The sequence below is a fragment of the Heptranchias perlo genome, chromosome 5 (assembly GCF_035084215.1).
Source record: "Heptranchias perlo isolate sHepPer1 chromosome 5, sHepPer1.hap1, whole genome shotgun sequence".
Lineage (NCBI taxonomy): Eukaryota > Metazoa > Chordata > Chondrichthyes > Hexanchiformes > Hexanchidae > Heptranchias > Heptranchias perlo.
In genome coordinates, this window is record NC_090329.1 from 70677017 (window position 1) to 70749105 (window position 72089).

The 72089-nt window shown below is 45.0% G+C and overlaps 1 protein-coding gene and 1 long non-coding RNA gene across 2 annotated transcripts; one reads left to right on the plus strand and one right to left on the minus strand.

Moving 5' to 3' along the window:
* Positions 1-703: 703 nt before the first annotated feature.
* On the plus strand, positions 704-26739 carry LOC137321844 (uncharacterized). The gene is made up of 4 exons (XR_010962910.1): positions 704-757; positions 4862-4954; positions 21975-22125; positions 25660-26739. It is a non-coding gene; the product is annotated as an uncharacterized lncRNA (long non-coding RNA).
* A 22920-nt stretch (positions 26740-49659) lies between these two features.
* Positions 49660-65781, minus strand: LOC137322165 (33 kDa inner dynein arm light chain, axonemal-like). Its single transcript, XM_067985280.1, has 6 exons — positions 65740-65781; positions 62823-62932; positions 57764-57933; positions 53093-53271; positions 50177-50346; positions 49660-49702 (listed from the first exon to the last, which is right to left on the minus strand). Exons 1-6 carry the CDS (start codon positions 65779-65781, stop codon positions 49660-49662), a joined length of 714 nt encoding a protein of 237 aa, XP_067841381.1.
* Positions 65782-72089: the final 6308 nt, after the last annotated feature.

The window sequence follows — 72089 nt, forward strand, 5'->3', positions numbered from 1 at the left end:
CTACTGTTCCTATGTTCCTATGATTGGCTGAAATAAGCACATATCTGTTAAGTTACCATTCAAATATCCAATTGATTAAATGTGAATTAATCAAAATATGGCAAAATGCACCAATGAAGAATGAATAACCAGTAGAAACCCAAGCAACAAAATCCCTCTATTATTCTCAAAGCTACCATTCATTAAACAGCAAGTATCACAAAACTTGTCAATCAAATAATTTCTTCACACTGTATTTTATGCCATTTTGCTTTGTCACTTAGCCGAGCATGTACAGCCAAAAATAACAGCTTTTAAAATCCACCGGGGTGGCATCTCGGTCTAAAGACTAGATGCACCACTAGGAACCTCCTGCGCTATAAAATTTCGGGGGTCAGGGGAATTCCTTTATTTCCATACCACTGGCAGTTGCCTATGCCGCTAAGGGTGTATCTCAGGTGCTTGTCAGGAATCTTGATTAAGGGTACCAGCTATTGCGGGGGTGGTAGGGGAGGGTGCTCCTCCAACCCAAAACAATGTCCCTGAATTTGCTTTCCATTTACAGGTGCATCCATGGCATTGGAATGGCAGTGGCAGTTTCTGGACACTAAATTAGGGTGGGACCCTTTTCTATTGGGTTTCCACCCTCTCTTTGCAATTTCCAGTTGAGCTTGGGGTCCTTGTAACTCACCTGCCTGATTTCCTTGCTATATATTGAAATGAGAGGGCATGGCATAGGCGGCCTGAAATCCTGAGATTTATGCTCCCAATGCAACAGGTAAATAACATCAAAATAAATAAGGCATATCTGTTGCCAGTATCAGCCGATACTAGTTTGGAACTGGAGAAGTTGCTATTAGTGATTTCTCCTTTTACAAGTAAACTTTTTTTTTCCCAGTGCTCATATGCAAAGGTGAATTTGCACCTGATAGACTGAGGGCCTGTCAAGTCACTGCGAAATTTTTGTCCCCACACAAATTAAGTGGTTCTGATTCAGCAACATGGAATTCTTGAGAGGCATTCCGTGGTTCAGCTTTTTAATAGAGGCAGTAAACAGAATGTAGGAAAGGAAAGTGAAGCAGCAGCTTCACTGAGATGCAGAGGATGCACCTCACCAGGTATTACCTCCCTCGATTGTCTATGGGCCATGCAGATTTTATCACGAGACGAAGAGGGCAAAAGAGTTTAGGGAGACGGTTCCAGAGAGCAGGGTCAAGGGGGCTGAAGGTTAAACCAGGTCCCAGAGTATAAAGGCCAGTCTCTAATTCCCTGTGGTACCAATGTTTTTATGCATTGGGAGTGCAAGAATGCACCTTGAGTCCACAGTAAATTTGGTAGCGTCAGAAACCACTTGTGGACAGTGCTCATTTACCATTTATAAATACCTTTCAAACAAAAATATTTGCAGATTCATATTGCAGAATATAGTAAGTACCTGCCAATATCTGTGTCGAGATTTTGCTATGGAAAGAGCTTTACTCCATCTAACCTGTGCTGTACCTGCCCTGGGTGTGTTTGATGGGACAGTTTAGAGGGAACTTTATTCTAACAGCATTCAGATGACCTAACAGAGGACTTAGGTGACCTAATAGAGGTCTTTAAGATTATGAAAGGGTTTCATGGGGTAGATGTAGGAGAAGATGTTTCCACTTAAGGGGGAGACCAAAACTAGCGGCCATAAATGTGACAGTCACTAATAAATCAAATAAGGAATTCAGGAGAAATTTCTAAAACCAAAGAGTGGTGAGAATGTGCAAGTTGCTACCACAAGGAATGGTTGAGGCAAATAGCATAGATGCATTTAAGGGGAAGCTAGATAAGTATATGAGGGAGAAAGGAATAGAAGGTTATGCCTATAGGGTTAAAGGGGTGGGAGGAGGCTCGTGTGGAGCGTAAACAGCAGCATAGACCAGTTGGGCTGAATGGCCTGTTTCTGTGCTGTAAATTCTATTTAATTCTATCTGGGTGAGGAGTCACATTTGACCAAGTGTGGCATCAAGGAGCCCTAGTAAAATTGAAATCAATGGGGATCAGGGGGAAAACTGCAGTGGCTGGAGTCATACCGAGCGCAAAAGAAGATGGTAGTGGTTGTTGGAGGCCAATTTTCTCAGCCCCAGGACATTGCTGCAGGAGTTCCTCAAGGCAGTGTCCTAGGCCCAACCATCTTCAGCTGCTTCATCAATGACCTTCCCTCCATCATAAGGTCAGAAGTGGGGATGTTTGCTGATGGTTGCATAGTCATCAGTCCCATTCGCAACCCCTCAAATAATGAAGCAGTCCGTGTCCGCATGCAGCAAGACCTGAACAACATTCAGGCTTGGGCTGACAAGCAGCAAGTAACATTCGCGCCAGACAAGTGCCAGGCAATGACCATCTCCAACAAGAGAGAGTCTAACCATCTCCCCTTGACATTCAACGGCATTACCTCACTGTGTGCGAAGAGTAAGATTCGTGAAAAAGAACTTAACAAGATCTGAGTGAGGAGCTCTGCAATAAAAGTGTACGGTTGATAAAAGAGACTTCTGCAAGAAAACCTGCAGCCAGGATCATGTCTTAGCAGGATTGCCTGTGGCTGTCAAAGCAACCACGGCATTCAATTTTCTTGGCACTGGCTCATTTCAAGCAGCCACAGGGGACCTTTGTAACTTCACCCAGGGTGCTATGCAGGCATACATTTGACACCGTATTCAGGAGAGCTGGGGAATTCATATGATTTGGGGTAGCAGCAAGGTAGCAGTGTTAAGGACTATATAGTTTTAGCACGCTGCTGGTTGCGCCAAAGTTCAGGCTGCAATAGATGGCGTGCACCTACCATTGTGAGCTCCTACAGTTAACCCTTTAAACTTTCTAAACAGAAAGGGGTTACACTCACTTAATGTTCGGATAGTGTGTGACCAGCTCCAAAGAATTCTACATGTGAAAGCCAAATTTTCAGGCAGTTGTTATACCTTCATACTCAGGAATTCTGCATGAGGTTTTCATATTTTTCCTTTAACAAAACATTAACAAACTGCTTTTAACAATCTTGCTTTTCATTAATATTCTTGAACACACTTTAAATTAAAATTATGCTCAGATCATCCACTTCAGGCCTTATAAGTGTACCACTGTTTATACGTCTTATTTTTTAAACAAAATTATTGAACAGAGGAACATGGTGCCATAAAAAAACACTGTTACCATCAGCTAATCCCATAGACATAAGAACATAAGAAATAGGAACATGGCATGGCCATACGGCACCTCAAGCCTGCTCCGCCACTCAATAAATTTTTTTTTATTCGTTCATTGGATGTGGGCGTCGCTGGCAAGGCCAGCATTTATTGCCCATCCCTAATTGCCCTTGAGAAGGTGGTGGTGAGCCGCCTTCTTGAACCTCTGCAGTCCGTGTGGTGAAGGTTCTCCCACAGTGCTGTTAGGAAGGGAGTTCCTGGATTTTGACCCAGCGACGATGAAGGAACGGCGATATATTTCCAAGTGGGCATGGTGTGTGACTCGGAGGGGAACGTGCATGTGGTGTTGTTCCCATATACTTGCTGCCCTTGTCCTTCTGGGTGGTAGAGGTCGCGGGTTTGGGAGGTGCTGTCGAAGAAGCCTTGGCGAGTTGCTGCAGTGCATCCTGTGGATGGTACACACTGCAGCCACAGTGCGCTGGTGGTGAAGGGAGTGAATGTTTAGGTGGTGGATGGGGTGCCAATCAAGCGGGCTGCTTTGTCCTGGATGGTGTCGAACTTCTTGAGTGTTGTTGGAGCTGCATTCATCCAGGCAAGTGGAGAGTATTCCATCACACTCCTGACTTGTGCCTTGTAGATGGTGGAAAGGCTTTGGGGAGTCAGGAGGTGAGTCACTCACCACAGAATACCCAGTCTCTGACCTGCCCTTGTAGCCACAGTATTTATGTGGCTGGTCCAGTTAAGTTTCTGGTCAGTGGTGACCCCCAGGATGTTGATTGTGGGGGATTCGGTGATGGTAATGCCGTTGAATGTCAAGGGGAGGTGGTTGGACTCTCTCTTGTTGGAGATGGTCATTGCCTGGCATGAATGTTACTTGCCACTTATGAGCCCAAGCCTGGATGTAGTCCCAAGTCTTGCTGCATGCGGGCATGCACTGCTTCATTTTCTGAGGGGTTGCGAATGGAACTGAACACTGTGCAATCATCAGCGAACATCCCCATTTCTGACCTTATGATGGAGGAAAGGTCATTGATGAAGCAGCTGACGATGTTTGGGCCTAGGACACTGCCCTGGGGAACTCCTGCAGCACTATCCTGGAGCTGAGATGATTGGCCTCCAACAACCACTACCATCTTCCTTTGTGCTAGGTATGACTCCAGCCACTGGAGAGTTTTCCCCCTGATTCCCATTGACTTCAATTTTACTAGGGTCCTTGGTGCCACACTTGGTCAAATGCTGCCTTGATGTCAAGGGCAGTCACTCTCCCCTCACCTCTGGAATTCAGCTCTTTTGTCCATGTTTGGACCAAGGCTGTAATGAGGTCTGGAGCCAAGTGGTCTTGGCGGAACCAAACTGAGCATCAGTGAGCAGGTTATTGGTGAGTAAGTGCCGCTTGATAGCACTGTTGACGACACCTTCCATCACTTTGCTGATGATTGAGAGTAGTCTGATGGGGCGGTAATTGGCCGGATTGGGTTTGTCCTGCTTTTTGTGGACAGGACATACCTGGGCAATTTTCCACATTGTCGGGTAGATTCCAGTGTTGTAGCTGTACTGGAACAGCTTGGCTGGAAGCGTGGCTAGTTCTGGAGCACAAGTCTTCAGCACTACAGCCGGAATGTTGTCGGGACCCATAGCCTTTGACGTATCCAGTGCACTCAGCCGTTTCTTGATATCATCGGTGACCTGCCTTATGCACTTGTGTGCAGAGGACTGACAGACCCCGGTGATGTCCCCGGTGGCACCCTGGAAGGAACCGGATGCGAAGAAGTTGAGGGCAGTGGTGACTTTGACGGCGACAGGTAAGAAGATGCTGCCTGGTCCATCAGGGAGCAGCTCGTCGTTAAGGAGGCTGCAGATGTCGGCGACTACCTGGCGATTGACTCTGAGCCTCCGTATGCACTGCTCCTCGGAGAGGTCCATGAAGCTGAGCCTCGCTCTGTACACCCTGTGCGGAGGGTAGTGCCTCCTGCGACGCATCTCTCTCTGCGGTTGCCCTCCCTCCTGCTGTGCAGGTGGGTGTGCCGCAGCACCGTGTTGGGGGGCCCCACCTCTCCGAGGCGGACGGCGTGGACTGCGAGGCTGCTGGGGCTGGTCATCCTTTTCGTCCTCCGACGATGTCAACGCACCACCCATCTGGCAGGTGTTGGTGTGAGGGGTTGTGCAGGGTAGGTGGGTGGGTCCTCGGACTGGGGCTGCGGTTTCGTGTCGGTCTGTCCTCTGGCTTGGCGGGGGTTGGTGGAGGGCAGGGGGTGCCCTATGTGACGCGGTGGCCTCCTACGTGGGTGAGGGCTCTCCCCCGTGGAGCGCACCTTGGCACCTGCCACAGGCTGCTGGCTGCAACACGCCTGGTTTGAAAGGTACTGTTTCCCCCAGTGTGTGAAACTGACTGCCTTGAACCTAAAATCCCACACTTCCTCTTTTGACAGCTGCTTCAGCTCATTAACTGACCACAACGAGCAAGTTAAGTGCTCTCAAGTGGAACCCCGCTGGCTTTAATTGCCTGCGGGATTCCCACCAGCGGGGCTTTCGCGCGCAGCCCCGCACGTCAGCGCGGTACCCGGAAGCGGCCGGGATTTCGTCCGAATCCGGTCACGTGATCGGAGATCGGGATTTTCGGGGCCCCCCCGCTGGAAACCCGCAGGTAACCCGACCCTAAAATCGAGCCCTTTGTGTCCTCATCGCAACTTGCTTTTCCACCTATCTTTGTATCATCAGCAAATTTGGCCACAAGACACTCTTTTCCTTTATCCAAATCATTGCTATATATTGTAAATAGTTGAGGCCCCAGCACTGATCCCTGCGGCACCCCACTAGTTACAGATTGCCTTTTTGAAAATGACCCTTTTATCCCGACTCTTTGTTTTCTGTTAGTTAGCCAATCCTCTATCCATGCCAGTATATTACCCCCAAAACCATGAGCTCTTGTGCAGTAATCTTTTGTGTGGCATCTTATTGAATGCCTTTTGGAAATCCAAATATACTGCATTCATTGGTTCCCCTTTATCCACCCTGCCCATTACTTCCTCAAAGAACTCTAATAAATTTGTCAGACATGATTTCCCCTTCATAAAACCACGTTGACTCTCCTTGATTGTATTATGAGTCTCCAAATGAACTCTTATTTTCCAAGGACTATGTGGCCTCCCTATTCTTCCTACCAAAATGCATCATCTCATACTTACCTATAGTGAAATTCATTTGCCAATTACACGCCCATTCTGCGAGTTTATTAATGTCTTCTTGTATTTTGTCGCAGTCTTCCTCATTATTAGCTATATCCCCAATTTGATGCCATCCGCAAATTTTGAAATTTTACTTCTGATTCCCGAGTCCAAATCATTTATATAAATGGTGAAACACAGTGGTCCCAACACGATCCATGTGGAATACCACTTCTTATCTTTTGCCTGAGTAAGTAACTACCCTTAACCCCTACTCTCTGTTTTCCGTTTTGTAGCCAGCTTGCTATCCATTCTGCTACCTGTTTTCTGACTCCACATGGTCTAACTGTATTCATGAGTCTATTATGCGGTACTTTAATTTGAAAATCCAAGTATATTAGATCTACATTACCTTGTTTACTCTTTCTGTTACTTCTTCAAAGAATTCAATAACGTTGGTCAAGCATGACCTTCCCTTTTGAAATCCATGCTGACTTATATTTTTGGTTTCTAGATGTTTTTCCATTACATCTTTGAGTAAAGATTCCATTAGCTTTCCTACCACCGACGTTAAGCTAACTGGTATATAGTTCCCTGCACTTGTTCTATCTTCCTGTTTAAATAATGTAATGCCATTAGCTGTCCGCCAGTCCTCTGGCCCTGTTCCCTTTTCTAATGAATTTTTATATTTATGTAATAATAGTGTCTGTGCTATCTCTTCTCGAACTTCTTTTAATATGCACAGATGCAATTCATCTGGACCAGGGATTTTATCCTCTCTAAGTTTGATTAGTTTATCAATTATCTCCCCCTTTTCTATCTTAAATGTCTGTATTATTTTTTGATCTCTTCTTCTAATGTCATGTTAGTCTCCCTGGTAAATACTGAGGCAAAGTAACTTCAATATTTCTGCCATTTCGCTGTCATTACCTGTGAGTTTTTCTTATGCATTCCTTCGTGGCCCTATCCCTATCCTGATTTTTCTTTTGTTATTTATGTGTCTGTAGAGTACTTTACTATTTCTTATTATAGGAGCCACACTTGCGGGAAGTGTAGACTATCTCTGACCTGCACGAGTGCAGGATAAACCGTTAAACATACTTGAAAGCATTTTTTCATCATGTAAGTAACATGGGAAGGAGGGAGATGTCCTCTGGTCACTTTTTTAAAAATTCGTTCATGGGATGTGGGCATTGCTGGCAAGGCCAGCATTTATTGCCCATCCCTAATTGCCCTTGAGAAGGTGGTGGTGAGCCGCCTTCTTGAAACTGCGTTACCAACATCGTAAACACAGCGGGAAAATTTTCTAGTTAAATTGTAAACCTGTTCTTTTACAGCATTTTTCCAATTTTGCTATAATCAAACATAGGAAATTTTCCCACAGTGTTTACCATGTTGCTAACTTGTAGGAACCAAAACAAATCTTCCTCCATAAATGTTAAATCCAACTTTTTTAGGCAGCATCTTCATTCAGTTCTGCCTAATATATATATATATGCTACCTTTTGTATAAAGGGTTGGATTGCAGGTTTGAGTATAACTGCAATTGCTGTAATTTTTACTCCTAGAATTGCACCCAGAAATTTGGAGAAATCTGGCACCTTACTGATTTAAAAATCACCAGTTCTATTAAAAGAAACATTTTCATTAAGGTAACTAGATGAATGCACCCTAAAAGGCCTCCAACGATGTTGACAATGGTTTTTGTATCAAAATATTTGCAGACTAGTAACATAAAAACTTCAAAGTACCTTTGACTGAAAAAATATTGGCAGGGCTTCTGGTCCTGTAAGCTGTGACCTTTCTGATCTTGTGATCATAGACTGAAGCACAGAATCATTTCTGTTTCTGTGGCTGTATAATTAAAACAGCCAGGGAAAAGGGATAAATTCTACAACATTTGAATTATATTTTCTAAATGTTTTTACCTTGAAAAATCTGTTTCACACTTATAATGTGTCAGAATCAAGCAGGTGAGACAAATGTTTCTTAACCTGCTGCAAGGTATTATCTGATGAAAATGAATGTCACCATACCTTCATTTTCAAAAAGAGCATGACATGCCTGTCAGCAAGACTGAGATGTAATCACTGTTTTTGGACAACACAAACTGTACATCAAAGCTGCTGACAGGTTAATGTCTTCCCTATGATTTCAGTTTCTGCAGCAATGATAGAAAGCAACAGCAGCAGCAGAAATCTATCGGTTTTCCAACCTCTTAAATCCATTTGAGAAATCAGCAAAAATATATACATGACAGTTCTAGAAGATATCTGGAGTTGCAGTACACAGTGTTCCTGAAGGCTAGAAAATAAATGTACTTCCATGAATGTATCTGACACAACTAGGGACAAGTAATAAATTTATGCTAAAAATGTTCAGACAAAAAAAAATGAATTGGTAGATTTATATGTGCTGGGTTTCAGAAATTACAGTACCCCACAAGATGATTTGGTTTCCATTGAAACATAAGGGAATTCTAAATTCCTACATTGACTTCTGCAGAAATAATTAGTGTATACCAGAGAGGAACGCCATGGTACACATTTAAGTCCTATAGTGTACTTGAATTTTCTATAATCCAAATTAAAGGATTACATAAGAAGTAACATTTTATGAATTTGTGCCTCTGGCACACAGCTTCGCATGCCGTGAGAGCATATCAGGAATTCAGACACGGAGGTCAGCAGACACCCCCAGGATTTTCTTTGCACCTATATTCCCAATGTGTGCACCCAGCATTTGAAGCTTTGTGCTAGGAGTGAAAAATTGTAATATGTCCCCTTAGAACTATGTTGTACATATATTGTGCATTTCAATGTTAATATTGATTCCTATTTACAGTAACAGCATTACAATTCCTGGTGAACTTCAGTGCTGATCATAAATGAATAAATTTGACTACTATTTTTAGTGTGTCGCTGCATGCAGATACAGCAAGCAATTAGAAAGGCAAATGATATGTTATGCAAGGGGGTTGGAGTATAAGAGTAAGGAGGTCTTGCTGAAATTATATAGGGCTCTGGTGAAACCATAGCTGGAGTAGTGCGTACAGTTTTGGGCTCCTTACCTAAGGAAGGATATACTTGCCTGAGAGGGGGTGCAACCAAGATTCACTAGATTGATTCCTGGGATGAGAGGGCTGTCCTATAAAGAGAGATTCATAGAATCATAGAAAGTTATGATGCAGAAGGAGGCCATTCGGCCCATCATGTCTGTGCCAGCCAAAAAAGAGCTATCCAGCTTAATCCCACTTTCCAGCACTTGGTCCGTAGCCGTGTAGGTTACGGCATTTCAAGTGCACATCCAAGTACTTTTTAAATGAGTTGAGGGTTCCTGCCTCTACCACCCTTCCAGGCAGTGAGTTCCAGACCCCCACCACCCTCTGGGTGAAAAAAATTCTCCTCAGCTCCCCTCTAATCCATCTACCAATTACTTTAAATCTATGGCCCCTAGTCACTGACCCCTCTGCTAAGGGAAATAGGTGCTCCCTATCCACTCTATCTAGGCCCCTCATAATTTTATACACCTCAATTAAATCACCCCTCAGCTTCCTTTGTTCCAAAGAAAACAACCCCAACCTATCCAGTCTTTCCTCATAGCTAAAATTCTCCAGCCCTGGCAACATCCTCGTAAACTGCCTCTGTAACCTCTCTAGTGCAATCACATCTTTCCTGTAATGTGGTGACCAGAACTGTATGCAGTACTCAAGCTGTGGCCTAACTAGTGCTTTATACAGTTGTGGCATGACCTCCCTGCTTTTATATTCTATGCCTCGGCTAATAAAGGAATGTATCCCATATGCCGCCTTAACCACCTTATCTACCTATCATGCTACATTCAGGGATCTGCAGACATGCACTCCAAAGACCTTTTGTTCCTCTACACCTCTCAGTATCCTCCCATTTATTGAGTATTCCCTTGCCTTGTCTGCCCTCCCCAAATGCATCACCTCACACTTCTCCAGATTGAATTCTATTTGCCACTTTTCTGCCCACCTGACCAGTCGATTGATATCTTCCTGCAGTCTACAGTTTTCCTCCTCACTATCAAGCACGCGGCCAATTTTTGTATCATCTGCAAACTTTTTGATCATGCTCCCTACATTCAAATCTAAATCATTAATATAAACCACAAAAAGCAAGGGACCTAGTACTGAGCCCTGCGGAACCCCACGGGAAACAGCCTTACAGTTACAAAAACGCCCGTCGACCATTACCTTTTGCTTCCTGAGCAAATTTTGGAACCAACTTGCCACTTTCCCTTGGATCCCATGGGCGTTTATTTTTTTGACCAGTCTGCCATGTGGGACCTTGTTAGAAGCCTTGCTAAAATCCATGTAGACTACATCAAACGTATTACCCTCATCTACCCTCCTTGTTACCTCTTCAAAAAATTCAATCAAGTTAGTCAGACACGACTTTCCCTTAACAAATCCATGCTAACTGTCCTTGATTAACCTGTGCCTTTCTAAATGACGATTTATGCTGTCCCTCAGAATTGATTTCAGAGATTTGCCCACCACCGAAGTTAGACTGACTGGCCTATAATTACTCGGTCTATCCCTTTCTCCCTTTTTAAACAACGGTACAACATTAGCAATCCTCCAATCCTCCGGCACCAGGGTGGATTGGAAAATGATGGTCAGAGCCTCTGCTATTTCCTCCCTTGCTTCTCTTAACAACCTGGGATACATTTCATCTGGGCCTGGCAATTCATCGACTTTCAAAGATGCTAAACCATTTAATATTCCCTCTCTCACTATGTTTATCAGATCCAATATTTCACATTCTTCCTTTTTAACTATAATCTCTGCACCGTCCCCCTCTTTTGTGAAGACAGATGCAATGTATTGATTAAGAACCCTACCACCTTTTCCCCCTTCACACATAGGTTACCTTTTTGGTCTCTAATAGGTCCTACTCTTTCCTTAGTTATTCTCTTGCTCTTTATGTATTTATAAAACATCTTTGGATTTTCCTTGATTGAATAAAATGGGCCAAAAGTCTCTGGATTCTAGAAGAATGAGAGGTGATCTCATTGAAATATATAAAATTATTAGAAGGCTTGACAGGGTAGATGCTGAGAGGCTGTTTTCCCAGGCTGGAGATTTGAGAACTAGGGGTCATAGTCTCAAGATAAGGGGTTGGCCATTTAGGACCGAGATGAGGGAAAATTTCTTCACTTAGAGGGTGGAATTCCCTACCCGAGGGCTGTGGATGCTAAGGGAATCAAGGAATATGGGGATAGTGCAGGGAAGCAGAGTTGTGGTCGATCAGCCAAGAGGGTACAGTAGCATAGTGGTTATGTTACTGGACTAGTAATCCGGAGTCATGAGTTCAAATCCTGCCACGGCAGCTGGGGAAATTTAAATTCAATAAAATAAAATCTGGAATTAAAAAAAAAACTAGTTTCAATAATTGTGTCCATGAAACTACCGAATTGGTATAAAAACCCATCTGGTTCACTAATGTCCTTTAGGGAAGGAAACCTGCCGTCCTTACCCAGTCTGGCCTATATGTGACTCCAGAGCTTGATTCTTAATTGCCTAGCAAACAACTCAGTTGGAAAATCTTGCTTAAAAAAAGTCATAATAAGAATAAAACCGGATGGACCACGCAGCATCGGACAAGACAAAGGCAAACCGAGCCTAGTCGACCCTGCAAAGTCCTCCTTACTAACATCTAGGGACTTATGCCAAAATTGGGAGAGCTGTCCCACAGACGAGTCAAGCAACAGCCTGACATAGCCATACTCACCGAATCATACCTTTCAGCCAACATCCCAGACTCTTCCATCATCATCCCTGGGTATGTCCTGTCCCACCGGCAGGACAGACCAACCAGAGATGGTGGTACAGTGATATACAGTCAGGAGGGAGTGGCCCTGGGAGTCCTCAACATTGACTCCGGACCCCATAAAATCTCATGGCATCAGGTCAAACATGGGCAAGGAAACCTCCTGCTGATTACCACCTACCGCCCTCGCTCAGCTGATGGATCAGTCCTCCTCCATGTTGAGCACCACTTTTTTTTTTTGTTCGGGTGGGGTCAGGGACGGTGGGTACTTGCGTGCACGGCGAGGATGGTGAATGAGTGGCTGTGAGGATTGCTGATGGAGCGCAGTGGTGGCTGTGCAGGAAGGGGTTGTGATCTGCTTGGCGTGATGGTGGGGACGGGATGTGGGAGGGTGCGTTGGTGTACTCACCTTGCCAGACCTAGTCAGGTCATTGAAGCGCTTGCGGCACTGCTCCCAAGTCCTTGGGGTGTTGCCCCTGCTGCTCACCTCCGCCGCCACCTCTGCCCATGCCTTCCTGGTTGCGGCGGCAGGGAACTTGCGCCCATCTTCTGGGAAGAGTGTTTCCCTCCTCCTCCTCACGCCCTCCAGCATCAGCTGCAGTGCCAGATCTGAAAAACGGGGCGTAGCCTTTCCCCTTTGTTGAGCCATTCTCCCAGACCTCTTGCTTGCAGCAGGAGGGGCTTTGGGAGACTGCCCCTTTAACTGGAGCTCCTACATCGCGTCGACGGTACTGCGCATGCGCAGCCGGCCGGCACGCAGCTGGGGAGCGCAGAACCCGGAAGCAGGGCTTAATGGGTCCAATTATCCCGCGATCGCGTGGGGGACGCACACAATTAGCCGTCCGCGTTTTCGACGCTCCCGGAGGACCACCCGCTGGGAACCCGCAGGCCTGCTAAATTCGAGCCCAAAGTGTCTGCAAAAGGATATTGACAGGTTAAGCGAATGGGCAAAAATTTGGCAGATGGAATATAATGTGGGAAAATGTGAAGTCATCCACTTTGGGAGGAAAAATTCAATATTATTTGAATGGAGAAATACTGTAAAATGCTGCGGTACAGAGGGATCTGGGTGTCTTCGTACATGAAACACAAAAAGTCAACATACAGGTGCAGCAGGTAATCCGGAAGGCAAACGGAATATTGGCCTTTATTTCTAGGGGGATGGAGTACAAAAGCAGGGAAGTCATGCTACAACTGTACAGGGTGCTGGTGAGACCACACCTGGAGTACTGCGTACAGTTCTGGTGCCCTTATTTAAGGAAGGACATACTTGCATTGGAGGCAGTTCAGAGAAGGTTCACCAGGTTGATTCCGGGTATAGAAGGGTTGTCTTATGAGGAAAGTTTGAACAGGTTGGGTCTATATTCATTGGAGTTTAGAAGAATGAGAGGAGATCTCATTGAAACATACAAGATTCTGAGGGGACTCGATAGGGTAGATGCTGAGAGGATGTTACCCCTCATGGGGGAATCTAAAACTAGGGGGCATAGTCTCAGAATAAGGAGACGCCCGTTTAAGACAGAAATGAGGAGGAATTTCTTCTCCCAGAGGATCGTGAATCTTTGGAAATCTTTACCCCAAAAAGCTGTGGAGGCTGAGTCATTGAATACATTCAAGGCTGAATTAGACAAATTTTAAATCAGCAAGGGAGTCAAAGGATATGGGAAAAGGGCGGGAAGGTGGAGTTGAGGTAAAAATCAGATCAGCTATGATCTCATTAAATGGCGGAGCAGGCTCGAGGGGCCGAATGGCCTACTCCTGCTCCTATCTCTTATGGTGTATGGGGCAGAGGAGCACCGGGATCTAGGGGTGCAGATACACAAATCACTAAAAGTAGCGATGCAGGTTACTAAGGCCATAAAAAAAGCAAACCAAGCACTGGGGTTCATTTCTAGAGGGATAGAATTGAAAAGCAGAGAAGTTATGTTAAACTTGTATAGAACCTTGGTTAGACCACACTTAGAGTATTGTGCACCTTTTTGGTCTCCATATTATAAAAAGGCTATAGAGGTACTGGAGAAGGTGCAAAGAAGATTTACAAGGGTGATACCAGAACTGAGAGGTTATACTTATCAGGAGAGAATGAAGATGCTGGAGCTCTTTTCACTTGAAAAGAGAACGCTGAGGGCTGACCTGTTGGAGGTCATAAATATAAGATAATCACTAATCCAATACGGAATTCAAGAGAAACTACTTCACCCAGAGAGTGGTTAGAATGTGGAACTTGCTACCACAAGGAGTAGTTAAGGCAAATAGCATAGATGCATTTCAAGAGGAAGCTAGATAAACACATGAGGGAAAAAGGAATAGAAGGTTATGCTGATAGGGTTAGAAGAAGAGGGGTGGAAGGAGGCTTGTGTGGAGGATAAACACTGGCATGGAGCAGTTGGGCCGAATGGCCTGTTTCTGTGCTATACATTCTATGCAATTTCTTATTGGGATCACGGGATGAGCCCTTTAATTTTATCTTAGCTGCATTTTGCACTAAAACAGATTTAATTCACCCTTTTTTTAAAGTGTATTCATATAAACACACAGTTTTACTCACAAGTGGTAATTCTAGAACTTCACACTCCCAGCAAAGAGCTTCACCCACTGTGACCACATATCAAGAATCGTCCACGGAGGTTAGTGGGCCTTGCAGGATTTTCTATCTATTAACTCATAAAGTTTACTTTATAGTGCATTTGTGGAGCTATAATTTATTACAACTAATGCATAACAGAATAGCCAATCAGAAAAAATCCACAATAATGGCGTGAATTACTCATTATCCTCCTTAATATGTACATAGTGCCTGTGCTGTGTAGCATCTGTGAGAGGTCCTGGATACTTTGCGTATTTGGGATGACCACACATGTGGAAAGTGTCTCTGGCTGCGTATGAGCTAAAGGTTTCTGAGCTTGAGTGGACGTTGGGAACATAGGAACAGGAGTAGGCCATTTAGCCCCTTGAGCCTGTTCCGCCATTCAACGAAATCAGGGCTGCTCTGTGACCTAACTCCATATACCCTCCTTAACTAAAATCTATCAATCTCAGATTTAAAATTAACAATGAGCTAGCATCAACTGCCATTCGTGGAAGAGAGTTCCAAATTTCTGCCACCCTTTGCGTGTGTAAGTGTTTCCTAACTTCACTCCTGAAAGTCCTGGCTCTGATTTTTAGGCTACGTCCCCTAATCGTAGACTCCCCAACCTGCGGAAATAGTTTTTCTCTATCTACCCTATCAGTTCCCCTTAATATCTTGAAAACTTTGATCAAATCACCCCTTAATCTTCTAAATTCCAGGGAATACAACCCTATGGAAAGCTGATGGGTTCCAGGAGGTAGTTACCCTGCAGGCAGAGTAGCTAGTGAGCAAGAGAAGTGGATGACAATCCATTAGGGTAAGAAGAGGAGATATAGGCAGCAGTGCAGGGATCTGTTAAACTGACAAACAGGTATTTAACACTGAATACCTGTGATAATGATAGCAACTCAGAGAAGGGCAATCACGAGAAAAACCATGGCACCATGGAGCAAATAGTTGCCAAAAAGGGGTAAGTGAAGTGCAGAAATGTTGTAGTAATAAGTCATTCTATTGATAGATGGATGCCTGTAGAGTCGCAACCGAATCCCAAATGATATGCAGCCTCCCAGGTATCAGATTAAGGGATATCATGGTGCGGGTGTAAAAGATTTTGAAGATGGAAGGGGAACAGCCAGAAGTCATGTTTCAAATTGAAGACAATAAGTTGGGGAGAAATAAAATTGAGGTTCTGCAAAGGAAGTGTCAGCAATTAGTAGATAAAGAGCAGGATATGTAGCATAGTAATCTCAAAATCACTCATAGCTATGCACATTAGTATAGGAATAACAAAATAAGGGAGGTAAACGTGTAGCTGGAGAGGTGGTGTTGGAAAGAAGGGTTGAGATTCTGGGACATTGCAACCAGTTCTGGGACAGGAGGGGCCTGTACAGGATACTTGGGCTTCTGGACAGTGCTGTGGATTTTATACAAATAAGACAGGGCAGGGGAAAAAACAAGATAATGAAGAAGAAAGGAAAGCAAAAGGGATAAGGGGTATAGGAAAAGAAAAAGAGAAAACAGGAAAGTAATAAAGAACAAATCAGAAAGGGATTAAAAAGCAAGACTGCCAAACAAAAAATTAGAGTCAGGATAGAGTGGTATGCACTTGAATGTACAAAGCATTCAAAACCAACCTGGAGAGTTAAGTAGCATCAATAACTATGGAAGGGTATGATATAGTAGTTATGGAAGGGTATGATATAGTAACTATAACAGAGATGTGGCTTAGGTTTAGACAGGACTGGGTATTTAACATTCCTTATTATAACAGTAGAGATAGAGAGGTAAAAAGGGAGTGGAGTTGTGGTATTAAGGATTCTATCACAGTGCTAGAATGTAAGGTTGTTCTAAGGGATTGCATTAAGACAGAACCCATATAAATAGAGTTAAAGAATAGGATGGGAAATGGTACAATTTTCATTACAGAACATCAACCATGGAAATGTGATAGAGGGGGATATTTGTATACAGTTCATAGAAATATATAAGCATAGAAGGACAATAACATTGAGTGATTTTTAACTATCTTAAGATAAATTGGAACAAAGGTAAAGGAATTGTTCAAAATGGGGAATGATTTAAGCATGCATTCAAAGCTGCTTCCTAGATCATCATGTTTCTAGCCCAAGAAGGAAAGAAATATTGCTTGATTTATTTCTGGGAAATGAAGCGGGACCAATAACTGATAGGAGAGTTGGAGATAATTGGGAAATAGTAACCTCAACATAGTTAGGGTCAATGTGAAAATGAAAAAAAAGATCAAAGATAATAGTGCTGGATTGGGAAAAGGCAAAGTCAGTGAGGTAAGATTAAATGGGCAGAAAAGTTAGCAGACTGATCAGCAGCTCATTTTATGTGGGCGAGGTGTGGGATGGAGTTCATGAAATTTGGCAAGGGACCTACCTTACATAATAATTCCATTTAAATAAGGCTTGTATTTGTTTCAAGTGCAGTCTCTTGCCCACCAAATTCCCAGTTTATAAAATTTGGCACGGTGTGAATTGGCATACCACCTCGTCCCGTGTCCACCCACAAAAAGGCTCCATGCTGTCAGTACAGTCTCATGAAATCATCCTGATGTGTGCACATACGTCAAAAACTGTGAAAAACATAAATATTAGGTAATAAACAATTTACAGTTACAAGTATATATCTTTCAAAGTAATGTGACAGAAAATAAGGAATTTTAACAAACATCAAATTCTAATAGGCATGACATTGAGAATCAATCTCTTTACCAGCTTTTTATTAGTATAAAACTTTCTGAAGATTATCAACGAAATATTGGAAGTGTCAAATAAAGCTCATTAACAATAGTGAATAATCATAGAAAAATGTAATTTATTTAAGTCAATATCAGGACTAGGCATATTTACATGCACTGAACTATTATAGAATATCTGGACTTGTTGATTTATGAAATGCTGAAGTGGATTGTACATAAGCTTAATAGGAAAGCGCAGTTAGGTAATACGAAAGATATGATGATCATTTTCTTTCTATTTAATAAATCACCAGAGAAGAGAGCATAGAATGTATTCAAATAAAATGATCAATCTTTATTAATTCCAAGGTAATTACATTTTTTTTGTAAACTGTCCACCTTAACCTATTTTGTCCAACTCCTTCAATTTATTATTTAGGGATTGTGTTCTTGTAAAAACTTCTGTTTTGAAAATCTGCATTTCAATGATGAATGGGGATCAGAGATAAGATGGCGAGTGGCATAATCTGGTGTAACACTGCGGTTCAGAGGGACACAAATGGCCCGATATTACCAGGGCGGCGGGTTCGCGGCGGGGGGTAGATTGGGCGTGTGGGTAATGCACCCGGTAAAATCAGTCTGCTCCGCACGTAATCGCAGGCTGATTGGATCCACTTACCTGGTCTTCCGGGTTCCCTGCTGCTAAGCTGCGCAGCGGGCGGGAGGAAGCTGCCTGCCTCTGCCACCAAGAAGGCCTGGCTCGAGGTGGCAGAGGAGGTCACCTGCACCACCAACATATCGCCCACCTGCTTACAGTGCAGGAGGCGCTTCAATGACCTAAGCAGGTCAGCCAAAGTGAGTACACTTACTCATTCCCCTACACTCCTTCTGCCACATCACCGCCCCCACTCCACATCTCCTTCTGCACAGCCAACACTACTCTGTCATATCACCCCTCACACCCACTCAAACCGCATCCTCATCTTACCTGCACTTACTCACCTCGCCAGTACTCATCCCACCACTACCACTCAACTCAATCCTCATACAATCTCATGGCTCTATTTCATACTCACCTTCTCATGCATCTCTTTCACAGTCAGCCTCACTCAACCTGCCACTACCTGTGCTGCAGCCACAGGGCATGCATCACATATGTGCAGTCGGAAGCGTAAGGCAAACGTGTCGTGAGCATGAAGGGGATGCACGAGGGTGTTTGAGGGTTTATCATGGTTTATACTTACATTTAATTTCTGATCAACTCACATTACATATTATAAAGGCACCACTACTGCCATGTCTTTGCGAATCTTGTCTGGTTTGTGCAATAATGCCCTTTCCTGAGGATCACCATGAAGACCCACAACTGATGCCACCCATTGTGTCACTGCAGAGTGGGTGTAGGTGTATTTGCAGGGCTCTTTTGTGCAGACGACTGAGAGACGTCGGCGATGTCCCCGGTGGCACCCTGGAAGGATGCGGAGGAGAAGTTGTTGAGGGCAGTGGTGACGTTGATAGCGACAGGTAAGAAGATGGTGCTCGGGCCAGCCGGGAGCTGCTCGGCATGAAGGAGGTTGCAGATGTCCACGACTACATGTCGAGTGACTCTGAGCCTCCGTGTGCACTGCTGCTCGGAGAGGTCCAGAAAGCTGAGCCTCGGTCTGTAGACTCTGTGGCGAGGGTAGTGCCCTCTGCGACGCATCTCTCTCTGCGGTTGCCCTCCCTCCTGCTGTGCAGGTGGATGTGTCACAGCACTGTGTTGTGGAGCTCCACGTGTCAGAGGTAGATGGCGTGGCCAGCGAGGCTGGTGATGACGTTCGCCCTCCGAGGAGGTCATGACTGCAGCTACGGCGGCCCCCATCTGGAAGATGTACATTTGAGGGGGTCCGCAAGGTAGGTACATGTGTCTGGACACCGGGGTAGTTATGCAAGTTGGTAAATTTTGTTGTTAGGAGGAGGGTGGTGGAGGCCAAACTTTGTCCAAAGTGACAGAGTGGCCTCCTGCAATGAGTGAGGGTCTCACCCCCACCCCCCACCTGTCAAATGGACCTTTGCAGCTGCCACAGGCTGATGGCTGCAACACGTCCATTTGAACTGGGAGTGTTTCCCCCAGTACGGGAAACAGTCTCAGTCAGTAGCAAAATCCCATCCCTGCTAAAATAACAGGTCAATCAGGTCTGTAAACAACCTGAAGTACCTGTTTAAGTACTTTAAGTGGCACCCCGCTGGCTTTAATTGCCGGCGGGAGTCCCACATGTGGGGGCTGCGCACGCATGTAAGCGCGTCAGTGGGGAACCAAGAAATGGGGTGGGTTGGAGCCGGGCTCCCGACCCGCCCCGGGAATCCCCGATTTTCGCAGCCCCCCCCCCACCCCCCGCCATGAACGCACCCGATTGCAGGTGCGAAAATCGAGCCCAAGAAGTCAACATACAGGTGCACCAGGTAATCCGGAAGGCAAACGGAATATTGGCCTTTATTTCTAGGGGGATGGAGTACAAAAGCAGGGAAGTCATGCTACAACTGTACAGGGTGCTGGTGAGACCACACCTGGAGTACTGAGTACAGTTCTGGTGGCCTTATTTAAGGAAGGTCATAATTGCATTGGAGGCAGTTCAGAGAAGGTTCACTAGGTTGATTTCGGGTATGGAAGGGTTGTCTTATGAGGAAAGATTGAACAGTTTGGGTCTATACTCATTGGAGTGTAGAAGAATGAGAGGAGATCTTATTGAAACATACAAGATTCTGAGGCGACTCGATAGGGTAGATGCTGAGAGGATGTTACTCCTCATGGAGGAATCTAAAACTAGGGGACATAGTCTCAGAATAAGGGGTCACCCGTTTAAGACAGAAATGAGGAGGAATTTCTTCTCCCAGAGGGTTATGAATCTTTGGAATTCTTTACCCCAAAAAGCTGTGGAGGCTGAGTCATTGAATACATTCAAGGCTGAGTTAGACAAATTTTTGAACAGCAAGGGAATCAAAGGATATGGGGAAAAGGTAGGAAAGTGGAGTTGAGGTAAAAATCAGATCAGTCACGATCTCATTGAATGGCGGAGCAGGCTCGAGGGGCCGAATGGCCTACTCCTGCTCCTATCTCTTATGGTCTTATAACTGTTAACTGTATACTCTCCTTCCCAATTCTTTCCTCTTTTCTCCCCTACTCTCCTGAAGTTGGTGACTCACGGAGACACACAGCAAATCTGATCCTCTTCACACCTAACATGAACATATGCTTACCTTTCAGTAAGGGTTACTAGTTAATGATCAGGAAAGGAGAGCCATTTTAAATCTGTAATTTATTTATATGACTAGCCTCATACTGCAATCCAAAAATGTGCTACAACAGACTGGGAAATCTGAGCTTAACGGCAAAACTCAGCTTTCTTCCCTAGACTGTCCTTGGAAGTCTGTCTGTCTTTCTTTCAACAGAACAATGAGTGCAAGCAAGCTGCATATCTGATAGGAAGGAGTGGAAACCAACTGGATTACTGTCTGGGTCACAGACCAATTCTGATAGAGGCCATGGAGATCACACCAGTTGCCCATCTGTCTGTCAGCTGGAGTCCAGAGAGTGTGAAAAGAAATAAAATATAATTCTTGTACCTGGTCTCTGGATCGCTAAAAGCTATATAATTGGATATAGTTTGCCGAGTTACTCCTCTCGTTGTCCAATGTCCATCTCCCATTATGGCTTCACAGCAGTATATTACACCAGGCATGAAGTATCCTGGATACAGTAACAAACTGAGTTTTGTGAGAGGAAAGGAGACCAGATGTAATTACTAGTGTGATCGTTTGAAATGGTCTGAATGTTTTGATATAAAATGGTAAATGGAAAAGCACAATCAATTAAAAAAAAATGTTTTAGGTGTAGAAAAACCAACGAGAATTAAATGATGCAGGGAGGACATCTTTCTATCTTTATTTTTTAGAAAGTGTTGCTTTTGAGCAAGCTCATTGGTTCATGGAAACCATACAGCATTACTTCTCACATGGTACAACTAATCAGATATGAGAACCATAACGTAGAAAGCAGTTTGTTTGCATCAGCTTCCGAACTAATTACACCCGGATGCTCTGCTATCAAGCCCACTCTGGAGCCATCTCCTCGCTCCAGGGCCGCTAGCCTCACTCTTCCCAGCCTTTTGCTACTTCTTATCCACTGTCAGTGCCTCCAGTCTCCTTGCTGACAGATTCTTGTTCTCTTCTAGCCTCAGCTCTGGGCCTCCTTGCTCTTCCAAATCAGCATCTGAATTCCCTATGCCCAGATCCACCTCATCACTTCCTAGACCCACCTCTGTCCCACTTCCTCTAACTATAGTTGCAATTTTGTAGAATGAGTCCGCTAAGACTTGCGGGCAGTAATTAGACAGTGAACACCCTTTAATCTGATTTGTTAGATTGTAAAATAAACTCCTTAGCAATACTGATGTGGGAAATATCGAAGAATAAGATCTGATAAAGTAATATTTGTGAATATATGTTCATATTTGCCAAAAAACATTTGCAACAATGCTACAACTGCTGTCATAGCAACTGTCACTGATCAAGGTCCTAAAAAGAAACAACTGCCTATTTTTCTTACAGGAAAAGGGAGGGGGAAAGAATGAGAATGAGCCTGAGGCAGACAGAGATACAAGAGTGGATTTTACAAATGTGCATACTGGGCACAAAGCTTCGTCCACCAATAGGGCATATCAGGAAATCGTGGATGCCTTCCCCACGAATTTCCATCCTGGTATGTGAGACTTTTATTGCTTCTAGTTGCTATTTCTGTTGCAAGAATCAAATTGGCTGGGGTGGGAATTCCTTTAAGGGTTCCAATGGTGCTCCTACATTTGGTGGAGGAAGAGCGGTTTCTGAGGGGACAAGAAAGGCAGGTGCAACTGTACCTCATGAGTTACATATATACCCATCCTTACTCTAGGATCCGCAATTACTGGTTCAAGACAGTCCTTCCTGGACATGTCAGAAGGGACCTGTCCTAAGTGTCTTTGCTTCAAAAAGTAGGCTGCAAAATACTTATGCCATCTCCTGGACAACTTGTATCACAGGACCAGCTCTTCCCATAGACTTATATGTCCCTTATATGTTTCTGAGCCACCACAGTGGCATATATCAAATCAGTTAGTCAGTTCACTATCCATAGACGGATCAGCAAGTGACAAATGCCTTGTTTACAAGGGAAGCATGAAAAGAGGCATTATAGAATCATAAAATGGTTACAGTGCAGAAGGAGGCCGTTCAGCTCGTCGAGCCCGTGCCAGCTGTCTGCAAGAGCAATCCAGTTAGCCCCACTCCCCCGCTCTTTTCCCCGTAACCCTGAAATTTTTTTCCCTTCAATTACTTATCCAATTCCCTTTTGAAAACCATGATTGAATCTGCCTCCACCAGCCTTTCAGGCAGTGCATTCCAGATCATAACCACTCACTGCGTAAAAAAGTTTTTCCTCATTTCGCCTTTGGTTCTTTTGCCAATCGCCTTAAATCTGTGTCCTCTGGTTCTCGACCTTTCCGCCGATGAGAACAGTTTCTCTCCATCTACTCTGCCTAGACCCCTCATGATTTTGAACACCTCTATCAAATCTCCTCTCAACCTTCTCTGCTCTAAGGAGAACAACCCCAGCTCCTCCGATCTATCCACGTAACTGAAGTCCCTCATCCCTGAAACCTTCTAGTAAATCTTTTCTACACCCTCTCTAAGGCCTTCACATCCTTCCTAAAGTGTGGTGCCCAGAATTGGACATAAAATTCCAGTTGTGGCTGAACCAGTGTTTTATAAAGGTTCATCATAACCTCCTTGCTTTTGTACTCTATGCCTCTATTTATAAAGCCTAGGATTCCGTATGCGTTTTTAACTGCTTTCTCAACCTGCCTTGCCATCTTCAACAACTTGTGCACATATACCACAGGTCTCTCTGTTCCTGCACCCCCTTTAAAATTGTACCCTTTAGTTTATATTGCATCTCCTCGTTCTTCCTAGCAAAATGTATTACTTCATACTTCTCTGCGTTAAATTTCATCTGTCATGTGTCCACCCATTCCACCAGCCTGTCTATGTCTTCCTGAAGACTATCACTATCCTCCTCACTGTTCGCTACACTTCCACGTTTTGTGCCATCTGCAAATTTTGAAATTGTGCCCTATACACCCAAGTCCAAGTCATTAATATATATTAAGAAAAGCAGTGGTCCTAGCACTGACCCCTGGGGAACACCACTGTATATCTTCCTCCAGTTCGAAAAACAACCGTTCGCTACTACTCTCTGTTTTCCTGTCACTTAGCCAATTTTGTATCCATGCTACCACTGCCCCTTTTATTTCATGAGGTTCAACTTTGCTGATAAGCCTATTATGTGGCACTTTATCAATGCCTTTTGAAAGTCCATATACACCACATCAACCACATTGCCCTCATCAACCCTCTCTGTTACCTCATCAAAAAACTCAATCAAGTTAGTTAAACACAATTTGCCTTTAACAGATCCATGCTGGCTTTCCTTTATTAATCCACACCTGTCCAAGTGACTGTTATTGTTTCTAAAAGCTTCCCCACCACTGAGGTTAAACTGACTGGCCTATACTTGCTGGGTTTATCCTTGCACCCTCTTTTGAACAAGGGTGTAACATTTGCAATTCTCCAGGCCTTTGGCACCACCCCTGTATCTAAGGATGACTGGAAGATTATGGCCAATACCTCCTGCAATTTCCACCTTTATTTCCCTCAGCAACCTAGAATGCATCCCATCCGGACCGGGTGACTTATCTACAGCCAATCTTTCTATTACCACCTCTTTATCAATTTTTAGCCCATCCAGTACCTCAACTACCTCCTCTTTCACTGTGACTTCGGCAGCATCTTCTTCCTTGGTAAAGACAGATGCAAAGTACTCATTTAGTATCTCAGCCATGCCCTCTGCCTCCATGAGTAGATCTCCTTTTTGGTCCCTAATCGACCCCACCACTCCTCATACTATTTATATGCCTATAGAAGACTTTTGGATTCCCTTTTATGTTAGTTATGCCAGTCTATTCTCATACTCTCTCTTTGCCCCTCTTATTTCCTTTTTCACTTCTCCTCTGAACTTTCTATATTCAGCCTGGTTATCACTTGTATTATTAACCTGACACCTGACATCTGTCATACGCCCCCTTTTTCTGCTTCATCTTACTCTCTATCTCTTTCGTCATTTAGGGAGCTCTGGCTTTGGTTGCCCAACCTTTCCCCCAATTGGGAATGTACCTACACTGTACCCAAACCATCTCCTCTTTAAAGGCCGCCCATTGTTTGATTACAGTTTTGCCTGCCAATCTTTGATTCCAATTTACTCAGGCCAGATCTGTTCTCAATCCACTGAAATTGGCCCTCCTCCAATTAAGAATTTTTACTCTAGATTTCTCCTTGTCCTTTTCCATAGCTAACCTAAACCTTATGATACTGTGATCACTGTTCCCTAAATGTTCCCCTGCTAATACTTGCTCCACTTGACCTACCTCATTCCCTAGAACTAGATCCAGCAATGCCTCCTTCCTCGTTGAGCCGGAAACATACTGATCAAGGAGGTTCTCCTGAACACAATTCAGAAATTCTTCCCCCTCTCTGCCCTTTACACTATTACTATCCCAGTCTATATTAGGATAACTGAAGTCCCCCATTATCACTTCTCTATGGTTCTTGCACCTCTCTGTAATTTCCCTGCAAATTTGTTCCTCTATATCCTTCCCACTAGTTGGTGGCCTATAAAATACACCCATTTGCGTAATGGCACCTCTTTCATTTCCCAACTCTAACCAAGTAGATTCTGTCCTTGACCTCTCCAGGACATCCCCTCTCCAGCACTGCAATATTCTCCTTAATCAGTACTGCCACCACCCCCCCCCCCCCACCCATCCCTCCTTTCTTTCCTTCTCTATCTTTCCTGAGCATCTTGTATCCAGGAATATTTAGTACCCAATCCTCAATCCTGCCCTTTTTTCAGCCAGGTTTCCGTTATCACCATACAGCTATGTGGCTATTTGCGCCTGCAGCTCACCAACCTTATTTAGCACGCTTTATGCATTTACACACATACACTTGTAAGATTCTCAAAATTCACAGATCCCCCAAAACTCGGAGAAAAACCCTGAGTATGGGAAAACTTTGGCCATTGACTATAATCCTAAAATGGAAGGACAGGTGAGAGGTCACCAGACGAAATCAACAACACACACACCGTGAAACTTCGGAGAATTAATGCTTCAGACATGTCTCTGTTTTAATGCAAAACCGACAGCAGGTGGTCGACACTCAGCACGAATTCGAAAGGCAGTCAGCCATTGAAAGAGGCAACTGCTCCAGACATGGTGGGGCCATGTTTTTGTTTTAATGCAAAACCTATCAGCACCTAGGACGTTGGATACAAAAGGAATACCAGGTGATCAGCAAATCGGAATTAACAATGACCCATCGGGAGAAGCAATGGCAACATGATGAGGGACCATCAAAAAGCCATCAAAGATTCTTAAGGACTTTGTAAGAACTGATTAAAAAAAACACTTCATGTCTGTTTAAAGTGTCGAAGACCAGTTGTAAGAGAGACATCCACAAGTGGAAACTCGAAACCTCTCTCTCTCTGGCTTGCTTGCTCTGGTGGGCTGCCTGTCTTGGTTCTGCCTGTCTTGGTTCTGCCTGTAATCACCAAGCATTGTTCTGTGAATTATAAATGCGACTTCATTTCGAGGATTTCATTTCCACATCGTTCACCTGAGGAAGGAGGTAGCCTCCGAAAGCTTGCGAATTTAAAATAAAATTGCTGGACTATAACTTGGTGTTGTAAAATTGTTTACAATTGTCAACCCCAGTCCATCACCGGCATCGCCACATCTGGAAAGAAGGGCAGTTTCCAGCAAACAACAAGGCGAGGGGAAGGCAGTTTGACAGGGAAGGTCAGCAGCTCTAGAAGCAGGCCGACACACAAGAAGAAACCAGAGCAACAGCCCCAGTGACCATCAGACACCTCGCGGCAACAAGGGCCTTATGAAACAACCAACCGAATATTACCACCAACCAACCAGGTAATATTGAGCCACCGTGACCAAAGAAAATCAACTCAGGAGAAAACCGCAGATCCGCAAAGTTTCCACTCTACAATCTATTTCTGACTTACCTCTGGGTGAATTACTGTCAAGGTTTCGTTTGGTGAGCATTATCTCTGGCCCTTTAGAGTCCAACTTAGCTAGTACAGCGGGATTGGGAGGGGTGAGGTATCCTTTTACTGTAATTTCCCTCGTGTGTACTGAAGTGTTCCCCATTTTATGAGTGTGTTAAGATTGTTGTGTTGTATTTCCTCTCTTGAATAAAGGTCAAAGTTTCTTGCACCAAAACCAGTTGTCTGCTGCACTTTGTCACAACCCCCAAATAAGTCCAAGGTCTAGAACCCAGGGAGTGGGAGCGATTCGGACCGCTCAGAAGTCAGAGGTGAAGCTGACACACACCACCACCCCCTACACACTGTAAACCTATCTTAGGCCTTCTAGTATTCTATCTTAGTCTGATCCTATCTAATACCATACTATTTCTTATTCTAGTGTTATCTGTCTCTCCCAATCCTTTGTGCACCCAGTTTCTCCTTTCCATACTACATCCTGGTGTCCATCCCCCTGCCAATTTAGTTTAAACCCTCCCCCTCAGCACCAGTGAACCTCCCCGCAATGACATTGGTCCCAGCTCTGTTGAGGTGCAACTCGTCCGGCCTGTACAGGTCCCATCTTCCCCAGAACCAGTCCCAATGCTCCAGGAATCTAAAGCCCTCCCTTCTGCACCATCTCTCCAGCCACGCATTCATCTGCTCTATCCTCCTATTTCTAGACTCACTAGCCTATGGCATCGGGAGTAATCCGGAGATTACTACCTTTGAGGTCCTGCCTATTAATGTCTTTCTTAGCTCCCTAAAGTCTGCCTGCAGGACCTCATCCCTCTTTCTACCTATGTCATTGGTACTGATATGGACCACGGCCTCTGGCTGTTCACCATCCCCCTTCAGAATGTTCTGCAGCCGCTCAGTGACATCCTGGCACCAGGGAGGCAACATACCATCCTGGACTCACGTCTGCGGCCACAGAAACACCTGTCAGTTCTCCTAACTATTGAATCCTCTATCACAATTGCTTTCCTGATCTTTCTCCTCCCCCCCCTGTACAGCTGAGCCACCCGTGGGGCTGTGGACTTGGCTCTGGCTGTACTCCCCAGTGGAACGATCACCCTCACCATACTGGTTAGAGATTGAGATGCACTCCAGGGACTCCTGCACTACCTGCCTGGTCCTCCTTGTCTGTCTAACGGTCACCCAGTCCCTCTCTGCCTGCACTCCCTTAAGCTGTGGGGTGACCAGCTCCTGAAACATGCTATCCACGTAGCTCTCAGCCTCACGAATACACTGCAGTGACGCCAGCTGCTGCTCAAGCTCCGAAACCAGGAGCTCAAGCTCCTCCAGTTGACGACACATCCTGCACCTGTGGTTGTCCGGGACACGGGAAGCATCCTGGAGTTCTCACATGGCACAAGATGTGCATTCGACTGGCCTGAGGTGCCCTGCCATGCCTCTATTTATTAGATTACTAACCCAACCTTACAGAAATAAACTGAAGACTTAAAATACTCTTCTTATTAATTTACTTACTGTTTACTTACCCCGATTAACCTCCCCCTTTTTAGTTTCCCAGCTCTTAGTTTAAACCAATGCCCTAGTTTAAAGAGAAAAAAAAGGTAATACTCACCAACCAATCATTTACCTGCTGACCTATGATGTCACTCCTTAATTTTTGTTGTTGTTTTTGATCTCGGCTCCACCCCCCGGCTCAGGTCCCCCCCCAACCCCCCCCCGGCTCAGGTCCCCCCCCCCCAACCCCCCGGCTCAGGTCCCCCCCCCCCCCAAACCCCCCCCCGGCTCAGGTCCCCCCCCCCCAACCCCCCCCCGGCTCAGGTCCCCCCCCCCCAACCCCCCCCCGGCTCAGGTCCCCCCCCCCCCAACCCCCCCCCGGCTCAGGTCCCCCCCCAACCCCCCCGGCTCAGGTCCCCCCGCAACCCCCCCGGCTCAGTTCCCCCCCAACCCCCCCGGCTCAGGTCCCCCCCCCAACCCCCCGGCTCAGGTCCCCCCCCCAACCCCCCGGCTCAGGTCCCCCCCCCCAAACCCCCCGGCTCAGGTCCCCCCCCCCCAAACCCCCCGGCTCAGGTCCCCCCCCCCCCCCAAACCCCCGGCTCAGGTCCCCCCCCCCACAAACCCCCCGGCTCAGGTCCCCCCCCCCAAACCCCCCCCCGCCGGCTCAGGTCCCCCCTCCAACCCCCCGGCTCAGGTCCCCCCCTCGCCCCCCCCTCTCGGCTCAGGTTTCCCCCCCCCACCCCGGCTCAGGTCCCCCCCACGCCCCCACCCCGAGGCTCAGGTCCCTCCCACCCCCCGGCTCAGGTCCCCCCTCCAACCCCCCGGCTCAGGTCCCCCCCTCGCCCCCCCCTCTCGGCTCAGGTTTCCCCCCCCCCACCCCGGCTCAGGTCCCCCCCACGCCCCCACCCCGAGGCTCAGGTTCCCCCCACCCCCCGGCTCAGGTTCCCCCACCACTGGTTCAGGTTCGCCCACCGCCCGGCTCAGGTCCCCCCCACCCCCCGGCTCAGGTTCCCCCCCACCCCCCGGCACAGGTTCCCCCCCATCCCTGGCTCAGGTTCCCCCCCCCCCGGCTCATGCTCCCCCCACCGGCTCAGGTGCCCCCCCACCCAGCTCAGGTCCCCTCCACCCCCGGCTCAGGTCCCCCCCACCCTCAGGTTCAGGTTCCCCCCCACCCCCGGCTCAGGTCCCCCCCCCCCCCGGCTCATGTCCCCCCCCCACACCCACCCAGCTCAGGACCCAGGTCCCCGCCCCCCCCCCAGGCTCAGGGTGTCCCTCCCCACCCAGGCTCAGGTCCACCCCCACCCAGCTCAGGACCCAGGTCACCCCCCGCCCCCCCCCCCGCCCGGCTCAGGTCCCCACCCCACCCAGTTCAGGCCCCCCCCGGCTCAGGTCCCCCCCCCCACCCCGGCTCAGGTCCCCCCCAACCCCCCCCCAGCTCAGGTCCCCCCCCCAACCCTCCGGCTCAGGTCGCCCCCCCCAAACCCCCCCCCCCCGGCTCAGGTCCCCCCCCCAACCCCCCGGCTCAGGTCCCCCCCTCGCCCCCCACCTCTCGGCTCAGGTCCCCCCCACGCCCCCACCCCGAGGCTCAGGTCCCTCCCACCCCCCGGCTCAGGTTTCCCCCCCCCCCCCCCCGGCTCAGGTTCCCCCACCACTGGTTCAGGTTCGCCCACCGCCCGGCTCAGGTCCCCCCCACCCCCCGGCTCAGGTTCCCCTCCACCCCCCGGCACAGGTTCCCCCCCATCCCCGGCTCAGGTTCCCCCCCCCCGGCTCATGCTCCCCCCACCGGCTCAGGTGCCCCCCCACCCAGCTCAGGTCCCCTCCACCCCCGGCTCAGGTCCCCCCCACCCTCAGGTTCAGGTTCCCCCCCACCCCCGGCTCAGGTCCCCCCCCCCCCGGCTCATGTCCCCCCCCCCACACCCACCCAGCTCAGGACCCAGGTCCCCGCCCCCCCCCCCAGGCTCAGGGTGTCCCTCCCCACCCAGGCTCAGGTCCACCCCCACCCAGCTCAGGACCCAGGTCACCCCCCCCCCCCCGCCCGGCTCAGGTCCCCACCCCACCCAGCTCAGGACCTCGCCTCCACCCCCAGTTCAGGCCCCCCCCCGGCTCAGGTCCCCCCCCCAACCCCCCCGGCTCAGGTCCACCCCCCCCCAACCCCCCCGGCTCAGGTCCCCCCGCAACCCCCCCGGCTCAGTTCCCCCCCAACCCCCCCGGCTCAGGTCCCCCCCCCAACCCCCCGGCTCAGGTCCCCCCCCCAACCCCCCGCTCAGGTCCCCCCCCCCCCAAACCCCCCGGCTCAGGTCCCCCCCCCCCAAACCCCCCGGCTCAGGTCCCCCCCCCCCAAACCCCCCGGCTCAGGTCCCCCCCCCCCCCCAAACCCCCCGGCTCAGGTCCCCCCCCCCACAAACCCCCCGGCTCAGGTCCCCCCCCCCCCGCCGGCTCAGGTCCCCCCTCCAACCCCCCGGCTCAGGTCCCCCCCTCGCCCCCCCCTCTCGGCTCAGGTTTCCCCCCCCCACCCCGGCTCAGGTCCCCCCCACGCCCCCACCCCGAGGCTCAGGTCCCTCCCACCCCCCGGCTCAGGTCCCCCCTCCAACCCCCCGGCTCAGGTCCCCCCCTCGCCCCCCCCTCTCGGCTCAGGTTTCCCCCCCCCACCCCGGCTCAGGTCCCCCCCACGCCCCCACCCCGAGGCTCAGGTTCCCCCCACCCCCCGGCTCAGGTTCCCCCACCACTGGTTCAGGTTCGCCCACTGCCCGGCTCAGGTCCCTCCCACCCCCCGGCTCAGGTTCCCCCCCACCCCCCGGCACAGGTTCCCCCCCATCCCTGGCTCAGGTTCCCCCCCCCCCGGCTCATGCTCCCCCCACCGGCTCAGGTGCCCCCCCACCCAGCTCAGGTCCCCTCCACCCCCGGCTCAGGTCCCCCCCACCCTCAGGTTCAGGTTCCCCCCCACCCCCCGGCTCAGGTCCCCCCCCCCCCCGGCTCATGTCCCCCCCCCACACCCACCCAGCTCAGGACCCAGGTCCCCGCCCCCCCCCCAGGCTCAGGGTGTCCCTCCCCACCCAGGCTCAGGTCCACCCCCACCCAGCTCAGGACCCAGGTCACCCCCACCCCCCCCCCCGCCCGGCTCAGGTCCCCACCCCACCCAGTTCAGGCCCCCCCCGGCTCAGGTCCCCCCCCCCCACCCCGGCTCAGGTCCCCCCCAACCCCCCCCCCAGCTCAGGTCCCCCCCCCAACCCTCCGGCTCAGGTCCCCCCCCCCAAACCCCCCCCCCCCAGGCTCAGGTCCCCCCCCCAACCCCCCGGCTCAGGTCCCCCCCTCGCCCCCCACCTCTCGGCTCAGGTCCCCCCCACGCCCCCACCCCGAGGCTCAGGTCCCTCCCACCCCCCGGCTCAGGTTTCCCCCCCCCCCCCCCGGCTCAGGTTCCCCCACCACTGGTTCAGGTTCGCCCACCGCCCGGCTCAGGTCCCCCCCACCCCCCGGCTCAGGTTCCCCTCCACCCCCCGGCACAGGTTCCCCCCCATCCCCGGCTCAGGTTCCCCCCCCCCGGCTCATGCTCCCCCCACCGGCTCAGGTGCCCCCCCACCCAGCTCAGGTCCCCTCCACCCCCGGCTCAGGTCCCCCCCACCCTCAGGTTCAGGTTCCCCCCCACCCCCGGCTCAGGTCCCCCCCCCCCGGCTCATGTCCCCCCCCCCACACCCACCCAGCTCAGGACCCAGGTCCCCGCCCCCCCCCCCAGGCTCAGGGTGTCCCTCCCCACCCAGGCACAGGTCCACCCCCACCCAGCTCAGGACCCAGGTCACCCCCCCCCCCGCCCGGCTCAGGTCCCCACCCCACCCAGCTCAGGACCTCGCCTCCACCCCCAGTTCAGGCCCCCCCCCGGCTCAGGTCCCCCCCCCCCACCCCGGCTCAGGTCCCCCCCCCCCCACCCCGGCTCAGGTCCCCCCCCACCCCGGCTCAGGTCCCCCCCCACCCCGGCTCAGGTCCCCCCCCGCCCCCAGCTCAGGTCCTCGCCACAGCTCAGGTCCTCGGCCCCCCCCCAGCTCAGATCCCCTCTCGCACCCTGGCTCAGGTCCCACCACCCGCTCAGGTTTCCCCCCTCAGCTCAGGTCCCCCCCCCCCACCCCGGCTCAGGTCCCCCCCCCCACCCCGGCTCAGGTCCCCCCCCCCACCCCGGCTCAGGTCCCCCCCCACCCCGGCTCAGGTCCCCCCCACCCCCAGCTCAGGTCCTCGCCACAGCTCAGGTCCTCGGCCCCCCCCCGGCTCAGATCCCCTCTCGCACCCTGGCTCAGGTCCCACCACCCGCTCAGGTTTCCCCCCTCAGCTCAGGTCAGCTCTGCTCCTCCCCCAACACTCAGGTCCACTCTGCTCCTCCCCCGCTCAGGTCCGCTCTGCTCCTCCCCCGCTCAGGTCTGCTCTGCTCCTCCCCCGCTCAGGTCAGCTCTGCTCCTCCCCCAACACTCAGGTCCACTCTGCTCCTCCCCTGCTCAGGTCAGCTCTGCTCCTCCCCCGCTCAGGTCCGCTCTGCTCCTCCATCATAAGGTCAGAAATGGGGATGTTCGCTGATGATTGCACAGTGTTCAGTTCCATTTGCAACCCCTCAAATAATGAAGCAGTCCGAGCCCGCGTGCAGCAAGACCTGGACAACATCCAGGCTTGGGCTCATAAGTGGCAAGTAACATTTGCGCCAGACAAGTGCCAGGCAATGACCATCTCCAACAAGAGAGAGTCTAACCACCTCCCCTTGACATTCAACGGCATTACCATTGCTGAATCCCCCACCATCAACATCCTGGGGGTCACCATTGACCAGAAACTTAACTGGACCAGCCATATAAATACTGTGGCTACAAGAGCAGGTCAGAGGCTGGGTATTCTGCGGCGAGTGACTCACCTCCTGACTCCCCAAAGCCTTTCCACCATCTACGAGGCACAAGTCAGGAGTGTGATGGAATACTCTCCACTTGCCTGGATGAGTGCAGCTCCAACAACACTCAAGAAGCTCGACACCATCCAGAACAAAGCAGCCCGCTTGATTGGCACCCCATCCACCACCCTAAACATTCACTCCCTTCACCACCGGCGCACTGTGGCTGCAGTGTGTACCATCCACAGGATGCACTGCAGCAACTCGCCAAGGCTTCTTCGACAGCACCTCCCAAACTCGCGACCTCTACCACCTAGAAGGACAAGAGCAGCAGGTACATGGGAACAACACCACCTGCATGTTACCCTCCAAGTCACACCCCATCCCGACTTGGAAATATATCGCCGTTCCTTCATCGTCGCTGGGTCAAAATCCTGAAACTCACTTCCTAACAGCACTGTGGGAGAACCTTCACCACACGGACTGCAGTGGTTCAAGAAGGCGGCTCACCACCACCTTCTCAAGGGCAATTAGGGATGGGCAATAAATGCTGGCCTCGCCAGTGACGCCCACATCCCATGAACGAATAAAAAAATAACTTGAGGTATTGCATTCCACATTCTAACAACCCTTTGCATGAAAAACAATCCTTAAACCTCCCCTTTTTTGCTTATAGTATATATCTTAAATTTATTCCCCCTTGGGGCAAATTTTTTCAAATTTGCATTCCTGATGTGGAACTTTGCACAGTGGAAGCATATATCAGGAATTCGGGTGCATTAGCCACTGGGCCCTGCAGGCTTTTGTGTTTATTAAAACTAATGGATGGAAAATCCTGCGAGGCTTGCTGATTTCTGCATTTGATGTGTACTCCTAGTACAAATTCATAACATTTACCCTCTTGTTACCAATTCACTGACCAGTGGAAATAACCTTTGACTATTTACCTTCTCAAACCATTTCATAATTTTGAACAAATGTAAGGACTTGCACAACACCAGGTTATAGTCCAACAGTTTTATTTTAAATCACAAGCTTTCGGAGCATACCTCCTTCGTCAGGTGTTGTGCCAGTCCTTACATTTGTCCACCCCAGTCCATCACCAGCATCTCCACATCATAATTTTGAACAGTTCTACTAGATTCCCCCCTTAAACTTCTCTGCTCCAGTGAGCATATGCTCGCATGGAGGGTAAATGCCAACATGGACTGGTTGGTCCAAATGGCCTATTTTCATTTTGTAACTTTCTGTGTATTTTTTGTCCCTAGTTTTTCAAGTCTCTGATGACTATATCCTTTCCTCCTAGTGAATCTATGTCAAACCTCTTCATCTGATGTGCTTTCTATAATGTAATGCCCAAATTGCAAACGTATTCCAACTGTGGGTATTACCTCCTTACTTTTTATTCAATGCCTCGAATATAAGACAGAATCCCATTCAGCCTTTTTGATGGCTTTTTCAACCTGCAATTCTGGTCTTAAATATCTGCGTGCCTTCATCTCTCAATGTCTCTGCTCCTCTACTCCACTGAGTACTTTACCATTTCAGGTATGTTTCCATTCTCTTTTTTTCCAAAATGTGCTACTTCACATTTATCTATGTTGAGCTACATTTGTACACATATCTGCATACTCCCCTAACCTGTCTATGAAGTAGCAAAATATTTTCTGAAAATTACATTTTTAATCCCAAGTGTCAAATGACTTTTGTAGTTTGCATAAAACATCCTCACCTGAGCATACCACTGTCATGGGCAGATCAAAGAGTACAGGGACAACACTTATTGCATCAACCTGGCCCAAACTAACCCCCAGCATACGGAGATGACAGTGCCCAATTTTGAAGGGTTAATTAATTTGAATAATGAGCATAAGCTCCCAACACAGCTTCAACTAAAACATGAGAATGAAGAGGTAATTTCCCAACTTCACACTCCCAGTGAGGAGACTTGACCTCTGGGAACATATATTGGAAATTCAGGCACGCATTGCGCACAATTTTCCAAATGACAAGAAAATCACGCACAACACGCACCCAAGTTTCCAGTGTGTGAAGTCAGGAAATTACCCCTTTCAATAAAACTGATACAAGGTAGAAATTAATGCATGCCCACAATGTTTATTATTGCAATTTGATTACATCTTTTTTCAATGATATTTGAACAATATTTTATTGTTTTGTTTTTATGATTCCCAAGCTTCAGTTGGAAGATACCTCAACGTGGTTGATGGGAGAAGTGTCCAAGATAGCTTTATTAATATTGCCCGTAGCTCCTGTTAGTTTCTTTTTCTGTTTGATTGAACAGATTCTTTAAAAAAAACTAACAAAATTAATAAGTTTACCATTTCATATTTGTGTCCTCACTGAGCTGCTTCAGACACTGTTCCCTAATAAGCCTACACTAACTTACTATGAGTATCTCCAAAATCAAAAACTGAAGTCACTGATGTGATCAAGCAGTACATGAAGAATGTTGCCCAAGTAGGGCAAACTAGTGCATCAAGATCATCTCTGGGCATCACTTGTCATAGAATTTTCAACCAAATAATTTAAGATCTTTCAAAGTGTTAAGTCTGCAAGAGTCTTGTCATGTCATGAGGATTATGTTTATGACCATCCTATGCTAAATTGACATCAAATTCATGCAGATCCCATTTCTACAATGTATCTTGCATTCTTGTTGTGGTTTTCTGTTACCTGCCCACCAAATGCAACATGCTTAAGAAAGACTGTAAGCAAGGTGTGCAAAAATTCTCCATAGCCCATCTTGACCAGTATCACTTAACAAAACCAGTCCCAATCTTCCACTTTGCTATTTAGATCCACACATTTAAAAACTCTCTGCTTATCTACAACTTTTACCCTTTTGGTGTACAGTGAGTTCTCCAATAAGTGTCCCCTTGAGTTTCTGCTTCACAGTACAATGTCCAGATGGAGTTTTGTCCAAATTATTTCACTGGATTCTTTTCCATGTTAATGTTCTGCCAATGGAAAACAATGCCACCTTCTCAAACTCTTAACCCTCTGCTCTCTAATTGTTGGAATTTCTGCAGTCCAAAAATATATACATAAAGAAATAATGATTTTCTGTTACATAGCCTCCGGTTGAAGATTTCCTCAACTCTGCTAATTTCATCCAATTATTTTGAATAACTCCCTTCAATAGGTATAGTCGTTATTCGGCTACTTATGATCAGCGGGTCTGCTGGAGAAAAATACAAGTTTCCCCTGGCTGGTCTCCTTAGATTGTGATTGTCGCTTATAATTGATAAATGATTCCCCAAGTGAAGCATCTTAGTGTTTGGGGCCTATGACTTAGAATTATTGGGAGTTCGTATACATTCCTTGGTTAAAGTATTTATTTAGGCTAGGAACAATCAGACTGCTCCATTTCTTCCCCAGTTTAGGCATTTCTAATATTTTAATCAGATTACGGTTTTTAAACAACTGAGTTGCATGGCTGGTGGTGGGTAGGGGGTGTATAATCATGATGCTATTGCATCACTACTGTATGGGGTTTAATGGACCAGATTGTCTTTTCCTTCCTGTTATTTCGTATGCTCGTACGGTAATGTAGTGGTTATGTTACTGGACTAGTAATTCAGAGGCCTGGACTAAAAATCCAGAAAATGTGAGTTTAAACCTCACTATGGCAGTTTGAGAATTTAAATTCAGTTTAGAAAAATTTTTTAAAAGCTGTTATCAGTAAAAGTGGCCATGAAGCTGTCGGATTGTCGTAAAAACCCAACTGGTTCACTAACATTCTTTAGGGAAGGAAACTTACCATCCTTACCTGGTCAGGCCTATATGTGACTCCAGTCCCACACCAATATGGTTGATTCTTAACTGCCCTCTTAATTGGCCTACCAAGCCATTCAGTTGTATCAAGAAAAATGCCCACCATCACTTTCTCAGGGCAGCTAGGGATGGGCAATGCCAGCCTTGCCAGTAACGTCCACATCCCGAGCATTAATAATAAAAAGACAACCAATTCTTACAATCTTATTTAAACCAGGTTGTTAGTCACCATTTTATTATAAAGTAATACACCAACATTGACAATACCTATATCTTATCGTGTGAGTTTGCTGGTAAACATTCATTTATAAAAATTGACACTGAGAATGTTAATTAGTATAGTTGAGCTGCTTTAGTGCATAAGGATATTTCCTTTCGTTGCATGCAAGGCATTACTACAGTACGGGCGATGAAAAGTACATTAAATTTAATGCCAACCTCCCATGCAAGCATTCAAAGCAGGATGCAACTCATTTTCTGTAAGTGATGACACCTTCAAGTTGCAGCTGTGTAAAAGAAAAAAATATATGTTAGTGTGCAGACCACAGAGTATGAAAACATTTTATGTATATACCTGCTGAAAAGGAAGTATTTTGCTTAGCTGGAACCATATTTTTATTTACATTCAACCATGTTTACTTTTAAAGGAAGTCTCATCATTAGTGATCATTTTTTGAAAAATACTGTTGTAAAGAATTCTGATTACCTCTTAACAGTCTTTATTTTCCTGCCTTTATTTAATATTTTGTTTTCAAAAATGAATGCTTTGGTTTGGAGAAGTAATCAAATCCGAAAGTGTGAGGATCTGAATTAACGTACACAGTTGAAATCGGGAAACCAGACATTTTATTACTGTTGCTGAGGAAATATTTCATGAATGGCTACATAGGGATTAAGAAACTAGGCTCCAGAAGTCATCTTTGTCTTTTTCTGTACACAAAACCACACAGACTATCTTAACCTGATAGCTGGAAGTTTTCTGAGTTCTGCAACTGCCAGCCATTCTACAACTACAAATAGGATTGATGAACACTATTTTCCAATGGTTTCAATTTAAAAAGAAATATTTTTAATTCAAAAAAAGACTAAATATTATATACAGCGCTGAGCCTAATGTTGATAGACAGTGGCTGCTGTATTTTAGATGCTGTATTTTACATCATTTGTTTTATTATTTTATTACTTTGAAAAAGAATACTTGTATGCATTTAAACGGCTTTGAAATTGTATTTGGCTTTTAAATCATTTTACAATATCTTTCTATTTCTTTGTATTGTTCAAAGGACAATTCTTCATTAGTATGTGTTATTAGATGAACAGTAGACTGAACTGTAAACCTGAAGTAGACTTCATGTGCTTGTCTTGAAATTAATTTTCAAAAACCCAAGTAGTGTCATATTTCAGATGAGAGATTAAACTGAGGCCTTGTCTGCCTCCCTGGTGATGTAAAAGATCCCACGGTACTATATGAAGAAGAGTAGGTGAGTTCTCCCTGACCCTCAATCAAAATCACCAAAAATAGATTAACTGGTTATTTATCTCATTGCTGTTGGTGGGATCTTGCTGTGTACAAATTGACTGCTCGTGTTTGCCTACATTACAATAGTAACTGTAATTCAAAAGCAATTAATTGGCTGTAAAGCTGTTTTTAATGTCCTGAGGGTGTGAAAGGTTCGATGTAAATTAAAGTGTGTCATTTCTATCATGCAAACATTCTAATACAATTGCAATTATTTCCTCCTTACCACATAGTGATTCATAATCAGGTACCCACATCCTTGCATTCCACAGCACAACATCCCAGACCACTGTCAACATTTTATAAATCTTTGTTTCTAGTTTTTTTTTGTTGTTTAATTCATTTCATCCACTCCTGTTCCCTAGCAGCTTGTTGTTGCCCTTGCAGTAATATAAAAATGTACCTGAACTTCAGAGTAGTTTAATATGCAGCAGAAATAATCTCTACAACTCCAAAGATGTAGTTTGGTGCCCTGTTTGTATGCCCTCCAAATAATCCAGTGAGCAGGAAAGAAGAAAATAGATAGGTGCTCCTCTCCTATTCTGAGGTTTGGCTAAGATCAATTGTACAACTTTTGTGACTTCAATTACGAGATCTGCAACTATCACAATCCAACATGCAGAGTATCATATCATTGCTATTCTATGGCTCTCATGTAGCGCCTGAAACATTCTAAACCTTTGGATTTGTAATATCATCACTAGGATGGTAAAGCTAAAATCAGGTGAGTTTTTATTAATACCAGATTTTCAGGAGCAATGTCCAGATAACTATTTATTTTAAGAACATAAGAACATAAGAAATAGGAGCAGGAGTAGGCCAATCGGCCCCTCGAGCCTACTCCGCCATTCAATAAGATCATGGCTGATCTGATCCTAACCTCAAATCTAAATTCATGTCCAATTTCCTGCCCGTTCCCCGTAACCCCTAATTCCCTTAACTTATAGGAAACTGTCTATTTCTGTTTTAAACTTATTTAATGATGTAGCTTCCACAGCTTCCTGGGGCAGCAAATTCCACAGACCTACTACCTTCTGAGTGAAGAAGTTTCTCCTCATCTCAGTTTTGAAAGAGCAGCCCCTTATTCTAAGATTATGCCCCCTAGTTCTAGTTTCACCCATCCTTAAAATGGCATGACCCTGTATTTACATCACCCTTTAATCAGCCCCTTACATCTCTGGAATCGCTAACATCTTGACAGCATCGTATGGAGCGCTATATAAAAGTGTAGTCACTATTGCAATGTAGGAAATGTGGCAGCTAATTTGCGCACAGCAAACTCCCACAAACAGCAATGAAATAAATGACCAGATCATCTGTTTTAGGCATTGGTTGAGTGATAAATGTTAGCCAGGACACCTGGAGAACTCTCCTGCTCTTCTTCGAATAGTGCCATGGGATCTTTTATGTCTACCTGAGAGAGCAGACAGGGCCTTGGTTTAACCTCTCATCTGAAAGACAGCAGCTCCTACAGTGCAGCACTCCCTCAATACTACACCAAACTAGATTATGTGCTCAAATCTGGGGAGAGGCTTGAACCCACAACCTTCTGACTCAGAGGCAAGAGTTCTACCACTGAGCCAAGGCTGACACCTAAAGTGATACCTGACACAGAGCTCTACTCAGTGTACCAAACTACCTGTATAGTAACTAAAAAAAAAGGAAGCTATGCAGTTTTATGATTAACATAGTTAAGAATTTGTGAGACGTATTTCTATTATGTCACAAGATGACTATTTTGATTATTATCACACTTTCTTGATAATTCTTTTTTCTCTGAAGATCAACTGCATAAACTCTGCCAATGCTGGGTGCTGGGGAGTCCAAAACAATGGCCCAGGGTTACTAAATCTTCAGTTTCTTCTTCCTCCTTGTCAAGAAGCACTTAGCTTCCACTTAGTGCCTCCTAACAATACAATAGCTCAGATCGGAAAATTTATAATTTAGGGAATCCCAACACATCCTCTGTGGCACACCTTGGAGCTGCAACTTGCTGTGGCACCTTATAACTTTCTACATTTTATAACTCTTTGTTTCTCATTTTATTTTGGTGTTTTTATTAATTTTATCTACCCCTGTCCCTCAATAGCATTTTTCCCACCATTAATACAGACACTTAGCTGAAACTGGGAACAGTTTAATGCGTATTGGGAGCACTGTCTACAACAACTTTAGGTAGATAGATTGAAAGAGGTTAAAGGGGGACTTCAATTATCCCAATGTAGACTGGGACAGTAACAGTGTAAAGGCGGGAGGAATTCCTGAAATATGTACAAGAGAACTTGAACAGTGTGTTTCCAGCCCAACGAGGAAGGAAGCAGTGCTGGATCTAGTTCTGGGGAATGAATTGGGGCAAGTGGAGCATGTTTCAGTGGAGGAGCATTTGGGGAACAGTGATCATAATATTAAGTTTAGAATAGTTATGGAAAAGGACAAGGAACAATCAAATGTGAAAATACTGAACTGGAGGAGGGCTAATTTTAGTGAGTTAAAAAGGGATCTTGCTCAGGTGGATTGGAATCAACAATCGGTAGCAAAATAGTAATTGAACAATGGGAGGCCTTCAAGGAGGAAATGGTTCGGGTACAGAGTAGACACATACCCAGGAGTTGGGGGGTGGGGGGGGTGTGGAGGAAGGGCATCCACAGCTAGAGCTCCCTGGATGACTAAAGATATAGGGATTAAATGAAACAGAAAAAGGAGGCTTATGACAAATGTAAGATTCATAATACAGTAGAGAACCAAGCTCAATACAGAAAGTACAGAGGAGATCTAAAAAAGGAAATAAGAGGAGCAAAGAGAGAATATGAGAATAGATTAGCGGCATACACAAAAGAGAACCCAAAAGTCTTTTATAAACAAATAAATTGTAAACGGGTAGTCAAAGGAAGGGTGAGGTTGATTAGGGACAAAAAAAATCTTCTTGTGGTGGCAGAGGGCATGGCTGAGGTACTAAATGAATATTTCGCATTGGTCTTCACTAGAGAAGAGGATGCTGCCAATGTAGCAGTAAAGGAGGAGATAGTAGTGATATTGGATAGGATAAAAATAGATAAAGAGGAGGTACTTAAAAAATTGGCAGTACTGAAAGTAGAAAAGTCACCCGGTCCAGATGGGATGCATCCTAGGTTACTGAGAGAAGTAAGAGCGGAAATTGCGGAGGCTCTGGTCACAATCTTGCAATCCTCCTTAGATATGGGGATGGTGCCAGAGAACTGGAGGATTGCAAATGTTACACCCCTGTTGTAAAAGGGGAGAGTGATCAACCTAACAATTATAGGCCAGTCAGCTTAACGTCAGTGGTGGGGAAACTTTTAAAGACAATAATCCAGGATAAAATTAATTGGCACTTGGAAAAGCATGGGCTAATAAACGAAAGTTAGCTTGGATTTGTTAAAGGGAAATCATGTTTGATTAACTTGATTTGAGTTCTTTGAAGTAACGGAGAGGGTTGATGAGGGTAGTGTGGTTGATGTGTATATGTACTTTCAAAAGGCATTTGGTAAAATATCACAGAATAGACTTGTTAGCAAAATTAAAGCCCATGGTATTAAAGGGACAGTGGCAGCATGGATATAAAATTGGCTAAGGGACAGAAAGCCGATTGGAAAATTGCACATGTCACTCCGCTATTTAAAAAAGGTGAGAGAGGGAAACCAGTGAATTATAGACCAGTTAGCCTCACATGTGTTGTCGGGAAATTACTTGAGTCTATAAATTAAGGATAGAGTGACTGAACACCTTAAAAATTTTCAGCTGATCAGAGAGAGCCAGCATGGATTTGTAAAGGGTAGATCATGCCTGGTGAACCTGATTGAATTTTTTGAAGTGGTGGTTAAAGTAATGAACAGGGGAATGTCTATAGATGTTATTTATATGGACTTCCAGAAGGCATTCGATAAAGTCCCTCATAAGAGACTGCTTGCTAAAGTTGAAGCTCATGGAATTGAGGGCAAATTATTGACCTGGTTAGGAAATTGGCTGAGCGGCAGGAGACAGAGAGTAGGGATAATGAGCAGGTACTCAAATTAGCAGGATGTGACTAGTGGTGTCCCACAAGGATCTGTGTTGGGGCCTAAAATATTCACAGTATTTGTTAATGACTTAGATGATGGGATAGAGAGCCACGTATCCAAGTTTGCCAATGTCACAAAGATGGGCAGCATTGTAAGCAGTGTAGATGGAAGCATAAAATTACAGAAAGATATTAATAGATTAAATGAATGGGCAAAACTGTGGCATATGGATTTCAATGTGAAGTCAACCACTTTGGGCCTAAAAAGGATAAATCAGAGTAATTTATAAATGGTGAAAAGCTCGAAACAGTGGAGGTCCAAAGAGACTTAGGGGTCCATGTACATAATCATAAAATGTCATGGACAGGTACTGAAAATAATCAAAAGGGCAAACGGAATGCTGGCCTTTATATCTAGAGGACTAGAATACAAGGGGGTAAAAGTTTTGCTACAGCTATACAAAGCCCTGGTTAGACCACACCTGGAGTACTGTGTTCAGTTCTGGGCACCGCACCTTAGGAAGGATATATTGGCCTTGGAGGAAGTGCAGCGTAGATTTACTAGAATTTTGTATTTTCAAAAGGCATTCGATAAGGTGCCAAACAAGAGGTTGTTACACAAGATTAGGGCTCATAGGATGGGAGTAATATATTAACATGGATTGAGGATTGGTTAACGGACAGAAAACAGAGAGCAAGGATAAATGGGTCATTTTCGGGTTGGCAGTTTGTAACTGGTGGGATGCTGCAAGGATCAGTGCTTGGGGCCCTGCTGCTTACACTATATATATCAATGACTTAGATGAGGGAACCGAGTGTAATGTATCCAAGTTTGCTGACGATACAAAGCTAGGTGGGAAAGTAAGCTATGAGGAGGACGCAGAGAGACTGCAAAGGGATATAGACAGGTTAAGTGAGTGGGCAAGAAGGTGGCAGATGAAGTGTAATGTGGGAAAATGTGAAATTATCCACTTTGGTAGGAAGAATAGAAAAGCAGAATTTTTTTTAAAGGTGAGACGCTAAGAAAGGTTGGTATTCAGAGGGATTTGGGTGTCCTTGTACACAAATCACAGAAAGTTAACATACAGGTACAGCAAGCAATTAGAAAGGCAAATGGTACGTTAGTCTTTATTGTAAGGGAGTTAGAGTATAAGAGTTAGGAGGTCTTGCTGCAATTATATAGGGTTCTGGTGAGACCACACCTCGAGTACTGTGTACAATTTTGGTCTCCTTACCTAAGGAAGGACATACTTGCTTTAGAGGGAATGCAACGAAGGTTCATTAGATTGATTCCTGGGATGAGAGGGATGTCCTATGAGGAGAAATTGAGTAAAATGGGCCTATATTCTCGGGAGTTTAGAAGACTGAGAGGTGTGATCTCATTGAAACATATAAAATTCTTAGAAAGCTTGACAGGATAGATGCTGAGAGACTGTTTTCCGCTGTCTGGAGAGTTTAGAACTAGGGGTCATAGTCTCAAGATAAGAGGTCGGCCATTTGGGACCGAGATGAGAAAAAATTTCTTCACTCAGAGGGTCGTCAATATTTGGAATTCTCTACCCCAGAGGGCTGTGGATGCTCAGTCGTTGAGTATATTCAAGATTGAGATCGATTGATTTTTGGACACTACGGCAATCAAGGGATATGGGAATAGGGCAGGAAAGCGGAGTTGAGGTAGAAGATTAGCCATGATCTTATTGAATGGCGGAGCAGGCTCGAGGGGCCGTATGACCTATTCCTGCGCCTATTTCTTATGTTCTTATGGTACTGCATTAGAGACTTACTGCAAAGACAATGGCATATGGAATTAAGGGGAATGTGGCCAATTAGAGAGCTGGTTTGAGGGCAGATAAAAGTTCAGTGTAGAAAAATTGGAAATCATATATTTTGGAAGTAAGAATAGAGAAGAAAAATATACCTTAAATTGCAAAATTTAAATGGAGTACAGGAGCAGAGGGACCTTGATGTGCTGATACATAGGTCATTAAAGTATGCAGTGCAATTAGTAAGGCGAGAAAAAGGGCAAATGGAATCCTAGGTTTTTTATCTAGAGGTAAAAAGGTAATGTTGAATTTGTACAAGACCTTAGTTAGCTGTGGATGGACTATTGTGTACAGTTTGGACATCACATAAGAATGATATAAAAGCAATAGAAAAGATCCAGCTTAGGTTCACTAGGATGCTACCAGGTATGAGGGATGACAGTAATGAAGAGACACTGGAGATGTTGGGGCTTTTTCATTCGAGCTGAGCAGGTTAGGGGGTGACCTGATTCAACTCTTTTTCCTACAACAGTCATGATGCTGCAATTTTACTTATAATAAAAAGTGCTCAGGATGGAAATTCATTTGGGGGTTCCAACTGTGTTTCTATATTTGGAGGGGGAGATAAATTCATAAAGGGACAAGACAGTCAGGTGCGATTACAGGCATTGAGTACACACCCGTGCTTACCCAGTATCTGCATTTACAGATACAGATAGTTCTAACTAGACATGTCAGATGAGTCCTGTCATAGCCATCTCAACTTCACAAAGGAGGCGGTCACTGATTATGCCCTCTTTTTAAGGGTAATGTGCACATAACTTCAACAGTAGGCACAATCCTGTGAAGGCCATCGCTGCTTCAAACTTTTATGTAACTGGATTCTTCTAAGCCATTGCAGGGGACATATGCCAAATCAGTCAGTCAGCTGTCTATAATAACAACAATAACAACTTGCATTTATCCAGCACCTTTAACATAGTAAAATGTCCCAAGGCACTTCGCAGGAGCAATTTTCAAATAAAATTTGACACTGAGCCACATAAGGAGAAAGTAGGAGAGGTGACCAAAAGCTTGGTCAAAGAGGCAAGTTTTAAGGAGCGTCTTAAAGGAGGAGAGAGGCCGAGAGGTTTAGGGAGGGAATTTCAGAGCTTAGGGCCTAGGCAGCTGAAGGTGGAGCCATTAAAATCGGGGATTCGCAAGAGGCAAGAATTGGAGGAGCACAGAGATCTTGGCGGGTTGTAGGGCTGGAGGAGGTTACAGAGATAGGGAGGGGCAAGGCCATGGAGAGATTTGAAAACAAGGATGAGAATTTTAAAATCGAGGCCTTCCCGGACCTGGAGCCAATGTAGGTCAGCGAGCACAGGAGTAAAGTCCATCAAACAAGTGACAGAAGCCAAGTCTGGAAGAGAAAACCTCTTCATCACTTTCCCTTTGGAAGTGAGGCATCAGCTTCACAGCAGTCAGAACTTTTACAGGATTTCATAGTACCAAAGAGCTTAGGGCATCATAGAAGTTACACACGAAAACATTAACCCCATAGCCTACATGAACAGAAAGAGTCTGACCATAGAAATATCATAATGCAAGGAAATCCCCATTTTTATAGAAACATCCATGATGCCTTAATTTTGTGCCTGAATTATTTGAGAGCACAGAGATGCTGGACAGATGGCTTCTGGAGACCAGGGCTACCCTTATGGTGGCATCCATTACATCACAACGACCTGTGGTCTGATTTCTGAATTTTGCACAGGTCATGTGCAAGCTGCCTACATAAAAAAAGCGTGCTACAAAAACACAAAAAACATTTTGAATGCTAGGAAACATAAGTCAACAAGACTTTTGAGGTAGAGGAACTTTATAGTTATTTATATAACTTTATTGTTTTTTTGCTAATCTAACCATTAGAATTATTGGCTTTCATTCACTTCATTCTTGCCTAGCACTTCTTTTCTTCACTCTGCACAGTATTAGCAAAGGCTAACCAATATTTCAAATTCATTTTGAACCTTTATAAACGCTCGAACAATATGCAGAGCTAGAAATTGGGCCTTGTAGCACCCGCTGTTTCTGTGCTACACGGCCTCCCGACGTTCCAAAATGGTGTCTGGAATGCGCGCGCACGCTTCTAGTGTTACGTGCGTGGACGCCATCTTGGTAAAGGGTTTCGCGCACGCACAGATAACGAATGCTGATTTAAAGAGAGAGACACCATTTTGGCAATTAACACTCCACCCAACCCATTGTCTTAACCATGAACACCTGTATATGTCTTAGACGGCTTGGAGGACCCCTCACCAGCGCTATTTAAAGAGATCGTGTAGGTAATGCAGGTTAGTTGCAGGATTATTGCTTCTGGCTGCTGGTAGAATAGGACGTGTTTGTTGAAACTTCCTATACTTACAGAGGGTTGTTATGGTATATTTGAGAGTGGTTTGGCAGGTACTGCCTTACGGTTGGTATAATTTACAACAGTGTTTGAACAAGATTCCTGGCAACCATGAGTGGTCTGCTAGGGCTCCTGCTGGGCATTGAGCACAACGGAGAGCATGCAGAGAGGCCACACAGAGCAGGTCAAGCTGCGAGGAGGAGGAGGCGGCACAAGGCACTGAATAGGAGGCCATATCCCTTAAGGGCCGTCAGGGAACACCACTCTTACCTCCAAGTGAGTGAGGATCAGTGAATCCGACATCTGAGGTTCACCAAAGAGGTCGTGACAGAGATCTATCACCTGCTGCAGCCACAACTGCAGCCTCAGAGCAGGGCAAGGACAGCATTGCCTGCGGCTGTGAAGGTAACCATGGCGCTGAACTTTTACGGCTCTGGATCTATTCGGGCCTCTGCTGGCAAGCTATGCAACATCTCACAGTGTGCAGTGCACTGCTGTATAAGGGAGGTCAGAGAGGCACTATACGAGATATGCAACAGGTTCATCGCGTTCCCGCTTGATAGAGAGAAGTAGAACGAGCGAGCACGAGGGTTTGCTCACATTACAGGCTTCCCCATGGTGCAGGATGCCATTGACTGCACACATATGCGTGCTCCACATGTCAATTTGGCCACCTTCATAAACTGAAAGGAGTTCCACTCCCTGAATGTGCAGCTGGTGTGGGACCACACGCAGCGCATCATGGAGTTCAATGCCTGCTACCCTGGAAGCAGTCACGACACCTTCACTATGTGACAGTCCAACGTGCCAGCTATCTTTGAATCAGCTCGGCAAGTGAAAGGCTGGCTATTTGGTGACAAGGGCTATCCCCTCATGAGGTGGCTCATGACCCCGGTCAGGAACACATGCACATGTACAGAGCGGGCCTGCAATGGGAGCAATGCTGCCACACACAATATCATTGAGCATACCATAGGCATCCTGAAGCAACGCTTCCGCTGCCTGGACCGTTCTGTTGGAGCCCTGCAGAACTCAGCTGAGCAGGTGTCAAGATTTGTAATTGTATGCTGATGATGCACACCTCGCCATTATGAGGGAACAGCCCTTGCCACCAATTATCCAGCAAGACACTGAGCCAGAGGCTGAGGAGGAAGAGGCTGAGAAGGAAGAGGAAGAAGAGGCAGAGGATGAGGATGAGGGGGAGGAATCTGAGCTTTTAGTCAGATTTTCCACCTGCCCCATTAAGACTAGCTGTCAGCACAGGGCCCCCCCCCCCTTCAATAGGGAAAGTGATGAATGTGTTGCGATCTTACAAACATATGCTCTGTCACTTGTTTTTTTAATATATTACAAATCTTATTTTGGGCATTAGAAATTTCAGTTACTGAGGGAAAAAATGGCAAACAACATTTTTTCAAAGAGTGTTTGAACAATTTGATTGGCTCACCTCATTTTATTGGTGGGTTCTCCTGACTAATCAATTATTTTCCTTGGTAATTTATCATTGGTACATTGTCTACATCCTCAGTTCTCATTTCTTAAAAATTCATTCGCGGGATATGGGCGTCACTAGCAACATCAACATTTATTGCCCGTCCCTAGTTTTTTTTCAATTCATTCATGGGATGTGGGTGTCACTGGTAAGGCCAGCATTTATTGCCCATCCCTAATTGCCCTTGAGAAGGTGATGGTGAGCCGCCTTCTTGAACCACTGCAGCCCATGTGATGAAGGTACTCCCATGGTCCTGTTAGGTAGGGAGTTCCTGGATTTTGACCCAGCGACGATGAAGGGACGGCAATATATTTCCAAGTCGGCATGGTGTGTGACTTGGAGGGGAACGTGCAGGTGGTTTGTTCCCATATACCTGCTGCCCTTGTCCTTCTGGGTGGTAGAGGTCGCGGATTTGGAAGCTGCTGTCGAAGAAGCCTTGGCGAGTAGCTGCAGTGCATCTTGTAGGTGTTACATACTGCAGCCACGGTGCGCCGGTGGTGAAGGGAGTGAATGTTTAGGCTGGTGGATGGGGTGCCAATCAAGCGAGCTGCTTTGTCCTGGATGGTGTGGAGCTTCTTGAGTGTTGTTGGAGCTGCACTCATCCAGGCAAGTGGAGAGTATTCCATCAAACTTCTGACTTGTGCCTTGTAGATGGTGGAAAGGCTTTGGGGAGTCAGGACGATGGTCACTTGCCACAGAATACCCAGCTTCTGACCTGCTCTTGTAGCCACAGTATTTATGTGGCTGGTCCATTTCAGTTTCTGGTCAGTGGTGACCCCAGTTGCCCTTGAGAAGATGGTGATGAGCCTTCCTCATGAACCGCTGCAGTCCATGGTACTGTTAGGTAGGGAGTTCCAGGATTTTGAAACAGCAACGATGAAGGAACGGTGATTAGGGTCCAAGTCTGGATGGTGTGTGACTTGGAGGGGAACGTGCAGGTGGTGGTGTTCCCATGCACCTGCTGCCCTTGTCCTTCTAGGTGGTGGAGATCGCAGGTTTGGGAGGTGCTGACAAAGAAGCCTTGGCATGTTGCTGCAATGCATGTCATAGGTAATACACACTGCAGCCTTGATGTGCCGGTGGTGGAGGGAGTGAATGTTTAAGGTGGGGATCGGCTGCCAACCAAGCGGCCTGCTTTGTGCTGGATGGTGTCAAGCTTCTTGAGTCTTCTTGCAGCTGCACCCATCTAGGCAAGTGAAGAATATTCCAGCACACTCCTGATTTGATGCTGTTTTACTTTGAACCATTCAGCATTGTGCGATAGCAAAAGTCTGACATTACACACAGGAAGAATGCATATACACATATGCATTTTTAATATATAATCGACTTGAATATTTTCAAAGTATGAGAGAGGTGAGATTTAAAGATGAACAAATTAAAATACCTTCAACATTTATATAGTGGCTTTAACAAAATGATACCCCATGGTGCTTCGCAAATAATGCTAGGCAAACCGAATACCAAGCCAGGAAGATAGAGATTTGACAGTGATCAAAAGCTTGATCAAAGGAATGGGTTTTGAGAAGGCTTTGAAAATAAGAAAGAGAGGTAGAGAGATTTAGGATGGCAATCCAAACAGTGGGACTAACGCAGCTGAATACTCTTCCACCAGTGGTGGAGCAAAGGTAGGGGGGAATGCATAGAAGGCTTGAATCAGAGGAACGCAGTGTTCAGGAGTAGATATTAGACTGGAAGAGATTGCAGAGATAGAGTGGGGCAAAGCCATGGAGGGATTTATAAACAAGGACAAGGATACTTCAGAAAAAAGTACATGCCACCTTTCCCAGGTTCGTGTGTTATAAAATCCTTTGCTTGTGAGGAGAAATGCAAGATTCGAGCCTTGGACATAACCCCGAATATATCCGTGCAAGTGTAACCCTTGATTCTTCCTCAGTTGATGTCAGTAATCAACAGAGTCAGTGAGGGCCTGCACCAAAAGAACAGGAATGGCATGTTTATACTTGCTGGAGTCTGTTACAGGGCAGACATTAGTTCTAAATAAATACTTGCTGAGTACATAGCATGTGATATAAAACAACTATCAGTGGACATTTCAATATTGCACAACTCAAGCAGCTTTCACATTAAGAGTTTCTATGGTTTCCACAACCAGTAGAAATGCAATGAAGAAACCTTAAAATTGCCTGTAAAATTTGACCCAATTGACTCTTACACGCCATACTCGAAAAAAAGGGAAACAGTGAACATGAAGTGTTCTTGATAGTAAAATATGACAAACATCATCATGTCAGTATAAAAGTACAGATTTTTTCATGGACTCCTGAGGTAATATTAAACTTTTGAGTTTGTTACTTTACCTTCAATTGTTGATTGGTCTTTTTAAAGAAAAGAGCTTCCTCTGAATGTCTCTTGTCATCCAGCTCTTTCCTCTCAGCAGATCGTTTCTCAGCTGCTTCATATTTAGCTTTAATTTCACTAAGTTCATTTTGAAGATTGTTTTTTTCTTGTTGAAGAGTATGAATCTATTAGAAGAGAAAAAGGATTAAAAGATCTTCCAGGTTTTGCTCAGGAGATTGGTAAAGAAAGAACCACATTTATACTACAAGACTCAATAAAAAAAATATAAGTGAGAGTTTAGACATCACAATAATGTCAACCTCAAGACTCCCAACATCTTTCTCTGCTACTCTGCACACTCAACAACTAATACTTTAGGTATTATGAGCTAGGCAGTATTCAATCCATAGATTTCAGATGGGTTAACCAGAAGTTCTGGCCTTTGAGTGGAGACTTTTCACCAGTAAAATTCTAATGTTCAATCATAAAACTTAAACTGTGGCAAATGGAATTCAGTATAGGCAAAAGTGAGGTCATCCACTTTGGATCAAAAAAGGATAGAACAGGGTACTTTCTCAATGGTAAAAAGTTAAAAACAGTCCAAAGGGACTTAGGGGTACAGGTACATAGATCATTGAAGTGTCATGAACAGGTGCAGAAAATAATCAATAAGGCTAATGGAATGCTGTCCTTTATATCTAGAGGACTAGAGTACAAGGGGGCAGGAGTTATGCTGTAGCTATACAAAATCCTGGTTAGACCGCACCTGGAGTACTGTGAGCAGTTCTGGGCACCGCACCTTCGGAAGGACATATTGGCCTTGGAGGGAGTGCAACGTAGGTTTACTAGAATGATACCCGGACTTCAAGGGTTAAGTTATGAGGAGAGATTACACAAATTGAGGTTGTATTCTCTAGAGTTTCGAAGGTTATGGGGTGATCTGATTGAAGTTTATAAGATATTAAGGGAACAGATAGGGTGGATAGAGAGAAACTATTTCCGCTGTTTGGGGTTTCTAGGAGTAGGGGGCAGAGTCTAAAAATTAGAGCCAGACCTTTCAGGAGCGAGATTAGAAAACATTTCTACACACAAAGGGTGGTAGAAGTTTGGAACTCTCTTCTGCAAACGGCAATTGATACTAGCTCAATTACTAAATTTAAATCTGAGATAGATAGCTTTTTGGCAACCAAAGGTATTAAGGGATATGGGCCAAAGGCAGGTATATGGAGTTAGATCACAGATCAGCCATGATCTTATCAAATGGCGGAGCAGGCACGAGGGGCTGAATGGCCTACTCCTGTTCCTATATTCCTATGTTCCTATAAATACAGAGGAATCCCATTATACTGATCAGCCACTTACAATGATCAAAACTATTTTTTCAAAACCACCACCCATCTGACACTATGTTATTGCAGTGGTTTATCATGATGAATAGAGTTAGATTGTACTGATCACTTTCGAGGCAGTTCCCCATACCTGAACGGCAATTGCCTCAGTTGTAATATTGTTAATAAGAACATAAGAAATAGGAACAGGAGTCCCCAGAATGCTTTACAGCCAATGGATTACTTTTGAAGTCCAATCATTGTTATATAGGTAAACACAGAAACATATTTTGCACACTGCAAGGTCCCACAAATACCAAATGAATGAATGACCAGATAATCTTTTTTTGATGGTGTGCTTGAGGAAAGAATGCTGACTGGGACATATAAGGAGTACTCCTTTCTGCACTTCGAATAGTGCCAAGGGATTTTGTATGCCCACCTAAACAGGCAGCTGGCGCCTTAGTTTAATTATCAACCGAAAGGTGGCATGTCTTAGTGCTATATTGAAATGTCAGCCTAGATTATGTGCTCAAGTCCATAGTCGGGCTTGAACCCACAACTGTCTGATTCAGAGGTTTCAACTGGGCCAAGCTGCCACTAGAGTGGCTGAGTGGGTATTTGTGTCAGTGCACCAATGTGCCTCAGTGGTAGCTCTCTCACCTCTAAGTCAGAAGATTGTGCATTCAAGCCCCACTTGAGCAGAAAATCTAGGCTGACACTTCAGTGCAGGACTGAGCGAGTGCTGCTGTCAGAGGTGTCACCTTTCAGATGAGACATTAAACCAAGGCTCCATCTGGCTGTTCGGGTGGATGTAAAATGTCCCATGGTACTATTCGAAGAAGAGCAGTAGAATTCTCCCAGTGTCCTGGCCAACATTTCTCCCTCAAACAACACCATCAGAAACAAATTAACTGGCCATTTATTTCATTGCTGTTTATGGGACCTTGCTGTGTACAAATTGGCTGCAGCATTTGCCTACATAACAACAGTGACTACACTTCAAAAATAATTCACTGGGCAGAAATTTCAACTTCGGTGGGGACATAAAACAGACGGTAGAAGATCAGCCACCCGTTATACACCCCGCCCAACTTTGGAGTGGTGTATAACTGGCTGCCAATATGCTACCACCTGTTCTGCGCCCTCGCCAAAGTTGAAAGTTCTGCCATTTGGCTGTGATGCGATTTGGAATGTCTTGAGGATGTGAAAGATGCTATATAAATGTAAGTTCATTCTTTCTTTACTTAATCTGCTGTTTAAAATGCCGGTGAGTGCTGAGCAACATAGTGCAGTTGGAGAACCCATGTTCTACCGCTCCATAATGCAGCACATTGATAATTCACCAATGTGCTACACCAATATACAAAGGTAATCAAACCATTTATTATTCAGTTTTACACGACAATTCATAATTTGGTGTAAATATATAAAGAGATACTGGAAATTCTGAAATAAAAGCAGAAAATGTTGGTCAACAATTGAAAGAGAAAACTTGGTTAATGTTAACCTATTTTTCTCTTTCAGATACAGGCTAATCTCTTATATATTTCTGGCATTTTCTGTTTTAAATCCACTTGTAGTCTTTGTAGTAGCAACTTACATGCTTCCGCAGGTAAATCTTTTCTAGATCTCCTTGGAGAGCCTTCCTCAAGCCAAATGCGACGCTACTTTCATACAAGGTCTCATGAGTTGCAAGAGTCATGAGAATCTCATTACGAATTCTAAGAAGCAACAATCCACGTTCTGGACAGTTGATGGTGATCTGTCTAATGAGCTCATCTGTACAATAATTCAAATCAAAACAGCTATTACTGTACTAAAATAGTCACAATTTCCAGTATTATCCATTATCAATTTTAAAGTAATGTGTAAAAAAGCTAAGTGGGATCTTCACAAAACTTGCAAGTTTGCTGTTATATTTAACCTTTTCTGCACAGCAACAAAATAATTCAACCTGTAGAAGCCCTTATTGATGTGACATGCAAAAACAAATGAAATTTTGACCTGATTACAACTATAGTACGACTGGGTCAATCTTTGGAATTCTGACACTTATTTGGTTGAAAAACTGACTTTTGGAGTTGACATCCAACCAGTCAGTGGCCATTTTTTTTCAATGTTGGTCTAACTTCCATATAATATGATGGAACCCAGAACAAAACATCTAAAGTATTGTTAAATTCTAAGAAATTATAAAGTATAGAACAGATGGAACAGGTCATATGAGTTAGAAATTAGGTAATATTAAAAATAAAATAGAATATATACACATGAAGCATAACTACTTAGCTGCTTGTGGTTCTGGAACTGTACAATACAATCAGGCTTCCAGGAGAGGCAGAGAAAATTAAAGGGGAAAAAACCTCCATACATTATTTACATTAAAACATTAAGATACTACGGATGGGACAGTGTAGTTCTCTTGATTGTGAGACCAAGTTACAATAGTGCTGCAAAAGCTTAGAGGTGAACTAGCCTGAGATGGGAGTGTATTCTGCCATATTATGAGAGGACCAAATTTATTGCTTCAAATCATACCTTGCCATCCGGATAGGCACAATACTTGCTAAAGAGTTCACATCCTTATCAAGGGTGCACCAAACCTAACTATACTTGGATTAAAATCTTCCAGGCAGGCATTCTTAGTGCAATCTGGATGGCATTTTGCATATCTAATAATTTCACATGCAACACACAGTGCCAATAATCCTTAATGCTACCTGAACCAATATACAGAGCAGATTGCAATCCACCTCCCACTACATTGGCATGAACCTACAAAGCAGACTGAAATCCAAATTAATTGCAAAAATCTGTGCAGTGGCTAGAAGTGACATAAAACTGAATTTCAATATAAAGTGAAACCTGTAAATTAGGGACACCTAAGGAACTGGCATCAGGTGTCCTTTATTTGCAGTTGTCTTTATTTTTAAAATGTTCATTGTATGTACAGTAAACTGGATGAGTCAAATGTCCTGGGATTGGTTGGATCGCCTGCAGTGTTAATTTTTTATTTCGCGCTCACTAGGGATCGTGACTAATTTTGGAGCTGCACTGCGGGATGTGATTTCAGTTCATGTTCTGTTTGTTGGATTTCCCAGTTCATTGCCTTGCCAGGGTACTTTTCCATTGAGGGGGACGGGGGGCCTGATCCTGGGATTTGCTGTATTGGCAGCCTGCACATAGTGAGGTGCTGCAGTCAGGCCGGAGTGCCTGGGAGATCCCAGCCAAATTTGGTGGGGGGGGAGGGGGGGGGAATTAATGTCCTGCAGACCCTTGTCCGGGACCTCCTCACTCCTAGAGTTGCCAATTCCGGTTGGAGACATTCCTGGAGGTTTGATCACGTGACTTTCTGACCATGTGGTGCCTGATCATGTGACATTCAATCACCTGGCATTTGATCACATGACAATTAATCTCATGACTTCTACAAATGTTATTGCATTCACCTTATAAAGGTTGGGTACTCTGTAGTTGACTATTTTTGCTTGTGATTTCGGGCCAGCAGCTGTCTTGCGACAAGTTCCAAGAACCAGGAAGCCATCCATGAGCAAGCAAAGAGGAGAAACCCAGGGCAGGGAAGAGGGGAAACTGAGGGTGGGTAAAGAGCTCCCCATTACACGAAAGCCGTTTCTTTCACCTACTGTCGCCTGGTGCTTGTCCTGTGTTTCAAGTTGGAAACGGATTTAGTGCATTGAAGGCAGTACGTAGTTCGTAATTTGCGAGTGTCCGTGGCTAGTGGCAATGCTGGAGGAGATGTCGTTCAGGGTTTCTGCATGCCTTCTCGTCTTTTTCACCTTCTTACTTCTATCTCAGCCTGCACACTCTGCATAACAACTGCAGATGTTTTCAGCAGCCACTTATTTCTCTGCTCTCTTCATACTAAAATCTAACCCTTATCCCTCTTTTTCACTTCAGGTACTGAAAATGTGTAGATACCTCTGCCACTTCAGGAAGATCAAGCGAGCCACCTTAAAGATGCACCGTCATTTGATCTGACCCTAGCAAGCAACACCTTATTTTACTAGCTAGAGGAGGGGTCTTCACATGGTGAATCACTGGGCACAAGTGTGCAGGAGCCAGGGCACAGGGATAGGACGGCACAGGTGCCAGCTTACCAAAAAGCGAGATCACACACTCGCTCTGCTGCAGAAGGCTCAGATGCTGACTTCGAGGGCCCAGACTATCGAACAAGGCTGATGGGCAATACTAGTTGCATTGAGCAGCCACTGCCAGCAAGCTTGGGTGCAATGGCTCAGAGCATAGAGGAGTCGGGCTCCAATTTGTGTCACAGCTTCACGCAGAGCATGGAAACCATTCTGTCCAACATGAACCAATCGGTCAGCTCCATCAACACGACAGTAGAGCCCACCGTGATTGAGCCCTCTGACACCACTGCCATGGAAGCTCAGATGGCTCCTATCTTGGCTATGGGAGCCAGTATCGACAATATGTCACTCCTGCATTCTGTTCTTGCGCAGAGCTGGAAGAATGCAGAGGTGCAGTCCCAGGAGAGTGGCCTTAGCTCCATGGGAGAGGCATCTGTTGTCCTCTCTGAGGATGACAGCATGCCTGCTCCCCCACCATTCACTTTCACCAGTGCCCTTGTTAGTGCCACACAGCCAGCTGGGCCAGACTGCCCCGGCCCAAGCCGAGATGCCGCAGTCTGCAGCCATGCCCTCAAGGCCCAGAGCTGCTTGAGGTCATCCAACAATACCATCTGAAGTATCTTTAATGGCAACTCAGCAGCCTTCCACCACGCAAGCTATAGTCATTGGGGAAACATCTCATAGGAGCACTAGCATAGTAAACGAGCACAAAAGACAGATAGTAAGGGGTTGCACATGGGTGATTCTTAATTATTTCTGTTAAATATTAGACACAGTTACAACTGAGTTGTTGGATAAATTTGTTTTTTGTTCTGGATTTGGTGTTGATGTTTGTATTTGTAGTGAAGTGAGGGTAGGACTCGCATGGCTGGACTCAAAGAAGACAAGCAGATGGTTATAGTAAGGATGGCGATGATAAGGATTACAGGACTGTTGGTGTATTGAGAATGGGATGAATGGTTCAGGCGAAGTGCTCTTCATTGAGTTGCTCTCCGGGAGCTCTGGCAGCTACCGGCACTGGTGGTCAATCCTGCTCTTTCTCCTTTTCATGCTGTTCCTACTTCTCCTCCTCCTCCTCCTTCAGCTTCTGCTGCACTTCTTGCTGCCCAGGTGGTGGTAAGGGCTGGTCCCACATTATCGCAAAGTTGTGGCTGTCTGCTGCATGCTGCATAAATCTGGATACCCACTCAGGGCTGTACTGCAAAGCTCCTCTCAAACGGTCCAAGTAGTGCAAGTGTTGCTTGAGCGTGCCAATTGTCTGCTCAATGACATTTCTGGTGGCAGCATGGCATCTTCACTTCACTTTATAATACTTTGTTAAAACAAACTTGTAAGCTGTTCGTATTTACACATGTCCGTGGATAAACTTACCAACATCATAGCCTCCAACTCTAAGCTGTCCATGAAAAAGATTCTCTCCTCAGCAGATATCAGCAAATTAGTGGATAGGCCTCCTCCAGTAGCTCTATAGTCTGGATGTTCAGCATGATCGCTTTGGCAAATTTCTTGACACTACCAAAGTATTTTACAACAACCTGATAAAAAATGTGTTCAGTTGCTCAACTTTACCTATGCTTCCCCATGGGTCCTGGCATCTGGGGGAATTTATGATGATCAAAAAGATAAAGGTCTGCCTCTTCAGAATCTCCTCCTTGATTAAACTGGCTTCCTAATGTTTTCTATAAATATGTCATTTTCTGCAACATTAAGCCATCCACCAATCATGGTAACTAATAGGAAGTCAGTGCTTTCAGGTATTTAAGTCATTTATTAAAAACACATTTTTATTTGTTAGCTTATTTTTTCAACATATTCACCTTGCATGACTATGTGAAATACCAATGACATTGCTCTGTAGTCAGTGAGCATGATTCATACAAAGTTATCACCAAAAAAGCCTTCAGGCTCTCTCATGTATGATTCAGCCATCATTGTTTCTTGGTATTTTCTTATACATGCAGGTATACTGGAAAATGCAAAGAAAAACAAGGTATACACGGGAGAAATTAAATATTAAATATTTCTGTACTAAAGAGAAAAAGTTGATCTTGATCTTTGAATGTTGCTTGAGACCAAAAATTAAGCAAGTAAATCATAAATCCTTAGGTGATGAAAGAGCTTAAGGGTAAATTTCTGTATTTTTGTGTGGAGACATCTCTTACCAAGGCACTGTGCATATAATTCCCGGCGAACAGGGCAAATGCCAGTTGCCCGAGCCTGCCTTTGTTGCAATTTCCTATCTAAATGGTCCTGCAAACTTATCACATCCGTTCGAGTGGCTGGAATGGTAGATATATGTTGAATCCAGATGTGCCCATCCTCAGTCCATTTTCTGGAAAAAGGAAGAAACATTAAAACTATAGCTTTCCCATCTCACACTAATGTTTTACCAGCAGGGTATTATGTTGGTGGGCTTAAATTGTCTCTGTACATGCCCTAAAAATGTTGTCAAGTTCAATAAGATTGAAGCCCTTCCAGCCTTTTAACCAGCATTAATATTGCTCCAGATTTTTTCATAATGGCACAATGTAAACGTCAACCACCTCTGGAAGATGGATGAAATAAGGCAAATGGTTTTCACACTACAAAATAATATTTGCACCATGAAACAGAGTTTAACAGCAGCATGAATAAAAATGAAATCTACTCAACAACAGCAGCAGCAACTTACACTATATATAGAAAACACCCCAAAGTCCTTTATTAGCAGGAGAAGGGAGAAAATATTAAATTAAACAGAAAAATGGGAAATAAAGAAAATGTTACAGCACCAAAAAACGAGCCTGTTCTGCTATTAAACTACATAATTGTACATTGGTCTGTTTTTTTCTCCATTAACCACTCCTTTTGTCACATGCTATCCATGGCCAATGATAATTAACAGCTTTCGGGTTGAATTTCTGCAGATTATTACCGATCATCCACTATAACTTCACCAGAAGGTCCACGGAAATCCTGGAAAAACAGCATAGATGCCAATTTGCCAGGATTTCCAAGGATCCTCTGCTGAAGTTACGATGGACGATCAGGAATACTCCCGCGGAAATTCAACCTTTTTGTGTCTGGCATCTGTCTAATATGTCCGTAAGGAATGAAGCACGCAGATTAGCTCAAATTTCACATTCATTAAAAAGTATTCAATCAACAAACACTTATTTCACTGTCTCAAAAGATTCCTATTTGCAAAAAGGAATGAATCACATCCTTGATTTTGTCAAACACCTTTGAGTAACCATTTTGGTTGCCAGTCCACCACACCATATATCCAAATTTATAACCTAATAAACTCTTTAAAAATTCTGAGAAGTGTCACTACTTTTGCCCTTCTCATTTTCTAACACTTTCAGCAATCTATCCTCGCACAAGCCTCCCTCCTCTCAGGAGCCTTGGACTTGGCTTGTGCTCTGTTCTTGGAACATGAATCTTTGAGCTGTGCCTTGGGTTGTGATGTTTCCTGTGCTTCCGTGCATGTTATGTTCTGAGAGCTCAGTGAGTCTTAGTGTTCCATTCTTAAATATCACAAGTGACTCTGCTTCAACAGTCACTTGTAATAATGCCTTCTATATGTTAATAATCCTTTGTTTAAAAAAAACCTTTACGTTTCTAGTACTAATCTGAAGTTTATTTCCCCTAATTACTGATTCACCAACAATAGAAATCGCTTTTACTATTTATTCTCTCAAACTCTTTCAGAATTTTGATACATCTTGTTACAATTCAGGCATCCTCCCAATACAGTGTTATGGGCTGCACACTGTGTTCTCTATCCATTCCAAAAATACCACATCATTTGACCATTGTATTTATGCTAAAACCAATAGTCAAATTAATTTTCAAACAGGTTAATTATACAGAAGCAAAAAATATACACCAAGAAATCAGCAATATAACTATTTCAAAAACAATAGAGTGTTGAATCTTCCAAAGTCCATTCCCAAAGCTTTTGAACTGAGTCTCGGATGAAACATTAAATGGAAAATTGAAACCATGGAGCCTGTCTAGTCTGCCTCCACTGGAAAAAGGCAGTCAAAGCTGGGAACTGAAAATTCTAGGACAACTATCCAGATATAATGGGGTAGAAATCAGACTCGTGCCCATTTTATGGGCATGAAATGGGCACAATAATCATAGAATCATAGAATGGTTACAGCACAGAAGGAGGCCATTGAGCCCATCGAGTCTTTGCCGGCTCTCTGCAAGAGCAATCCAGCTAGCCTCACTCCCCTGCCCTATTCTCCGTAGCCCTGCAATTTTTTTTTCCTTTCAAATACTTATCCAATTCCCTTTTGAAAGCCATGGTTGAATCTGCCTCCACCACCTCCTCAAGCAGCACGTTCCAGATCATAACCACGCACTATGTAAAAAAGTTTTTCCTCATGTCGCCTTTGGTTCTATTGCCAATCACCTTAAATCTATGTCCTCTGGTTCTTGACCCTTCTGCCAATGGGAATAGTTTCTCTCCATCTACTCTGTCTAGACCCTTCATGATTTTGAATACCTTTATCAAATCTCCTCTCAACCTTCTCTGCTCTAGGTGTGCTGAGCGAATCAAATAAGCAGTAGGCCTTAGGTTTCTATATCCAATAATACATGCAGCCAGTGTCCAAAGCACATCAGCGCAACATATGCGCTGACTGAGGCTCCAAAAACCTTGAGTGCCATTCTGCATCAATCTGTCTTTCCAGGATTCAACATGGTGGTGAATTTGGTTGAGACTGCCATAATACATGGCTTCAAAAAACTCATAGTTGCTAAACAATCTGCTCTAGCACAGATACCTGGACATGCTGAGGTGCATCAACATTTGATGGAGACAGTTGAGAGAATGCTAAGCAACTTTCAAATTTTGACAGCCAGTATGGAGAAGACAATACCATGGAGGAGGAATCGTTTCTCAGGGCAACACCACAACCATAACGCGCAGATACCTGCTTTATTGATTCTAGGTGCACTTGATAGCATGCAGATCCAGGCAGCCACTGTACTATTATATACAGAACCAGCAGATGCAGGGCTATCCATTGCCCCTGCACAAGGAGATTCTGGGCCACCTCCATCCTGAGCTGGATTTTTTTCACACATGTCCTCAGGCTTCAGGTTAGCATCCTCATGCCACTGGTTGCAGCTGGGCCTCTTCTTCCATGTACTCCATGGCAATGCCTTTTTGGACAGTGTAACTATGCAAAGGAAGTAGATCACAATGATCTTGGCGACATTTACAGGACTGCATTAAAACATTCTCCTGATGTGTTTAGACACTGAATCCTTTCCTTTAACATCCCAAGTCTACTCCACCATGATCCTGGTGGCATCGTGGGCCTCATTATAATTCTCATTAGCTCTTGTTTGTGGCTGTCCCAAGGAGCCATGAACCAAAGCTAAAGAGATCCCGAGCGGATATCCATCTGGGCTTCCCGAATGGATGGCAGTTTTGATTGTTGTAAAATAAAAGAATCATGCCTCTTACCAGGGTATCAAGCCTTCATGTGTATGAGTCTTTACCTATGGTCACAGCAGCGGCATACTAATGGAATAGTCACCTTTTCTGCCCATGAAGCAGGTCGGATTGGAAGTCGAGGCCATATTGCCAGATGTGAAAATCCGCACCCTACCCTTCCACAGTACAACATGCTGGTACACCAACTTCATCTCGATTAAGGTTACTTCTCTAATAGAAGAAGCTAATTAATTAAAATATTTATTTTTATAAGAACAAAAAGAAAACCCATGGGCAGGGAAAGAAAGAGACACATATTGAGTGCAAGATAATGACAGAGAGAGAGAAAACAGAATGTACAAAACAAGCAGAAAAAATGGAAAAGAGAACAATAAAAAGTAGAAGAGAAACAGACGAGACATTGGCCCGAAAATTAATGGCTGTTCCAGTAGATTCCCGTTGTCACTTCAATAAGAGTTTACCGGAGCTGTTAGTAACTAGGCCGGGACCTAGATACGCTGGCTTGAAGTATTGAACTAAAGAATCTGATGGCCTTCATCCCTTACAATGCTGTTACAAGTTTTGGGCCTACGTTCGATACAGAGGCACAGAGACATTGGTAACTCCCATAAGCAATCCACGTATCTTACTTTCAGGAGTGTGCCCATACTGCCCAATATGTAATTATACAAAAACATAACCCAGGGTGTAACAATAGAAGCTGCTTGTGATCTGAACTGGATGTCGCGTCATTCACAGGAGCCCTCATGTGTGTTTCTCCAATCTTTCCAAAGGCAGACTGAGAAACAAGGCCAGATATGAACTGTTAAATTGCTTTATTTACCGACAGCAAGTGAACATACAGAGTAACTGTCAAAGCAGATTCCACTTACATCATTCGATTTCACTTCCCTCCTTGAAAAATGGGGAAAAAATAATGAACCATAGGCCTCGTCCCTTTATGACTTACTTGTTTTTGGAATTACCTTGCTGTCATGTTTTGGGATTTGAGACTATGCTGCCACATTGCTGTAATATATTTTAATAATGCCACTATTGAGCTAATCTTACAGGACATCTGGGCTGGCATATACAAATTAGGTTCCAAACAGGATTTGTGCCAGATACTGGAAGATAATTTGATATTCCAGTGACCATTCATGCTCATTGCTGCTGTGTCAATGTTATTCATTTAACTCAGCTGGGTAATGGTCAGGTCATACAGGTAAATTCCACTTGGAAGGATGAGGGGTTAGTCAGTTTGACTAAAAGCTGATACTGGAGTCAAGATTTTTTTTAAAAAAGGATGCTGCGCAGGCAGTTGGGCAGCGAAAGGTAGGCTTAGTAAAAGACAGGAGATTGCAGGGAGAAGAAGTTCATACTTGGGCGGTAGGGCAGAATACAGAGGAGTTATTCTGTTTATGTTAAGACAACCCATGAAGTGGGATAGCATAGCATATTCATTATTTTATATACTATTATGCAGAGATAAGTTTTACCAATCTGATATAACTGGTGCTCTGTACATCCACCTTACTGTGAAATAAAGCAGCTGAACGACTCATATCAAAGCTGGCCTTACCTAGTGACAACTCAATCCAACAGTCCCTGCAGATTTTTAGGGCCTTCATTTTAAAAAAAATTGTTAATCTGCAATGTTATGGGATTTCAACAACGAATATTAGAGGAAATTGTCTAAGATATCTCTTTTACAATTTGATAGCACCCAAGAATATCATGAAGAGAAGATTTATAGATAATGAAGTACACTCAAATCTGCTTACCTTGGAGGTAATATTGCATTTAAAATACATTCTAGTGACTGTTTATTAAGTTCCTCCAATACCTTTCCTCCTGTGGGAACACATTTTTTAGGGTCTGCTTGAATGTGTGCCTACATAAACAAAACAGATTGAATAGATTTTCAACAAGTAGAAAATTTAATTTTAAGCTTTATTATTTTATATTTTTGATTAATATTTGTTCTCATTTAAGTGATTCTCTCAGTGTTGGAAAATGGAACATTTCCCACTTACAGGCAGGCATCTTTACTCCCACTTTTAGCACAAAAGTCAGGCAAAGCACTGCCAGGTCCAGATAATCCCCCTCTATTCTCTCCCCAAACTCAAAACTCAGAAAAACTACTGTAGTGTAAATCTGTGTATTTTCCACATGAACCAACCTTATGACTCCAGAATGAGATTATCAATTTAGTGCCAAGTTATACGTAGTTTTAACTATGACCCATGCCTACTAGGAATTATGTTGAGACTTCCAAACTAATTTCATGCTGGCAGGGGTGGGCAGAGACCATACATTCATTCCATCAGTCAGCAGTTGATTCAAACTCGAGCACCAGTGGTGAAAGGTCAATGTTTTAACCACCCATTCGCTCAAGTGAAGTTTTTAATAGGTTCATTGGGTAAATTGCCATTTTTTTTTGCTGTAACCAGTAAACGACAGTTATTGATCCTGATGGTCCACAGTACTTGTCACTCTGTCTATGTGTATTGAGGTTCTATGTATGTAAAGCCATTGACTCAGAGCCTACAAAGGATGGATTATAATTATTCAGGAATTAATCCCAAAATGTTACTTTGTTAAGAAGTGTGTATCATTTGATTGTTCTGAAAATTAGTAATATAGTATTTTGATTCTAACATGAAAATGGTTGCATCAATTGGGATCTAAATTTCTACTATCAACAGATTGTTAAAGTAAACCAGACACTATTGGGGTTTCATAGTAAATCTGATACCACTAGGTTTCAAAGGACAGACCTGTTTAAATATGTCTATTATAAACTTTTAATGATGCTTTATATTTTTTCAATATAAAGCATCATTAAAGATTTTTTTTAAACTAAAGCAAAGACAGTCAAGCTGTAACACAAACTGCATAGAACCATAGAATGGTTACAGCATAGAACAAGGCCATTCGATCCATCAAGCCCCTGCCGGCTCATTGTAAGAGCAATCCAGTTAGTCCCATTCCCCCACTCTTTCTCCAAAGCGCTGCAAATTTTTTCCTTTCAAGTATTTATCAACTCCTTTTTGAAAGGCACGATTGAATCTGCTTCCATCACCCTTTCAGGCAGTGCATTCCAGATCATAAATACTCGCTACATAAAAAAAGATTTTCCTCGTGCCGCCTTTGGTTCTTTTGCCAATCACCTTAAATCTGTGCCCTCTGGTTCTCGACCCTTCCACCAATGGGAACAGGTTCTCTTTATTTACTTTATCTAAATCCTTCATGATTTTGAACCCCTCTATCAAATCTCCTCTCAACCTTCTCTGCTCTAAGGAGAACAACCCCACCTTCTCCAGTCCATCCACATAACTGAATTCCCTCATCCCTGGAATCATTCCAGTAAATCTTTTCTGCACCCTCTCTCACCCTAATCAGCCCCACCACTCCTCTTACTATCTGTTTACTGTTTATATGTCTATAGAAGACTTTTGGATTCCCTTTTATGTTAGCTGCCTGTCTTTCTCATACTCTCTCTTTGCACCTCTTATTTCCTTTTTCACTTCTCCTCTGTACTTTCTATATTCAGCCTGGTTCTCACTTGTATTAACCTGACATGTGTCATATACCCCCTTATTCTGCTTCATCTTACTCTCTATTTCTTTTGTCATCCAGGGAGCTCTGGCTTTGGTTGCCCTACCTTTCACCCTCGTGGGAATGTATCTAGACTGTACCAGAACCATCTCCTCTTTAAAGGCTGCTCGATTACAGTTTTGCCTGCCAGTCTTTGATTCCAATTTACCCGGGCCAGATCCGATCTCAACCCACTGATATTGGCCCTCCTCCAATTGAGTATTTTTTCTTTAGAGTGGTCCATGTCTTTTTCCATAGCTAGTCTAAACCTTATCATACTATGATCGCTGTTCCCTAAATGGTCCCCCACTGTCACTTGCTCCACTTTGCCCGTCTCAGTCCCCAAAACCAAATCCAGCAATGCCTCCTTCCTCGTTGGGCTGGAAACATACTGGTCAAGAAAGTTCTTCTGGACACAATTCAAAAATTCCTCCCCCTCTTTGCCCCTTATATTGTTACTATCCCAGTCTATATTAGGATAGTTGAAGTCCTCCGCTATCACTACTCTATGGATTTTGCACCTCTCTGTAATTTCCCTGCAAATTTGCTCCTCTATATCCTTCCCACTAGTTGGTGGCCAATTGAATACTCCCAGTAGTGTAATGGCACCTCTTTTTTTTAATCTCTAACCAAATAGATTCTGTTCCTTGACCCCTCCAGGACATCCTTTCTCTCCAGCACTGCAATATCCTCCTTAATCAATACTGCCACTCCCTCCCCCCTTCTTTCTTCTCTTCCCTATCTTTCCTGAACATCTTGATCCAGGAATATTTAGTACCCAATCCTGACCTTTTTTGAGCCAGGTTTCCGTTATTGCCACAACATCATAGGCCCATGTGGCTACTTGCGCCTGCAGCTCACCAACCTTGTTTACCACACTTCGTGCGTTTACACATATGCACTGTAAACCAATCTTAGACTTTCTTGTAATATCTCTTAGTCTGATCTCACTTCATACCATATTATTTTTTTATTCTAGTGCTATCTGTCTCTCCCAATCCTTTGTGCACCTTGTTTCTCCTTTCCATTGCTACATCCTGGTGCCCATCCCCCTGCCAAATTAGTTTAACCCCTCCCCCCCCACAACACTAGCGAACCTACCCACGAGGACATTGGTCCCAGCTCCGTTGAGGTGCAACTCATCCGGCCTGTACGGGTTCTGCCTCCCCCAGAAATCTAAAGCCCTTCCTCCTGCACCATCTCTCCAGCCACGCATTCATCTGCACTATCCTCCTATTTCTATACTCGCTAGTGCGTGGCACTGGGAGGAGATTACTACCTTTGAGGTCCTGTTTCTTAATCTCTTTCCTAACTCCTTAAAATCTGCCTGCAGGACCTCATCCCTCTTTCTATCTATGTCATTGGTACCGATATGGACCACGACCTCTGGCTGTTCACCCTCCCCCTTCAGAATGTTCTGCAGCCGTTCAGTGACATCCTTGACCCTGGCACCAGGGAGGCAACATACCATCCTGGAATAATGTCTGTGGCCGCAGAAACGCCTGTCTGTTCCCTTAACTATAGAATCCCCTATCACTATTGCTCTCGTGACCTTTCTCCTTCCCCCCTGTATAGCTGAGCCACCCATGATACTATGGTCTTGGCTCTGGCTGCACTCCCCAGAGGAACCCTCTCCCTCAACAGTATTCAGAACTGAATACTGGTTAGAGAGTGAGATGTCCTCAGGGCACTCATACACTACCTACCTGGTCCTCCTTGTCTCTCTGGCGGTCACCCAGTCCCTCTCTGCTGCACTCTCTTAAGCTGTGGGGTGACCACCTCCAGAAACGTGCTATCCACGTAGGTCTCCACGCGGATGCACTGCAGTGACGCCAGCTGCTGCTCAAGCTCTGAAATCCTGAGCTCAAGCTCCTCCAGCTGACGACAATTCCTGCACCTGTGGTTGTCCAGGACACGGGAAGCATCCTGGAGTTCTCACATGGCACAAGATGTGCTTTTGACAGGTCTGAGGTGCCCTACCATCATGTATCTATTTATTATATTACTAACTAAACTTAACAAAAATAAACTTAAAGCCTTAAAAAACACTTATTTCTGCACTTTTCCTGAATTTATCTACATAGTTCTTCCACCATCTCCTTCTACTCTTCAGTGATTTGTAATATACTCCCAATAGGATAACAATACCTTTCTTATTCCTTCACTTTAGCAAAATATATTATCTTTTTCACCAACCCCTATAGCAACCTAATGTTCCAGTGGAATGGAATATTTGATTTTTATATTTGCTATTATTAGACTTTTTTTTCTTAAACTTCACACTACTTGTTACTTTATTATATAAAAATGGTTATTCAATAACTTTAAAAGTTATGTACAGAAACAGAACTACGGTTTTTAATGTTGCACGATTGTTTCAAGTGTTGAGAAATCCATAAGAAACATGCTAATAATCATTTAATTTCTACCAATGAATAAAAAACACACTGTTCCAGATGAAATCAACATGATTCACTGGTCACTAGCATAATCAGTGCAAATGATAAGTAAACTTTAAAAGTCAATCCGGCATACAAGTACATATGAATGTTTACATTGATAATTAAGAACGACTATTACATGGTGGTGTTGCAAATCTAAGAACGGTGCAGCTTCCTAGCAGAAAGACTTGCCTTGCTAAGCATCTGTGTAACTTTGCTAAATAGGGTTGTTGTTTTAATCTAAAATTATGCTGATAATGCTGAAGGCATAAACATTTTAAATCGCACGTACAAAAGTAGTGACTTGCCTTGGATGCCGACTCTCCTGTGTGCGAAGTAATTAGATATGGATTACTAAACTTCAAAAGAGTTTCAGAAGCTGGGATCATTATTTGTAGTTTTATTGACAATATATAAACACAACCAGATAGCAACAATTAGCTCCAACTTGAAGTACAAGTGTCACGTACACACGTACGACACTTGATATCAAACAGTGTAACAATCAATCTCCAAGGGAACCGCCCGCATAAGACCCGACAACTGCTGGGACGCATGGACTGCAGTATTTATACCTGGCCTGGGTCAGTGAGAGAAATACAGTAAATATACCATCTGGCTTGGACTCAGCTCTGCATCTGGTTTACGGGGTGGGAGTCATCTGAAAGAAACGACGGGTGGCTCTGAAAAGCCCGCCAACAGTTTTCCAATTGCCAGCTCATTCTAACTTTCCTCTTGGCAATAATACTGTATTGAGAAAAAAGTCATGTCACCTTTCGTCAAATCGCATTACTACATTTGTCGGCCATAGTGATACAATTTAGTAGGGGTGCTAAGGGGAAAATGCTATTGCTAATGGAAGATGTCAATTCCAATGGCAAAATTCATATGTAAAAGCTCATTAATAAAAAAAAATCTGAAATGAGTTACAAATCTGGGATTGTGTTCAAAACTGTAAGTATATTCAGGATGGAATGACATGAATGAAAGAAAGATGCAGGGGTAGAGCAACTTTAGGCTTCTCTTTATTTTCTTAACCATTATCAGTTCTATCACTGGCATCTCTTTGTCTGCCCTGAATCTCTCCTTTCAGTTCTGCATTTATCCTCTGTCATCTTTCAACTAATCTTTATTCAACTATCTGAACCAAACTTTCATCCTTCTGAGCTGGTTCAGTTAATAGCACTCTCACTTCTGAATCAAAAAGGTGTGAGTTAAGATCCACCACCAATATGAGCACATAATCTAGGTCAACACTTGCAGCACTGAGTAAGTCAGAGGTACAGACCTAGAAATTTGGGCACGTCCGTTTTTGGGTGCAGGGGGCAGGGAACAATCCCTGCACCTGAATAGTGCACCTAATAGGCAAGCCCAGGCAGCTCCCCGACGAACAGGAATGGAAGATCAGGCCACTGCAATGCCAAAAGCAGCCATCAGGTAAAGAGATCGGGAGGGTAGACAATCTGGCGGGGGGTGGGGGGGTAGCGGTGGTCAGGAGAGAGGTCAGCGGCAATCGGTTAATGCCCTCAAATCTCTAGGCCATTTCTCTAACCCCAGTTTCTCTCTTTTAATTTCTAAAGTTTGTGGAATGCAAAACAAAGATTTAAGCCTGTTATTCTGAAATATGTAACTTTTTACTTTTCATTTTGTTTCAACCTTTATTTTGGGCCTGAAAATTTCAGATACTGGGGGGAGACTGGTAATGAAAATTTTTTGAGAGAATTTTTGGAACTCAGTCACTCGATTGCACATTCAGAGTGATGAGTTTCCATAGGCATTTTCCATTATAAATATGAACATAGGAATTCATAGTACAAAAAGTTGATCTCCCATGGCGTTTCACACAGTATGTTGGAGAATGGGTCTCTCCTACCTGTCTCTGCATTTTTAAAAAACAAAATCAAATTAGAATGAGAAACCCTGTCTGTCCACCTTTGTCTCTTTCTGTATGTCTGTATCCTGCTAAGTCTCTCTGTCTCAGAGGTTCCAACAATTAAAATTTCTGTCCCATAATTTGCCTTTACATTTGCTGTCTGTCAACATACGAACATACGTACATACGAACATGCAAATTAAGAGCCATTCAGCCCCGCGAGCCTGCTCTGCCATTTAATAAGATCATGGCTGATCTGATTGTGACCTCAACCGTTTACCTACTATAACCTTTGACTCCCTTGTTAATCAGCCTTAAAAATATTCAATGACCCTGCCTCCACCACTCTCTGGGGAAGGGAGTTCCACAGACTCATGACCCTCTGAGAGAAAAATTTTCTCCTCATCTCTGTCTTAAATGGGAGACCCCTTATTTTTAAACTGTGTCCCCTAGTTCTAGTCTCTCCCACAAGGGGAAACATCCCCTCAGCATCTATCCCTTCCAGTCCCCTCAGGATCTTATATGTTTCAATAAGATCACCTCTCATTCTTCTAAACTCCAGTGTATACAGGCCCAACTTGTCCAACCTTTCCTCATAAGATAACCCCCTAATCCCAGGAATCAGTCGAGTGAACCTTCTCTGAACCGCCTCCAAAGCAATTATATCCTTTCTTAAATAAGGAGACCAAAACTGCACACAGTATTCGAGATGTGGTCTCACCAATGCCCTGTACAACTGTAGCAAAACATCTCTACTTTTGTATTTCATTCCCCGTGCAATAAATGACAACAGTCCATTTGCCTTCCTTATCACTTGCTGTACCTGCATACTAACTTTCTGTGATTCACGTACTAGGACACCCAGATCCCCCTGTACCTCAGAGTTCTGCAATCTCCATTTTAATAATATACTGCTTTTCTATTCCTCCATGCTAATATGTTACCCCCTACACCATGAGCTCTTATTTTGTGTAGTAGCCTTTGATGGTAGGAGTATTGGTAGGAGTGACCACCGCACAGTCCTCGTGGAGATGAAGTCCCGTCTTCGCACTGAGGACACCATCCAACGTGTTGCGTGGCACTACCACCGTGCTAAATGGGATAGATTCAGAACAGATCTAGCAGCTCAAAACTGGGCATCCATGAGGCGCTGTGGGTCATCAGCAGCAGCAGAATTGTATTCCAGCACAATCTGTAACCTCATGGCCCGGCATATTCCTCACTCTACCATTACCAACAAGCCAGGGGATCAACCCTGGTTCAATGAGGAGTGTAGAAGAGCATGCCAGGAGCAGCCCCAGGCGTACCTAAAAATGAGGTGCCAACCTGGTGAAGCTACAACTCAGGACTACATGCATGCTAAACAGCGGAAGCAACATGCTATAGACAGAGCTAAGCGATTCCACAACCAACGAATCAGATCAAAGCTCTGCAGTCCTGCCACATCCAGTCATGAATGGTGGTGGATAATTAAACAATTAACGAGAGGAGGAGGCTCTGCAAACATCCCCATTCTCAATGATGGCGGAGTCCAGCATGTGAGTGCAAAAGACAAGGCTGAAGCGTTTGCAACCATCTTCAGCCAGAAGTGCCGAGTGGATGATCCATCTCAGCCTCCTCCCGATACCCCCACCATCACGGAAGCCAGTCTTCGGCCAATTCGATTCACTCCACGTGATATCAAGAAATGGCTGAGTGCACTGGATACAGCAAAGGCTATGGGCCCCGACAACATCCCAGCTGTAGTGCTGAAGACTTGTGCTCCAGAACTAGCTGCGCCTCTAGCCAAGCTGTTCCAGTACAGCTACAACACTGGCATCTACCCGACAATGTGGAAAATTGCCCAGGTATGTCCTGTCCACAAAAAGCAGGACAAATCCAATCCGGCCAATTACCGCCCCATCAGTCTACTCTCAATCATCAGCAAAGTGATGGAAGGTGTCGTCGACAGTGCTATCAAGCGGCACTTACTCACCAATAACCTGCTCACCGATGCTCAGTTTGGGTTCCGCCAGGACCACTCGGCTCCAGACCTCATTACAGCCTTGGTCCAAACATGGACAAAAGAGCTGAATTCCAGAGGTGAGGTGAGAGTGACTGCCCTTGACATCAAGGCAGCATTTGACCGAGTATTGCACCAAGGAGCCCTAGTAAAATTGAAGTCAATGGGAATCAGGGGGAAAACTCTCCAGTGGCTGGAGTCATACAAAGGAAGATGGTAGTGGTTGTTGGAGGCCAATCATCTCAGCCCCAGGGCATTGCTGCAGGAGTTCCTCAGGGCAGTGTCCTAGGCCCAACCATCTTCAGCTGCTTCATCAATGACCTTCCCTCCATCATAAGGTCAGAAATGGGGATGTTCGCTGATGACTGCACAGTGTTCAGTTCCATTCGCAACCCCTCAGATAATGAAGCAGTCCGAGTCCGCATGCAGCAAGACCTGGACAACATCCAGGCTTGGGCTCATAAGTGGCAAGTAACATTCGCGCCAGATAAGTGCCAGGCAATGACCATCAAAATATAACGGGTCAGTTGCTGTCTTTTCTATGTTTCTACCTCTCTATCTCTGTTTTTTTTTTGTTTGTTGTTTTTTTTGGTGATTTGTATATTCTGAGACCTGGCAGGTAACACCTGTCTGTCTGCACACTGATTGCCTTGGCAACAGGCAGTTGAAAAAACTGTCTGTTATCACCAAGCATTGTTCTGTGAATTATAAATGCGACTTCATTTCGAGGATTTCATTTCCACATCGTTCACCTGAGGAAGGAGGTAGCCTCCGAAAGCTTGTGAATTTAAAATAAAATTGCTGGACTATAACTTGTTGTTGTAAAATTGTTTACAAACATCTCCAACAAGAGAGAGTCTAACCACCTCCCCTTGACATTCAACGGCATTACCATCGCCGAATCCCCCACCATCAACATCCTGGGGGTCACCATTGACCAGAAACTGAACTGGACCAGCCATATAAATACTGTGGCTACGAGAGCAGGTCAGAGGCTGGGTATTCTGTGGCGAGTGACTCACCTCCTGACTCCCCAAAGCCTTTCCACCATCTACAAGGCACAAGTCAGGAGTGTGATGGAATACTCTTCACTTGCCTGGATGAGTGCAGCTCCAACAACACTCAAGAAGCTCGA

Coding starts and splice junctions, on each gene's coding strand:
- LOC137322165 (XM_067985280.1), bottom strand. CDS start 65,781: ATGAGTTGCACCTCAACGGAGCTGGGACCAATGTCCTCGTGG. Junction 62,933..65,739: donor TGGGACCAATGTCCTCGTGG/GTAGGTTCGCTA, acceptor TTGTTTATGTAG/GCACACATTCAAGCAGACCC. Junction 49,703..50,176: donor AATCAACAATTGAAGGTAAA/GTAACAAACTCA, acceptor GTTATGTCCAAG/GCTCGAATCTTGCATTTCTC.